The sequence below is a fragment of the Piliocolobus tephrosceles genome, chromosome 1 (genome assembly GCF_002776525.5).
Source record: "Piliocolobus tephrosceles isolate RC106 chromosome 1, ASM277652v3, whole genome shotgun sequence".
Taxonomy (NCBI): Eukaryota; Metazoa; Chordata; class Mammalia; order Primates; family Cercopithecidae; genus Piliocolobus; species Piliocolobus tephrosceles.
The window spans coordinates 20267946-20340034 of record NC_045434.1 but is presented as its reverse complement, the minus strand read 5'-3'; the positions used below and the strand labels follow the sequence as shown (position 1 = coordinate 20340034).

At 35.9% G+C, this 72089-nt stretch overlaps 1 protein-coding gene across 2 annotated transcripts; it reads right to left on the bottom strand.

Annotated features, from left to right (window-relative positions):
- Positions 1 to 28009: 28009 nt before the first annotated feature.
- Positions 28010 to 61509, bottom strand: NUF2 (NUF2 component of NDC80 kinetochore complex). Of its 2 annotated transcripts, none has more exons than XM_023207051.1 (14): positions 61201 to 61509; positions 57205 to 57347; positions 55829 to 55903; positions 55085 to 55161; positions 54486 to 54547; positions 46452 to 46549; positions 45209 to 45282; positions 43791 to 43887; positions 42848 to 42910; positions 39413 to 39550; positions 37469 to 37609; positions 35332 to 35507; positions 34202 to 34337; positions 28010 to 28447 (listed from the first exon to the last, which is right to left on the bottom strand). In XM_023207051.1, the coding sequence occupies exons 2-14, from the start codon at positions 57325 to 57327 to the stop codon at positions 28313 to 28315; spliced, it is 1395 nt and encodes a 464-aa protein (XP_023062819.1). In that variant the 5' UTR covers positions 57328 to 57347; positions 61201 to 61509; the 3' UTR covers positions 28010 to 28312. The 2 variants fall into 2 exon arrangements, with proteins under 2 accessions (XP_023062819.1, XP_023062820.1); XM_023207052.3 differs by having other exon boundaries at positions 28011 to 28447; positions 61343 to 61474.
- Positions 61510 to 72089: the final 10580 nt, after the last annotated feature.

Below are 72089 nucleotides of genomic sequence, written 5' to 3'. Positions count from 1 at the left end.
TGGAAATATAGGATTAAGTAAAATTACTTGGATTCTTGATTCATTGAATACATATTTATGAAGTGTCTACTATTTGTCTAAAACAGGCAGATACGGTGACTACTGGAAACAAGACAGACAAGTTCCTACTTTTATGGAGTTTATATTCCAGCTACAAAAACAGCCATAAATCAAATTATCACACATGTAACTATGCAATTGTCATTGTAACCAGTGCTACAGAAGAAAAGCACAGGATGCTCTAAGAGTTTAGAATGTAGACCTGATCTACTTTCTAGGTTTCTGTAATGATATTATATTTAATTTGTTAACCAGAAGAATTATGAGAGATTATCCAGGTGTGTAGAGATAGAGAAAAGAGCTCTGGCAGAAGGAATCATTTGTGTGAAGTCCTGAAGCTGGAAGGAACTTGGTACATTCACTGAACTAATCAAGTCAGAGTGTCATGAGGTTAGTAGGGGTCAGAGTACAAGGAGTTCATGAGCTGTGTTAAGAATTTGGAATTTGGTATAAAAGCAAGGGGAAATCACTGAGCAGTTTTAAGCAGGACTTCTCATAGTCCTTAAAATACGAGTATGAATTGTAAATCTCTAAGAAGCATTTTCTCATTTTATGTAATGACAGAAACTACTTTTTGTAGAACCTCTTGATGGTACTATTACCCTGTAATATATTCATATTCTGGAAAATATACAACAGAAAAGTGAAAATTATCAGGGAAAACATATTTTAAGTAGAAAAACGATAAGAAAGCATAAAAAGTAACATATATGAGACTTTACAGCGCAGTTGGATCCATGAATATGTAAAGATTCCATTGTCCTATTACAAGGCAAAATCCACATTTAGTTCCAAAGTCCAAATTCAATTTTGTGCTGTCAATAAAGATTAATATAATATGGCTACCATGAGACTAAAGCTTTCCACTTCTAATTATTTAACCAAGAGGAATGAGAACGTACTTCCACACAAAAACTTAAACACAAAAGTTCATAGAATCTTTATTTATAATACTAAAAACTGGAAGTAATCCAAATATTCATTAAGAAGTGACTGAATAAACAAACTGTGGTATATCCCATATAATAAATGTCATATAGCAGTAAATAGGAATGCTCTGTCTTTGTGCCACTGCACACTTGGCACATCATGCAGCATCCAGAACATAATAGATGATGAGTAAATACAGAAATAATTTAATTAACACAAACAATACATTTGTTTTAATGGACATATAGAACTTTGTATATAACCTAAGGCAAATATATATTCATGCAGTTGACCACAAAGAAAATGGACTCGAAAACACTGGTTACAATGGCAATTAAGCCAAAAAATAACAAAACACAATGACAAAGTTGTAACAACTTGACCAAAAAATGTAAACACTGATTTGAAGGAGAAATAAAAGATAAAAAAAGGGATGAGCAAAAATATGCAAATTAGGAAATGAAAAAATGTTATAATTACAAATACAGTTAAAACTAAAAGAATTAAGAAAATTTAAATATATAGTGTAGCAATTAATTTGAAAAATATAGATGAAATAGACACTTCTAGGAAAATTTAAATTATCAAAATTGATTCCAAATCAGTCAGAAAATCTGAAAAGACCAATAATAGAGGATATTGGAAACATCAAAGAATTATATTAGAAAAGGAAAAAGCAAGCACAAACAGAAATTATACACCAGTATCATTTATGAATTTAGATACAAAAAACCCAAATAATGCATTAGCAAAGAGTCATACGAGACATTTAAAAAAATTAATCATGATGAGGTACGGTTTATTCCAAAAAGGCTAGGTCGAATCAAAAATAGCAATAAATATTACTTATGTATTTTTATTAAATATTTAACCTAAGCAAAGCTACTGTTCAGTAGATTTTTACCTTTAATTTATTTATATTACTTAAAAGAGAAAAAAATTGAACAATTATAAAATATGTATTTAATAAAAATAAACAATTCATAAAATTCTAAGTAAAATAGTAATAGAACAAAAATGCCTAAAAACAATAAAGAGTTTGAAATAAAAATCAGTAACAAACAAAATTACATGTGGAAGTAGTGACTATATTTACTTGAAGATGGAAACTGGAGAAATGCCTGCTGTCATCACTAGTTAAACAGAATTCTAGAGTTTATGGCTAATTAAATAAAACCAACAAAAGACATACATGAATATGCATATGCATACACATATTTAATCAAAGAAATTCAATCAAAACTTAAAACAACTGGCCAGGCGCGGTGGCTCATGCCTGGAATCCCAGCACTTTGGGAGGCCAAGTAGGGTGGATCATCTGAGGTCGGGAGTTCGAGACCAGCCTGGCCAACATGGTGAGATCATATCTCTACTGAAAATATGAAAATTAGTTGGGCATGGAGGCACATGCCTGTAATCCCAGCTACTCAGGAGGCTGAGGCAGGAGAATCACTTGAACCCGGGAGGCTGAGGTTGCAGTGAGCTGAGATCATGCCACTGTACTCCAGCATGGGTGGCAGGAAAAAAAAAAAAAAAAAAAAGCAAAAAACAAAACTTAAAACAACTGTTAGAATTATTAAAAAGTTAAGAAAGTGGCTGGATACAAGATTAATATTAAACAGCTTTCTTTGATATTAACAAATCAGATAGAAGCTAAATTGAAAGGAATATCCTATTCATACACATCAACTGAATATGCATGTGGTAACCAGAAATAAATAAATGTAAGAAACTGTGTGGGACTAACGAAGAACAGAATACAAGATCTTTTGTAATATTTTTATAATTCCAATATTTTTGCTGTTATTTTGGCATTTATTTTTATGCAGGCTATGAGACAGGAATCTAGCTTTTCTCCCCCTCAAAATAGGTAAATGGCCTCTGGTTTTCACGCTATTTATTCCCTAACATTTTGAAAAATTAGATTTATCAAACAGTAAATTCACATACATCTGGATACTTGGATATTTTTAAGCTACTTATGCTATGCTACTTATCTATTTGCATGCTTCTGAGCCAATATTAATTTTTAGAGAAAAAGATTTGCCAGAAAATTTTAATCTACTAAAATAGTGGTTGATAACCTCTACTGTAAAACATAAATGAAAAATTATTGGGGTATTAAACAGATTTCAGAATTTTGAAGCCAGGTGGTCTTCTTTTGATTGAGAAATCCTGTGTGTATGAGTCTAAGAAAGTGGATTCCTCACTGTCAGCATGTCCCCCCGACCCACTGCCTACCTTGCTTTTGAAACTGTTATTAAATAATAATGAGAAACTGATCTTAACAGGAAGTTTCACCTTCTATGTTCACTGACCTAGTTTGGAGCTCAGCAAGTTGTTGCTCAGCTTTTAAAAACACTGGTGACTCTCTCTAGAGGGTTTTAAAATACTAGTGCCAGGTGCTGCACATTCCTGCAAAGGCACGGCTCAGCATTTCCAGACGATTTCAACTCTTCCCTCGGCTGAAGCTAGCAGTTCTGTCAGTCTGTCCCCAAGGCAGCTAGGGGTCCCGCCAGGAAAGAAAAGAGTCTTGCTTATTTAATTTTGATTTGCTTTAGAAAGCATATACACACAAATTTTAGTAAGCATCTATGAGAACTCATTTGTTAACCTAGTAGCTATTTCATTGTGCAAATATATATGGGCATCATCCTTCCTGTTTCCAAGGAGATATAACTGTACCCACAAACAGAACACATGCAGATTGGAAAGACTTCCTTTTATGAATCTAATCAGAACTTTTTTTTATTATTCCATAGAATTCCTATTATTCCATAGAAGGAGCAGGTAGAATCTGGCATTCAGAAAAGTGACAAAGTTAAAAACTGGGCCAATTTACAGTGAATTTTAAAACAGGATAATGCAGCCTTTCAAATCTAAAACTCTAAAATGAGTCATTAGTTCAATGTATTATTATGTAAACTTAATTTCCTCTTAAGCACAACTTTGGATCTTATTTTCAAAGTGACTAATATATAAGAAAGGTCATGAAAGTTGTACATGGACCTTGACTTCAGTAACTAAATTTAGTTTTTTTCCACAACTATTTTTCAAGAAAAGGTTGGGATGATCACCAACAACTTCTGTATTTTTGGCCAGATTCAAGTAATGAAGAATAGGATTGGACAGTGCTGTGAATAATTTTCTACCCAGGTTATCCAGGATCTTATCATTTGGGGGGACGATGGAACCCAGTGACAGTTGTTTTCAATCATGATTATTAATCATGAATCATTGCTATCTACTTGTGGAAAACATAAATCGACAAAGTAAGATGATCTAATGTAATTGGCCTGTTTATTTTATAACATCTAATTGGGGGAAACAAACATCATAATGTATATAGTAGCCCATCAGACAACGAATTTGGCCACCAAGATATCGGTATCAACATGAGAGCAAATAATTCACTTTGACAAATATTTATGGAATATATATTTTGTCTGGGCACCATGTAAGGTGCAGGAGGTACAACGATTTTATTTCAACCATAAGAAGTTTACAATCTAGCTAGTGGGAAAGACACGTGAACTTGTGAAGAGATAATCTTTCTGTAATATGGTAATTGACAAGTAAGGGAAAAAAAATTCTTGCAAAATTGTGATAGATGAAGTGAAGTAACAGTATCCAAAAGGAAGGGCCAGACTCTGGAACCTGAGTCTTCCACATATAACCTGGGACAAGATACTGAACTTCTTTAGGCTTCAGTTTTCTCATCTGTAAAAAGAATACTAGAACTTACCTTGAAAAAATTGTTGCATAGATTTAGAAGAGATTCTTTATGTGATGTGCTTACTTCTTAGTAGTCATTAAGTAACTAGTAACTATTGGTAATATATGCTATTAATATAGAGAACATGCAAATCAAAACACAACTACTGAAAAGAAAGAGGAAAAGAAAAATTAACAATGTGTATGAAGAGATCGCTCATAAAAGAATAAATACAAATAGTGTATTAGCCTGTTCTAATCCTGCTAATAAAGACATACCCAAGACTGGGTAATTCATTTTTTAAAAAAAGAGGTTTAATAAACTCACAGTTCCACATGGCTGGGTAGACCTCACAATCATGGCACAAGGCAAGGAGAAGCAAAGTCACAACTTACATGGCGGCAGGCAAGAAAGCATGTGCAGGGGAACTGCTGTTTATAAAACCATCAGATTTCATGAGACTTACTCACTATCATGAGAACAGCATGGGAAAAATCCACCCTTGTGATTCAATTACCTCCCAATGACACATGGGATTATGGGAGCCACAATTCAAGATGAGATTTGGGTGGGAACACAACCAAACCATATCAAATGGAAAATAAGAAAAGAGCATCAGTCAAACTTAACTTACAAAAAATAAAAACTAGAATGGTGATTTTTTTACCATAAAATTTACAGTTTATTTAAAATTAACACTTAACTGCAGCAAGACTGTGGTGAGATAAGCCATCAGAGGCAGCACCAGTGACAGTGCAGAAACTTGTAAGCTTTCTGAAAAGGAATTTGTCAACATGTATCAAAGACCTTCAAAATATTTCTATGGCTATTGGCCCAATAATTCTACTTCTAATTTAAATATGCCCATTACACTGTGCTCTCTATAACTTTTTATAACAACCTAGTTATAGAATAGAAAAATGGTAAAAACGTTATGCTACATCCATAAGATAGACTATCATGCAGTGATAAACATAAAACTTGGCAACAATTTTTTAATCATATAATTATAATTTAAAAATTAGGAGAGGCTAGGCACAGAGGCTCATGCCTGTAATCTTAGCACTTTGGGAGCTCAAGGAGGGAGGATCACCTGAGCGCAGGCGTTCAAGACCAGTCTGGGCACCATAGTGAGACCCCATTTCTACAAAAAATACAAAAAAAAAAAATGTAAAGAAGGTACAAACTTGTTATAATCAGTGTAATCTTTACTATGTAAAAATGTATGTGCATTAGTAAGCTATTGCTGCATAACGAACTACTTCTCCCCCAAAACTTAATGATTAATCAAAAAAACCATTTATTTCACTCATAATTCTGCAGGCAATTTAGGCTGTGCTCAGCTGGGCAGTTCTTTACATCTAGGTTTATCTCAGCTGGGCTTGTTTGGGCATCTTTGATTTTAACTGGCATGGCAATTCAGAGTGGGCTACTCTAGAATGATCTCAGATTGGATGATTTATCTGTTCTTCAAATGATCTATTCTTCAGCAGGCTAGCTTGGGGTTGTGCTCATAGTGTATCTGGGCTTCAAGAGAGAGCAGAAATGTGCAAGGCTCAGAATAGGCACACCATCACTTATGCCACATTCTATTTTCCAAACTAAGTCATGACAAGAACTACAGGGGTGGAGGGAAGAGATTCTATCTCTCGGTAGAGGGAGCTTCAAGGTCACATATCAAGTGGCAAGAATGCAGGCAGGGATGGAAAACTGGGGGAATTTTTGTAATTAAGCAATCATACCATGCATAGAGAAAAGTTTAGAATACACCAAAATATTGACATTGTAATCTGAATGGTAGAATTATTGATAATTTTTTGTTTTGTATACTTTTCTGTTTTTCACCTTTTCTATAAATAAGCAAGCTTTATTTTTATAAGCAGATAAAAATAAATATGTAAAAGTTTTTACCCACTCTACATAAACCTGATGATATAGACACATCAAAGTAATTGTGGGGTCACAGAAGGAGATACTTGGCATAGTCTGGGGTGGATGACGGAGAAAGCTTCTCGAGGGGATGACATTTGGTCTGGGCATTCAAAGAAGCATGAGGAGGATTTTGCTAAGCCAAGGAAGATGCGGGCATTCTAGGACAAGCATACGTGTGGGAAACAACATATTGTTTAGTAAAATCAAAGAGCTAAAATAATGACAGGTAGAGATGACCCAGAGAGGAGCTGTGAGAAAATACAGAATGGGTCCAGGAGAGAAACCTGTGCAATTTGAGGGGAGAGAACTGAAAGGAAATGGGGAGGGCTGGGGGTTGTGCTGGGCGGAAGCTTATGTTTTACTGACTGAAAGTTAGCTATGGAAACCTAGCCCTTTAAACTCAGAGCTGGATAATTTTGAAATGGGATTATTTTTATGGTCTTAAACATACTGTTATGGTCATGTCAACACTGGTGCTGAAGAGGGGAATTTGCTTATAGTTGAGATCAAAACTCCCAGAAAAATAGGGAGCAAAAGTAAAAGTAAAAGGTTGGCCATCTATTTTCTCAGCACCATCAACTATCCCCCCTTCCCCTTTTGAAGCATAGAGAATCTGAGCAACTGCCTGGCTATGGAAGATTTTTAGAGCAGGATTAATCAGCACCTGCTGATTAAATTTTGGGCTATAAAATTGCAATATAGCTGTCACAGTTCTAGCGACTGTAGTCCGTGTTATGTGTTTTCCAATGAAGTGCTTAATTAAAATGAATGCCTAGATATTTAAATTCCTAGAACCAATCAATCAGCTGGTTGCTTATGACTTATCAAACGGCCCCTTTTGTCCCTAGTGTGTTGTGGTATATAATGTAGTTTGTGGCTTCTAAACCAGAAGTTAACCTATATTCCTGAGAATTGAGTTCACAATCTCATGAGCACCTAACTTTATCAAAGGAGATAAATGCAGCAAAATACACTAACTGCTACGTTAATGAAGACATGAACAACAAAAGATAATGTGTGGTAATCCAATCACTGGCTTCAAAATGCCTCCTCTCCCAGTACATTCTCAACCCTTTCCTATTTTTAAGAAGTCTCAGGTTGGGTGTGGTAGTTCATGCCTGTAATCCCAGCACTTTGGAAAGCCAAGGCAGGAGGATCACTTGAACACAGGAGGGTTAGATTGAGCCTGTAGTGAGCCATGATTGTGTCACTGCACTCTCACTTTGGGGAAAGAGCAAGAGTTATAGAGGAAAGAAAGAAAGGAAGAAAGGAAGAAAGGAAAGGAAGGAAAGAAAGAGAGAAAGAAAGAAAGAAAGAGAAAAGAAAGGAAGGAAAAAGGAAGTCTCAGTAATTAAACATTTATGTTGCATGAAAAAGCAATTGACACCAGTGAAAATTCTTTGTTTTACTTCCCTCTGCAACTTTTTTTTTTTTTTTTTTTTTTTTTTGGCCTTTTATGATGGTGGGCAGAGAACTGAGAGAAATGGAATTTTTCTTTTAATGATAAATTAATTTTAATTGGCATTGCTAGATTTAGCAAATAAAAACTACAGGATGCCCAGTTAAATTTGAATTTCAGATAAATGGTGAATACCTTTTTAGTATAAGAATGCCCTAAACTTATATTTGTTTATTTGCTGTATTTTATTTGGCAACTCTAATTTTAAAGCTTTGCTAAGATCACAAAGTCCTTCTTTAGAGACACTATGGGACTACTAATAGGCAAGGGAGAACACAGACGTGAGGTAAGACATCGGACCATGCTCAGTTATGGCAGAACAGAGGCAGAACTGTTTTCTTGAGCCCCAGGTAGGTTATCTTCCATGAGGACACCCTAGTACACTTTGGTTGGGCAAGTCATTTGATGAATTTCACAATCTTCCAAATGAGTCCATGGAATTTTAGGTAGCATACCCAGAGAGAAATAAACTTCTTTAGACCAAACTACAAATTAACAAATTTGAGAGCCAACATTTTGACTGCTGGCAGCTATCCAGTCCAAACGTACAGTTGAGCATGGTGGCTCACACCTGTAATCCTCACACTTTGGGAGGCCGAAGCAGGAGTTTAAAAAAATCAGGACTTTATAAAAACACAAAACTATGAACTGCCAATGAAATGTTCACTTTAAGAAATATAACTAACTTAGGAAGAACTCCCTATACATCAACTAGAGCAACCATAAAATAGAATTTGAACACTAATCTTCAACTCCTTCTTCATTAAAAAATTAGAAAAAAAATTTTTTGCTAGATTGGTTAAGACAAGAGAAAAAATAATCTCGGTTGTAGAAACAGCCAGTTTTCTTCTTCCATCTAGTCCTAATTTTGGAGATTCTGCCACATACTACATTCTGTTCTTGTCCCATACTTATCTCTCTGGGATGATGTTTCCATGTTTCAAGGTCTTTATTACTATGTAAAGATTTTTCTTAGTATCTATTTGCAATTGCTCTTTGTTTTTTTCTCAGCTTTAAGTCCTGAGTGTTTTCCAAGTATACTGCTAAGGAGGTTTGCTCCTTCCAATACAGTCTGCCAAATGTGTGCTAATTACTTACCACATTAGGAATAGCTTCGCTATTTGTCTGCTTGGTGCTACAGCTCAGCTTTCTAGTCCTCACTGCCTGTGCAATCAGCATTCTTCTCCACCGGATCTATATGCCAGGGTGAGAGGAGGGTGTTTCTCACCTTTTGGGGAGGAAGTATTTATTAAGAGTCTGATTTGAAAATAAATTTCCCAGAGAACAGAAACACTGTCTCTGAAACACATTTCATCCATTCATTCCTCCACAAATTATTATTGAGCTCCTGTTATGTGCTAAGCACGATACTAGGCCCTGGGAACATAACTGTGAACAACAAAAAAATGTGGAAGTCACCTATTTATACAACCATTCCAACAGTGTCAAATGTTCTTGATAGAAAATGATCAAGTTGACATGTGAGAACGCCACAGAGGGACTCTGAGATTACGAAAGACTTTTTGGAAGAAATGATATTTAAGCGGAATAGTATTTAGTAAGCTTAAAAGAATAGTGTGGAAAAGGGATGTATGAAACAGCACGCACGAAGGTCCCTAAGGAGAGATGTAGAGGATGATATAATTGTGGAAATGAAAAGAATATAAAGGGGTCTTCAGTAGATCCACAAATATCTATGGAGTGCCTACTACATGCCGAGTATTGTTCTACAATCTGGAGGTACAGCTTTGAGTATTATATACACTGAGGAGGAGCTTAAATCCTGGTGGAGGAAGACAGACAACAAATAGGGAAGTATTAATAAGATAACCCCATGTATTGACAAGTTCATTTTAAAAATATAAGGTAATGAGAGACAAATTGAGTGGTTTGAGGGTAGGGCTGCTTTAGCTAGCCTTTAGCCAAGGTAGTCAGGGAACATGTCTTTGAGGAGGTAACATTGTGGTAAGGGCTGCATGTTGAGAAGCAGCAGCCACATTGAGGTTTGAAAGGGCAAGAATGTCATGAGACAAGGAAGTTCTCAAGAGCTTTGAAAGCCATGTTAAGAGTTTAGGCTTTATCCTAAAGGCAGTGGGAAAACAGTAGAGACTTTTCAGCAATGGAGTAATATTTTATTAAAATAGTGGTTATTTTGGTTTTGTTGTAGAATCTGGATTGGAGAGGAACAAAACAGAATCTGGTGGGTGAGTCTGAGGAACGGAGAAAAAGAATTGGGCCAAACAATTATAGAAGAGAGTTGACAGGTGTGCTGACTGAATTGTTGTGGAGGATAAGGGAGAGAGGGATGAGGGAAGGCTTTTTTTCTTTTCTATCACGTACAACTGGGCGGGCTGGTGGTAATATTTGCTTTGAAGAGGAGATGAAAATGATGAGTTCTATTCAGGAGGAATTGAGTTTGAGGTGCCTATAGTATACCCAACTGGGGTACCCAGAAGGCAGACAGATACATGGGTCTGGGGCTCTAAAGAAAAGTCTGGGTTGGATAGATGGACTTGGGAGTTATCAGAAGAGCAGATCATTAAAGCCAAGGGAGAGTGGGAATTATGAAAATAGAGCCTTGAATACAGCCCTAAGGACAACCAGACTGTGGCTGCTCAGGAGTATGACAGTTTTCCATGCTTGGTATTATGCACACTAGACATCCTCTAAACACATCTCCTGGCAGTTGTTAAAATACCCGTCTAGTGCATGATGACTTTCATCCTACAAAAGTTATTAAGTATCAAGCATGCAACAGGTCCTGCGTTAGGCAAGGTATAACACATTAAGCATACCTCTAGAAAAGAAATGTGTATAGTAGGCCAAGTATGTGAATAGGATAACAAGGATATGAGGATTTTCCCTGCATATTGATTAATAACAACAATAAAGAGTAATTGAGTACCTGTTTGTGTCAGGCACTGCATCAAACATTGAATGGGCTTTTATTCCTAAGCCCAAGAAGCTCACAGACAATGGTACAGTCATTCAGATAGGAATTTAATAGTAGCACACTGTGGTATATGAAGAGATAGGTAAAGGATACTGTGGGACATGGAAGAGAGCATGGTGGAAATGGTCACTATGGAGAAAAGATGATGATACAAGGTTATAGGCCAAATTCCTAACCCTAGGACACAGACAGTTAGCTTCAAGTAATTATACTAATCCTTACCAGTACTCACAAGGATAAAGCCCTTAAAATTCTCTAGGGTTCATAAAATATTTGTGACCTGGTGGGTATTTTGAAACTGTTTTCAAATACTACAGTACTGAAAGCTTTATATGGTACTGATATAAAATAATTTAACTAAATGTCAGCTCACTACCTCCTAGCCCAGATCAGGTAGCTGAATAGGAATCTATGTTCTAAGTAGGAAAACCAGAGACTGCTTTCAGGAACTGCCGATAACTTGTTCCCTGTAGCTGGGCAAACATGTGTCATTAAACTTCTCTAGCCCAAAGATCTCTTACCTGTAATCTAGGTTAATGGATATGATAATTTCTACATTTTGAGATGATCCAGAAACAGACCAAGTATTCATGAGATCCTGAGTGTTCTTGTTACCCTGGTAGCACTAATATACACTTCTAGATATGTCTTCAAGTCAGGCATTGCATTTGAAATACATGAGACTGGGCATTACATCTTGGGATATCCATTGACTTACCCAATGAATTAATAACATTATTTGCACTACCCATGAATAAACTTATTGAATAGAAAGTACAAGAAAAAACATGTTTTTGGTGGGGCTGGCTGAGATCTCCACCTGATGGATGTGGATAAACAAAAACAATAAGAAAAACAACACAGTTGACCTTTGGACAACATGAGGGTTAGGGCATCTAACACCCCACACAGTTAAAAATCCGTGTCTAACTTTTGACTGCCTCAAGACTTAACTACTAAAAACCTACTGTTGACCAAAAGCCTTACCCATAACATAAATAGCCGATTGACACATATTTGGTATGTTATAGGCATTATATACTGTATTCTTACAGTGAAGTAGGCTAGAGAAAAGAAAATGTTCTTAAGAAAATCATAAGGAAGAGAAAATATATGTACTATTTATTAAGTGGAATTGGATCATCATAAAGGTCCTCATCCTCATCTTCATGCTGACTAGGCTGAGGAGGAGGATAAAGAGAAGGACCTGATCTTGTTGTCTCAGGGGTGGCAGAGGCAGAAGAAAATCTGCACATAAGTGGATATATGCAGGTCAGACCCCTGTTGTTCAAGTGCCAACTGTATGTAGAAGCAGAACCCAAATAGCCTAAGGTTGGCATTATTAATTAGCAGAAGTTATTAGTAACCAGGTGATAAGGTTGAAATTTCTCTGGGGTAAGGAATTGTTTCTAATCCTGACAATGCGATGTTATTTAGAGTCTTTAACAATTCTGGCTGAAGCCAACATATTAACACTAACTCTGCCTTTCACATTACTTTTCCAGTCCAGTCTTTCCAAATAAATCAAGACATTTGTTGATTAACCTCAGCATAAATTTTCAGTTATTTTTGGTGTACTAATAGCCTACTCAAGTCACATAGGATTAAGTAAAGGGAAGGCGATAATGCCACCTTTGAACACACCAAAAGGGTTCATGAAGGACCAGCCAGACAGTTAAAGAGCTTACAGAGTGAGCCAAGAGAGAGAATGTAAGAGTGAATGTAATGGCATCAGTTGAATAGTCTACAGAGATTTGGGGCTCTAAGGGCTAGACCCTGCTGTAGCAGGACCTACCAAAAAGATGTTCAGAGCAATTATTGCCCAATATAGACTGAAATATTCTGCTGACTTTTTAAGCAGAGGAAGGTCAGACCCATCTGTTCCATCCTATGGAGCAATTTTGGAGTTAGGAAGTGTCTGTCCTTATTGTCCAGCTCCTTTAGTAAGAGATCCTCCTACTGAACAGCAGCAATCATGCCAGAAAGACCTAATTCCTTCTGAGTTTTGAGCTAGTTTTCTCTTTTGGCTGCCTTCTCATAAGCCCCGGGAATACGGATAAATGAAAAAGTGTACTTTTCATTCTCAAAAGTCAATAAATGTATACCTCTAACAGCCACACCAAACATTTTGTCTAGTACAAAAATGAATCTGGACATTTTACAATCACATCCGTGAAATGGGAAGAGCGTCACCTGCCCCTCTGAGCTCAGGTGCAGTATGAGAACTGCAGCCACCGTGCAGGGCACGGTTTTCTCTGAGCACAAGCTCTCTGAAGGCTGGTGAGATCCCTCCCACCACCGCACAAATCTCTGTTGCCAAGTAATGCCAATGAACTTCAAAAATCTAGAGCAAGCAAGTGTAGTTTAGTACATTTTTTAAAATTCAAATTCATTACCATAAAAATGAGCCACTTCTCTGTCGCAGTTTGCAATTCTCTCTGACATTCGATTGACTGATCAGCAGACCTGTGCTTTAAAGTAGGAGACTTTTTGCATCCCTCTTTGATCTGATTTCCCTCTATTTAATAGACAATTATAGGCTCTTTAAATCCCAAAGGTTCAGAGACAGCAAATAATTACCAGTAGTAATTTTAGAATAAAGTCAATCTAAATGAGTTCAGTTAAATTATGCAATACTAAGTAGTGGCTTTTTTTTATTTTAAACAAGGACAGCTAACCAAAACCCCAAACAATCGTTATGCTGCCTCAAATTTTTCCTGACAGCTGCCTGTTAAACTTCTGACCTGTTAGTAAAAATCTGCACACCATCTACCAAAGGGATACACACATGATTGCAAACTTCTGTTCTAAAGACATTAAATAAATTATTTCTTTAAGATCATATGGCAGATCTATAATTAATTAAACCCACCATGATATTACGGCAAAATAATTTAGCTTTTCTAAAAAGGTAAATGTAATTTGCCGATCTAGTATTTGGAAGAATGCTTTGCCCAAAATCAATTCCTTTAGTTTCTAGAGAATAGAAACTAGAGGCAATCTCATTTTAATTATATCTCTTTATTGCTAACAAAGGAATGATTTATGCAATTAAATTAACTGGCTAGAAAATTATTCTCAGCTGGGCTGTCCTAATTCTTTGCTTTCTGAATTGCAGGCTCTTATACTTTCCTATGTAGATTAATTTTTCTGATATGCAAACAATGCCTCCTGTGTTCGTCTTTTCCTTTTTTTTTTTAATTCAAAAGTCTCCTTTTCTTCTTGCCAATGACATGAGTAATATTTGTTGAACTGTTGGGCTTTGACGAGTTTTTTTTCTTTTTAATGTTGAAAAGATGAAAAAGATCTTTTTTTCCCAGTCTCATTATTCCAGAACACGGCAAGAGTTGAGGGTTTCTTATCTGTGGTACTGGAACAGCAGCAGGAACATGGAAAAATTGTAAAAATGTCAGAGGCTGCAAAATTTGAAAGCAGTTTCAGCAGCTCCCGAAGTTGTGAATTAGCAAATGCTTTTAGGGTCATCTTTCCTCACTGCTTCCCTCTGTCTCTGCCTTCTCTACACCTCTCTACCCACATCCTAGTCCCTCTCTGTCTGTCCCCATTATTTTTTACAAAATGCAACCAGGTAAATAATGCATTACAATATCAGCAGTCACAAGTCAACATTTATAGAGTGACCTCACTGAGCAGAACACTGAATGAGACTGGGTGGGAGTCAGGGTTACAAAAAAATTCAAACATACTCCTCTGCCCATAAATAATTGATGATACAGGAGTCAATTTTTGGTACACATTCTTACGAAACAAGATTCATTTCTGTATTCATGAATTCAAGATAGAATGATGACATTATTTGGGGACTGACAGCATTATTTAGGGCCTAAATTAATTTCGGTTATTTTCAAATATTCTATATATGTTGTTACTCATTCTTTTTAAGATAGGATGAAGTAAGGAGCTGCAAAATAAGCAGGCTGGTAAATGTTAAGACAATGTTAAGAAAATGAAAGTAAGAGATCAGGTGTACTTTTCTTTTCAAAATTGAAAATAGTAGCATGCTTCTCTGTGCATTCACCTTTACTTACTAGTCCAGGAATGGCAACCTTCCTTTGTAAAGGGCCAGATAGCAAATATATTTGGACTTATGATCCATATGGTTTCTGTCATAGCTACTGAACTCTGCTGTTATAGCAGGATAGCAGCCACAGACAAAATGTAAGCAAATGACAATAGCTGTGTTTCAATAAAGCTTTATTTACAAAGTAGATAGTGGGCTGGTTTGACACGTGGGCTGTGGTTTGCAAACACCTGCACTGGCCCCTAGCAACTGCTTTTTGCTTTATCTGAGGAAAAGAGCCCTATCTATTTCAAAAATCAAAATCAGCAGGGCACAGTGGCTCACACCTGTAATCCTGGCACTTTGGGAGGCTGAGGCAGGAGGATCACTTGAGCACAAGAATTTGAGAACAGCCTGGGCAATATAGTGAGACACTGTGTCTACAAAGAAAAAAAAAAAAAAAAATAGGTGGATGTGGTTGCACATGCCTATAGTCCCAGCTGCTCAGGAGGCTGTGGGAGGATTGCTTGAGCCCAAGACGTCCAGGCTGAAGTGAGCTGTGATTGTGCCACTGCACTCCAGCATGAGTGACAGAGCAAGACCTTGTCTCAAAAAAATAAAAAATAAAAAAGCATTAAGTGGGCCCTAATATGTACAAGACATGGTGCTAGGCCCTCAACCATGAATAACAGACATTTTGCCTTCCAGAACCTCACACTCTAGTAGATCAAACTTTTCAATGATTTAATGGTTTTAATGCATTAAACAGTTAATATTCAGTGGAATAAGTACTATGAGGAAAGTTGGGTTTTTTTGGTTTTAAGTGCTGTGGGAGAAGAAAGAAAAAAGACAAACCACAAATAGAAGACATTTGCAAAGCATACAACTGATAAAGGATAGTATCCAGAATTAAAAAATATATATCTTTGAAAGCAGTAAGGAAAAAAATAAGCAACCCAGTAGAAAAATGATCAAAAAATAAATAAATGGGTAATTCACCAATGAGGAAATGTAAATGGCCAATAAACATATAAAAAGATGTTTACCCTCACTAGTAAACAGACAAACAAAAACAAAACCTGCAGAGCAATATCATTTCACATCCATCACACTGGCAAACATTAAGAAGCCTGTAGTCCCAGCTACTCGGGAGGCTGAGGCAGGAGAATGGCGTGAACCCGGGAGGCAGAGCTTTCAGTGAGCTGAGATCTGGCCACTGCAACCCAGCCTGGGCAACAGAGCGAGACTCCATCTAAAAAAAAAAAAAGAAGAAGAAGTCTGATTATCCCAGTGATGACAAAGATAGGAAGTAACTTAGTGCTGCTAATGTAAAATTTGGCAAACTACTTTGGGGACCCCATAATTCTACTCTTTGTTATGTATCTCAAAGAAACTTTACCATGTATGTGCAAAAATAAAAATAAATGTTAACAAATTTTCATAGTGCACAGCATGTTTATAATAGCAAGAAAAAAACAGAAAGATAAAAAGCAACCTAAACATCTTTTAAGAGGAGTATGTGGCATAGCCATGCACTGAAATACCATTCAGAAGTAAAAAATGAGACAGGATGAGCTACACATATAAATAGGAAAATTGGTCACAAATATAATGCTTATTTATTCAAGAAATACTTGAGTTCCTCCTATATGTCAGCCACTTTTCTATGTTCTCTAGATATAGCAGTGAACAAAACAAAGTCCTCACTCTTAACTTGCTCCCGTTGAGCAAAAACAGCAAGTTGTAGAATGTATAAAGCAAATCATTCAAAGTTTAAAACACGCAAACAATACTATATATGGGTAGAGTTACTTCACAGAGTCAGTAAAATTCTAAAAAAATTCATGGGAATAATAAATTTATATTTCAGGATACTGGTTACCTGAGAGCAGTGAAGGGGCTTGTAATTGTGGAGGGCTATAGAAAGGGCTTCTGTTGCAATGCTAATGTTTTCTTCTTTAAGTTAGGTAATAGCACATAGACGTTTATCATTATTCACAATGTGGTAGTCTCGTATAATTCTGGAATAATTCTGGAATATACCTATCTTAAAAGAAAACAGAAAATGTTTTCAAATCCAATCATTATGTAAAGGTTTTCATTATTAAATGTTTTGATCAATTTTTTTAAAAAATTCAAAATTAACAGTCCCTTTGACATTCTGAAGATTTACTTCCAGAATAGGAATATTTGACTAGCTAATGACAGATGAAGTACATAATGGAGTTTTTATTCCATTGAAAACAGTGTTGGTTATTGTGGCTTGGTAGAGTATCAATTGATGTGTAGACTTCACTTCTGTTGTATCTGAATTTCTGGACTGAGACCCCATGTCAGATGTCTATCATTTCTTAGAAATTTCCTTTTAACCAGGAAAAAAAAAGGATGGGGACCTCAGGGAAAATAAAAATGAGGAATAATTTTAGCTAGAAGAGTTAGGGAAAACGACACAATGGGCAATTAAAGGTCTGGACCTTAATTCCTAACCCTCTTTCACTGCAGCAATGATACCTGCAAAAGAGTTAACTTTCCTCCCAAAAGTGACTGCCGATTACCTATTATGAAGACTTTCAGGCAACACGCCCCCTGGGGTTGATGGAAGCAGGGCTGACTTGGAAGGCCTAGCTTATTCTGCAGTCACTTTTGGGAAGAAAGTTAACTCTTTTGGACGTAGTTTGTACCTGTCAAATCATTGGAACTAGTGTAAAATAGACTGGTCTTGAGTCCTCAAAGAAAAATTGCAATGAACAGACATACATAGTACAAGGAAGTTGGTGGTAAATCTGAGACTGCTACAATAGAAATGACATTGAGAAAAGACTCATGTTTGTCTTTCTTACATACGAGTCTGAGCAAAAGAGCTAAATTGGTCTTCCCCAAATTTTCAGATTAAATCTCTAGAATTGCACCTGGCTTGTAGAGTTTAGGATATGGGTCCCTGAATTCTGGAAAAGTGGCTAATAAATATCTGATTTCTTTTATTAAAAGTTGGAAGAAGGTCAGATCCTATTTGGAAGCAAGCAACTCATGATATTGTTCTAATACATGTTCAACTCAATGAGGAAACATTTGATGAAAAAAAAATAGGTCCAGTTTAAAGAGGACTTGAATGCCAACTAAGTAGTTCAGACTTGAACTAATGAGGTCATTGGCAGTCGTTTTAGGTTTTTGGGCAAGTGAATCAACTGGTTGCCACTAAGAACCTCTTGGAGCCAAAGTTTCCCATCTGTTTCACAGGAGATAATGAGTGCCTCATCTACTAAGTCGTGCTGTGATCACATTAGGCAAGTATAACGTTCCAGTCAAGAAAAAGGTACATTGTAAGAGATGCACTAGTGTATTGAGAAGATATATTCAGCAGTGTGAGTAGACCAGTCAAAGGAATAATTCCCTAATTTTATATTACCTTAAAACATTATCTACATGCTGGTGGTAAGGGTATAGAAGTCCCAGTCTCCAGTACAGTGATTGGGGAATGAGGTAGCCAACTCTACAAGATGGCTCCCAAAGAGCTCTGCCTCTTGGTATTTACACTTTTATGAAGTTCCCCAAAACATACACATTGTACCATAGTTGGTCTATGTGAAGAGTAGAACATGGCAGAAGTGATGGTATGTCATTCCCAAGATTAGGTTATAAAAGACATTGTGTCTTCCATCTTGGTTGCTCTCTCTCTCTCTCTCCTATCACTATCTGCAATCATTTGCTTTGAGGAAAGCCAGCTACCACATCAAATAGCTGTTTGAAGCCTGTATGGTGAGGAACTGAGGCTCCTAATAAGATGCAGCAGGAACTGAGGCCCCTTGCCAAAAGTCATTGGATTGAGCCATCTCGGAAGCAGATCTTCTATCCCTAACCAACACTTCAGATGACTGCAGCCCTGAAGGCCAGATTAACTGCAACCTCATGAAACTACCTAAGCCAGGACCAGCCAGCCAAGCTATTCCTATATTCCTTGACCCTCAGAAATTGTGTGAGATAATAAACTTTTTGTTTTAAGCTACTAAGAGTTGGAGTAATCTGTTACATAGCAATAGATAACAGGGATTTTGGCCAAAAGAAAGACTAATAATACCTGGATGAAGAGAGAGTCATTAAGAGTTTACTTTGTCCATGGATAATTCTTGAGAGCAGGAATTCTCTTTTTCACCTTGGCTTTTTTCCAACACACTCAGATTGGGCCTGTGTGTAGTGCACTCTTAGAACATATCTATCTATTGAGTTATTGAGGGAAGAAGACCAGCCCTAAATACCGTGAAAGAAAAGAAGCCTAACCATGGGTATAAGAGGAGGGTTGGGCCAAATAGAAGCTTCATGTAGAGCACATGTCCAGAGAGATCAACCATCCTTGTTTGCCCTGAGTGAGGGTTGCCTTAAATGTGGGTTATTTAGTGCTAAAACTGGGATAGTCCTTAAATGTGGGTTATTTAGTGCTAAAACTGGGATAGTAAGAGGACAAAAGGAACTCATCTAAGGAAAACAGAGAAAGTTCAAGGGATAAACTAACAAAAGACAGCCTATTATTTCTTTGAATACAGTAGGGTTTCTTCATGCATTTGTTCAGCACATATTATTTTGATTCTATTACATGCTAAGTTCTGTAGGTACAAAATGAATTATAATCTCTGGCTTGAAAGAGCACGGATATAGAGTTGTCCTGATTATATAAGAATAAATTTGCCCTCCCTGCTAAAATGCAATTCCTCTCTAAAAACTTTTGAAAAGATATTGTTTCTGTAACTCTTTTTTTTTCTACAAATCTAGTTTTAAATGATGGTTGTAAATTTCTCAGTACTTTCTGAGTCCTTTCTCCTTTGACGGGTGATACAACTGCTAGCAATAAATGAACATTAGTATTCTAATGGGTGCTATGTGATTTTTTTTCTTCCGGGTAGAGTCTATCTCTTTCAAACAGTAAAAGCTCACATAACACCTGTTGCAGTCATTTTTGTCACTTTATTTCTTCGGTTTTACTAGCAAAAATGGCTATTTCCAAAGAGTGCCAAGCAGTTTACATTTATTATCTGATTTAGTCCTTACAACAGTCTTGTGAAGTAAAGACTACTAAACTCCTCAATTTGAAAATAAGGAGCCTAAGCCTCAATGTCATTCTGTTTTATGCCCCAGTTTACAAAGCTGGTAAGTTGCAAACATGGAATTCAAATGTTTGTCTCTCAAAAGTCCACATTCTGAACCATTGTACTAAATACCTTCACATAATTGTTAACACATGTAATGTGCTTGACCATGCACTGGGTGCTGTGCCAAGCATTTTACATCTCTCATCACCTCAGTCTTGAAGGGTAGAGAACTTGGTGATGTAAAGGTAGAATCAATGATGAGAAGCAGGAAGGCTATTCAAAGTGTGGTTTGTGGTCCAGCAACTTCAGCGTCTCCTAGGAGATTTTTAGAAATGCAGGATCACAGGCTCCACTCCAACTTACTGAATCAGACTCTTTATTTTAACAGGATTTCCAGGTGACTTGTAAGCACGTCAAAGTGTAAGAAGCATTGCTATGGAAGACCTGTGAAGAATCTGACCCCAGTTGTGGTTAGATTTCTCTAATGCAGTGCTTCTCTAAATGTTGATCCCTGAACCAACAGCATCAGTTTTCACCTGGGAACTTGATTGAAATGCAAATTATAGAGTCCCACCCTAGACCTACAGAATCAGAATCTCTGGGGCAATAATCCGTTTTACTCCTCCAGGTGATTCTGATAAATCCTGAGGTTTGAAAATCCTCTTTCTAATGTCCTCAAATCCTTACATCTATGCTCAAACAGAAAAGAGGAGTTAGCAGTGACACCCAGTGGAGCCAAGCGAAATTTGCAACTTTTAAAAATGAGCATACCTGGTTCTTTTTTACCCTGGTAGGATAAAACTGTCATGATCCTTGTTCTTTGCACTAAAAATACAAGGCTGACTTCTTTTCCTGAAAACTCCTTGCTTTAGGGTCTCATTCCCAGTTTGTATATGCAGATATATCCTTTAATTCAGCAAATATTTATTCACCACTAACTAGGTATAAAGAATTATGGCAGAAGTAGTGCAGAAGATATAAACCATATCAAATTGGCCCCAGAGCAGTCTAACAGCATCAGCTACCATTTGAGTGTTTGAGGTGTGACAGGCACTTTGCTAATTGTTTTCCAGAATTCACTCAGTGTTTTCACACTTGAGATACACATTTGACCATTGAACAACATGGGGTCGAACTTCACAGGACCATTTATATGTGGATCTTTTTCAATAAAAGTTACTCCTAGATTGCCTGCCTCCCCTTTCACCCCATCCACCTCTTCTGCCTCTGCCTCCCCTGAAACAGCCATACCAACCCCTCATCTTCCTCCTCTTCCTCAGCCTACTCAACATGAAGACGAGGATGAAGACCTTTGTGATGATCCAGTTCCACTTAATAAATAGTAAATGTATTTTCTCTTCCTTATGATTTTTTAACATTTTCAGTTCTCTAGCTTTATTGTTAAGAATACACTATATGATACATATAACATATAGAATATGTGTTACTTGACTGTTTACATTATTGGTAAGTCAACAGTAGGCTTTTAGTAATTTTCAGGGAAGTCAAGAGTTATACGTGAATTTCCACTGTGAGGAGGGTTGGTGCCCCATCAGTCACATTGTTCAGCACTCAACTGTATTTGTTATTCCTGTATTTGTTATACAAGTAGTGTGAGGACTTATTCTAGTTTATGCTGTTAGTCACACAGCAGTTCTTAAAATAATCTCCAAGGATTATTGTTAGTAGAATCATTTAGTATGATTGTTTCATATGTAGAACCCCAGAAACCCACCAAATCAAATCTCTCGGGGGTGTGGCATATTTAGCAAGTTTCCCAGGAAAATTTTACACACACTACAGTTTGAGAACTGCCATACCACACTACATGGTCTCCATTAAAACATTGTGCTTTAAAGTATTATGTGTTAGCATCAAAGATTTGTAGAGCAGTGGGGAGAGATGATCATGTTTGTACTTTAGAAAGTTCTATGTCATGGCAGTAAGAATGGATTAGAGGTTGGTGGTGGTAGGAACTTACTTTATAGGATTACCAGAAGAAAAGAATGTTACACTGAGAATCCCAGGTGATATTCTAGTTTCATTTCCTAAGAGACTTGTTTGTTGTATGAAATCTCAAATTCTTGTCTCAGAAAAATTCAATTGTAAGAGTTACACAGAATCTGAACTAGAAATTTTGAACCAATTACTAAGAGGATGATTTAGACAAAAAAAAAATATATATATATATATATATATACACACACACACACACACACACACGTAATCTTTAAAAGATTACATATGTATGTGTATCTTTAAAAGATTACATATGTATGTGTATCTTTAAAAGATTATATATATTATATATATATAGCAAGAGAGAGAGAGATGGAGTCTCACTCTGTAGCCCAGGCTGGAGTGCAGTGGCATGATCTCGGCTCACTGCAACCTCTGCCTCCCGGGTTCATGCGATTCTCCTCCTCAGCCTCCCAAGTAGCTGGGACTACAGACGCAAGCCACCATGCCTAGCTAATTTTTTGTATTTTTGGTAGAGACGGGGTTTCACCATGTTAGCCAGGATGGTCTCGATCTCCCGACCTCATGATCCACCCGCCTCAGCCTCCCAAAGTGCTGGGATTACAGACATGAGTCACTGCACCTGGCCAAACTAATTTTTAAAAGATAATAAACATGAGGTCAGAATTGGAGCCTTGAGATGAGTTAACCTTTTAGCAAAATTTTAAAATAATCTTAGGATATGATTTAGAACCTATTTCAACTTTAAACAGATTATCTCTAAATTCTGACACTTTTGTTTTTTGCGTTGTTACTATAATTTAAAAATTTTCAGCTTTTAAGTTTCAAACCGTAAAATCCACAGCTATTTCAGCACTGGTAATGCAAGTTATGTTATGCCCCCTGGTGGCAATATGGATAGGAAGATGAGAAGCATATTTCAATCAAAGGGAGAGTGCCAACTTAATTCAAATAAGTGGCAGGCCCAGAATTTGAAATGGAATTTCATATAAAACTTTTCTGGTATTACTAAAAATAAGAAACATCCCATTAAACTAAAATCAGATGTATTAACTTCAGCCTGCAAGGTGCATATTTCAATTTCCCTTGCTTTGTCATAAAATGGATTAGCTCCTTGAAATATGTCAGTTGAACTTGAAATTAAATATTTGCTCTACATATAGCTAAGTACCTGAACTCATAAATGATAACTAAAGTCTGTGTCTGAACAGTATTTCCTTTAAGATCAGGCTTCACCACATGCCACATACCATGAGGCCACTTGCTTCTGCAGAGTATTGATTTTCCCACATTAATAAACTTTAAAAGATTACATGGTCCAAGTAGTCATTTTCAAGAAGGTGCTGGGGAAAATCCTATATTTACTCAGTTATTCTTTAGTCAAAACAGCCAAATGTGGATTATACTGAAGACCTCTTAAATAAGGCTTTTTATTCTCTTTGGGGGCAAAAATAGAAAGTGAAAATATCAAACTGCTGAAACATATGTTGTTATTCGGCATAAAAAGATGCCTAAAAGATAAAGTTTCTTGCTGGGATAAGATACACCTGGCCTCAAGGTTATATGCTTTGGTCATAGGAGAGAGATGGCTAGTCCTTAAGTAAACATTTAAGTGACTACCAGATGCTTGGTTGCATGCTGGAGGAGAAATATTAAAACAGATGAGTCACTGACCTTGAAAAACCTGAAGTCCAGCAAGGTGTAACACGCGTAAAAAAAATACAATATAATGATACAAATTACAGTAAAAATAAAAGTAAAAAGGAAAAGCTGACAGTTAAAAAAGTATTAGATTTGGCTAGGCACAGTGGCTCATGCCTGTAATCCCAGCACTTTGGGAGGCCAAGGCAGGCGAATTACTTGAAGTCAGGAATTCAAGTCCAGCCTGGCCAACATGGCAAAACCCTGTCTCTACGAGAAATACAAAAATAAGCTGGGTGGGATGGCGTGTGCCTGTAGTCCCAGATACTCGGGAGGCTGAGGCACGAGAATCATTTGAACCTAGGAGGCAAAGGTTGCAGTGAGCGGAGATTGTGCCACTGCACTCCAGCCTGGGCGACAGAGCAAGACCTTATCTCTCTCTCTCTCTCTCTCACACACACACACACACACACAAATCTTAGACTTGAAAAACAAGTATTTTCCAGTTGAACAAAGGAAAGACATTATAAACTATGGCAAAACAAACAAACAAACAAACAAAAACCACGTGTAAACACATTAAGCGTGAAGTACTATGAATGCCAAATAGCTCAGTATTGCTCAAGGACAAAGTTCAAGTGAGAAGTGACAAGAGAAAAGGTAAGAAAGTCTAGATTATGAAGGGTTTTCAAATTCCTGTAGGTTTACTTTATTCTATAAGGGAATGCTCCTAAGCAAAATAATTAACGTTCTGTTTATTAAGTAGTTAGGTCCAGAAAACTTAATAAGCATTTATGTCCTAACAATGAATGTTTTAAAATAAAACACAAACTGAAAGAATATTTTTACTATTTTTACTCTTAACCAGTTACTAATTGGGTATCTGTGCCTATTGGGTACCGTACTACTACTCAAACCTTGGAATCAGACTAAACATTGTTATCTTCATTTCCTATTCTATGATTTTCATGTGATACTTGCTTACCTCCTCAAATTCCAAACCCAGCTCCACAAAGATAATTGTGTCCGGAATTAGTGGGTTCTTGGTCTCACTGGCTTCAAGAATGAAGCCATGGATCCTCGCGGTGAGTATTATATTCTTAAAGATGGTGTGTCCGGAGTTTGTTCCTTCAGACGTTCCGATGTGTCTGGAGCTTCTTCCTTCTGGTGGGTTCGTGGTCTCGCTGTCAGGAGTGAAGCTGCAGACCTTCGTGGTGAGTGTTACAGCTGTAAAAGGCAGCGTGTCTGGAGTTGTTCGTTCTTTCCGGTGGGTTTCTGGTCTCGCTGGCTTCAAGAGTGAAGTTGCAGACCTTCCCGGTGAGTGTTACAGCTCATAAAGGCAGCGTGGACCCAAAAAGTGAGCAGCAGCAAGATTTATTGCAAACAACGAAAGAATAAAACTTCCACACTGTGGAAGTGGACCCCAGCAGGTTGCCGCTGGCTGGCTCAGGCAGCCTGCTTTTATTTCCTTATCTGATTCCACCCACATCCTGCTGATTGGTCTATTTTACAGAGAGCTGATTGGTCCATTTTGACAGAGTGCTGATTGGTGCGTTTACAATCCTTGAGCTAGACACAGAGTGCTAGAGGGAAAATTTCTCCAAGTCCTCACTAGGTTAGCTAGACACAGAGTTAGCTAGATACAGAGTACCAATTGGTGTAGTCACAAACCCTGAGCTAGACACAGAGTGCTGACTGGTGTATTTACAAACCCTGAGCTAGACACAGAGTGCTGATTGGTGCACATACAATCCTCTGGCTAGATATAAAGGTTCTCCAAGTCCCCATCCGGTTCAGGAGCCCAGCTGGCTTCACCCAGTGGATCCCGCGCCAGGGCTGCAGGTGGAGCTTCCCGCCAGTCCGGAGCCGCGCCTGCACTCCTCAGCCCTTTGGCTGTGGATGGGACCGGGCGCCACAGAGCAGGGGGCGGCGCCCGTCTCCGGGAGGCTCAGGCCACGTGGGAGCCCACCGCAGGGGGAGGAGCTCAGACATGGTGGGCTGCAGGTCGGAGCCCTGCCCCGCCCGGAGGCAGCTAAGGCCCAGCGAGAATTTGAGTAATTTGAGTGCGGCGGGCGGCATTGCTGGGGGACCGATGCAACCTCCGCAGCTGCTGGCCAGGGTGCTAAGCCCCTCACTGCGCTGGGCCGGCGGCGCCAGCCGGCCGCTCAGTGTGTGGGGCCCACCAACCCAGAGCCCGCACCCGCCGGAACTCGCACTGGCCCGCGAGCGCTGTGTGCAGCCCTGGTTCAGACGCAGGCCTCTCCCTCCACACCTCCCCACAAGCAGAGGAAAGCAGCTTCGGCCTCAGCCAGCCCAGAGAGGGGCTCCCAGAGTGCCATGGCGGGTTGAAGGGCTCCTCAAACACCGCCAGAGTGGACGCTGAGGCCGAGGAGGCGCTGAGAGAGCTGCTAGCACATTGTCACCTCTCAATATGATGCCATTGAAAGGAATGTAGCATGCTTTAACATTGTAATTCTGAATGACCTTCAACTAGTAGTTTGTGATGGCGTCCCACAAATATCAAATATGTTGTTTCCTTTGGAAATTTAAAATATTCCATGATTCCCCTGTGAGTTCACTAATAATACCCTGGCAGGACAATTTGAAAAGCTAAAAAACTGTACAAATGACAGACACTATCTAACTTGCATGATAGAATACTCAAATGCCTTTATAGAAATGGGTTGGAGACTGGAAGCCTGGTAAGATTATTGCAAGTACAGTAATGATGAGGATGCAACTTGCAACATAAGCAAAGGAGATGTGAAAGGGAGATTTGGGTACATTAATGCGTAGTTCTTGCTAACTAAATGGATATAAGGGAGTGAGGTGTAGTAGCATAAGAAAGTGGATGAGTCCCTTTTCCACCATGGCACAAGTGTAGTTAGTGATACTAGTAACCATAATATATTTTAAAATATTTGATAATCATATTTGAATCTAATTGGTTTCCCTTTTTATCCTGTATTTTATATTATGTATTAAACCCATTATTCTGAAAGGGTCCATTATTAAGCTTCATCAGAATGCCAATAAGTTAAATACACCTACTGGCCATTGGATATGCAAGTCTGAAAATCAGGAGATATGACAAAAGAAACATAAATGTAGTTAAGTTTACAGGTATTTAGCTTGTGCTGGAAGCTGTGGGTATAGATAAAAGTTTTCAAGGAGGAATATAGAGATTACAATAAGGAGAGGCAAGGGTGGAAGCACAGAGAACGGAAACACAAGAGGTGAAAACAGAATGAGGCTCTAGGGTGGAAAAATTAACAGGGAATTAAGAGAACCAACAGAGAGGTGTTACTGAGACAAAATGAAAAAAGCACTGGATAGGTAGAATTTGAGGAAAGATTAAAAAGTGTGCATGAAATTTTGGTAACTAGGAATTTTTTGGTGACCTTAGAAAGTTCAGAAGATTAGCATGGATAGAAATAACATTTCCGTGATGAACAAGGAATGAAACTAATTCACAAGTATAGATTAGGTTTTCTAGAAATCTGGTTGTGAAAAAAGGTGCAGTAGTTAAAGGTGGAGATAGGTCCAAGGGGTCAAACTTTTTAAAATATGAGAGATATTTGGTGATGTTTATACCTGTTACCTTGCCTTAGAGGCAGCCCTTTCTCTGAAGGAAAACTCATGAATATTTAAAGAGAAGCTAGGAAGGGAAAAGGCAATAGCTCAATTTTGTATCCCCATCTGTTCTTCCCTGCACATCCAGTTTTTGCTGCTCCTTCCATTCCAGAGCTTTCCCTTTCATTGAAAGCCTGGTCGCTCCCTAAAATAACATTTTATTATCTCTGACAAGGGAAAGTACCTGGAGCTTCCATGACCTTAAATACTAATAGATAAGAGCTATCGAGTATTTACCATGTGCCAGGCACTGTTTTAGTCACTTTACACATATTAACTCATTTTTCTTAAAAAAAAGGCCAGTCGCATCAATGAAGAAATTGACTACTAAACTCAAACTTACTCTTTCAGTTAACTACATTGGAAAGTGTGGTACATTGAAACATTCTAGACTTCAATATCATACCCAGTAGAGTTCAAATTTTGCTTCAGCTATCTGATCTTTTAGGACCTTTATAATTATGTAGTAATAAAAATATTTACTGGATATTTTTACTGGAATTGCTTAAGTAAGGATCAAATGAGATCTCAACCACAATGCTGAGGGCACAGGCTGGACTCAATAATGCCACAACTCCCTATGTCGATAAACAAAACAACAGCCATTATAGTAAAAGAAAACATATATATATATGTATTTCAAAGGTAACTAGTTTTGTTTTACTCAAACTATTTACAACAAAGGGCAGAGTAGAGACATGAATGGCTGCACAAGTTACTTTAATTATAAATTAATAAAAGCCTACATTAAATTCATCTTATTAACTACTTATGAGAGTGTATAAAAACTGATGAAGCCAACATTATTTGGTACTTCTGTTACTTCCATTTGCTTCAACTTAACTATTCTTTCTAAATGGAAAATTAAAAGATGGCAAGCCATTTGTAAAAAGACATGTAATTTTGTTAATCAGGTTGACATTTTGAACATCTTCCTCTTCAGTTCAGCTGTCTTCTCATCTATCTTAGCATAAGAGTCCTCTGCTGCCTTTTCAATACCGTCGTGGTATTTCTCCAAAGCAGTTTTCAAGTTTAGAAATATTTCCTAGGTAGAAAATGAAACAGAATAATAATTATTCCATGCAACAACCTAAACTACAAATGGTTATAAGAATTCCAAGTTTATTCATATTTATTAATATTTTAAAGCCTACACTCTTATGCACACATATACAAATGTGCATGTCCATGTCTGCTTTTATTAAAATTTCATTCTGTAAGCTGTACAAACACATCAAAAAAGTTTGCTACTTAAAGAACAAAGGAGAGACATGAGACAAATGGTTTGGATTATAATACATTAAGAACAAACATATTTATAATTATCAAGGAAAAATTTACTTTAGAGCTTTCCATGTTAAACATGGAAAATAACTAGATTACTGTAGATAACTATACTCTCTGTATTTGACCCTGATTATCATTTAAAACGTATGCAAACAGATTTATAAAGCAATCTGTAAGACTGAAAAATATATTAATACCTTTTAGAGTTGTTTGAACAAACTGATCAGATAGTTCAAGCCTATATGGATGTGCTAAGAATTTTAAAAAATAAAAAAACAATTTTTATAGATGAAATAAGAAGCAAATTAGCCTGTACACATTTTCTTCCATTTCATACTTGTCAAATATAATATTGATCCTCCTTTCATTATTTATTTCTCTTAGACAAAACAATTCTCAAACTGTAATATACGTAATACCACAAGAAATTGGTATTTTACAAGGTTACAGGATGTGTTTCGCCACTGAAATAAAACAGCCATCTTTTTCCAATGGGGGAAGAAAAGCAGTATATGAATACAATGTTCTCAATTTTAAGCGTGTCTCCCACTAAATTTTTCTTAAGCCTATAATTTTGGCTACTATTTATCTTAGTTTAAATTCTAGCAGAGATACTATCTGAATAAATTATATAGATTATAATTTGATATAGTATAAATTCAGTGTTCCGAAAAAGAACACTATTTCCAGCAACTCTGCCACCTATGCAAGTTTGAGAGCTATTACTACAGATTAAGTGAATGTAAATATATGCTTAAGACTAAACATTCTCCAAAAATCCAAACATAGTTATTAAATCCTAACACAAAAATAGAAGAGTGTGTTTATATTTCTGAGATCTAAGCAGGTATCAAATTACTACAACTATGATAGAATATGAACCAATAGGAAAATAAATCAAAATTTTTGAAGGCTTTATTTCTTAAATCTTGTAGGAAAAATAAGGTGAATTAGTTGCTAGCTTGTGTGAATGTCATTATAAAAAAAAAAACAGCACATTCAGCAGCTATAAATCAATTTAATTTTCTAGTTCTATATGAGTATATGTTTATTCATTCCAAAAAAGAAAGCTGAATAAATTTGGTAGAAAGATATTACTTATGAGAAACTATCAAAACTAAGTGTGACTAAATTAAGATATACAATCTGTATGTATCTGAACCAACCATTTCAAAATACCCAAAGGAATACTTTCCTTCTGAGAACAAATAACACGCTCAAGGAGGAGCAAAATCCTGCTGGTAGAGCCACAAGTGAATGAAACATTAAGGTCCAATTCCAGTGGCACAGGCACAGAGACAAAAACATTTGAAGTTCTAAGCCAACCCTCACAAGATGTTTAATGGTGACAGATCGTATCCCTGACAAATACTATGTATTTTAGCATTTTCAATTAAATTCTATATCCAAGTGGAATTTTATAATATTAATCCACCCTAATTCACATATAATAAGTAAGTCTTACTGTGATGGCCTCATTGAAGCTAAATATTTTTAAATTCAAAGGCTAGTTCTGTGCTGTCAAATATAGCAACCAGTAGACATATGTGGCTACTTAAATTTAATAAAATTTAATTTAATCAAATGAAATTAAAAATTCAGTTCCTCAGTTGCACCAGTCACACGTCAAGGACTCAACAGCCACATGTGCCTACTGGCTACAGTATTGAGCAATACAGAAGAACATTCTCATTACAGCAGAAAGTTCTGTTGGACAATGGCAGTCTAGATAACTATCTCACTTTTCAAATCAGATATATTTAAGACTATACACTATCCATGGAGTCTTATAGCCAGTGTAGCCATTTATCACATACGTATAAATTAATCAACCCAATATATTATTGAGTACTTTGTATAAGTAGCACTGTAAATAGTACAATAGTACAATGAAAGACGCCAGTTATGCTTTCTTTCCTAAATGAACATATAACCAGAACAGACTGGATATTGAGCACCTGAAATATAGCTAGTGCAAATAAAGAACAAAAATTTTTTATTTTATTTCATTGCAATTAATTTAAATGTAAATGTAAATAGCCACATATTACTAATAGCTATCCACTGGGCAGCACAGATCCAGATTATTTGAAATAGACTGAGAGTGCTATAGTATTTGAGAGAGGAGAGAAAGATACTTCAAAGAAGTAAAAGAAAGTTATGTGGAAGACATAATTTCTACTTGGCCTTAAATAATGGAAATGATTAGCTTAGATAGAAAATTTTAAAAGTCCTAAGGTGGAAATCATTCCTGCCTTGTTCACAACTTACTCTCTGAATCGGGTGTGAAGCCTGACACCTAGCAGATACATTGGTCATTTGTTGAAATACTGACTGGGTGAATGAATGAACTGAAAGAAAATGGCCCTGGTTTTGAACAAGAAAGTGTAGTATTGAGAATAATATTTTAGCAGGATAAATGCAGTAGTACTTAGTATTCAAGGCATATTTGATGCAGAAGAATCTAAAATCAAAGAAACTTGGCAAATGTTGCTGTAATCCATGACTACTACAAAATTATGTGATAGATGTATAATAGTAAGAGCGCTGTATGTATGAAGGGCTATGTACATGTATGAAGAGTACCACCATGTAAAAGCAATCATGAAATTAACTTAGTGATTATCTGGATGTCAGGATTATCTAAAGCAAGTCCAAAATTTCAATGTTTTGTGATAGAAAATGATGCCACTGAGAAATACAAAGAAATTTATGAAGAAGTTGAGCAAAAGAGAGAAAAAGAAAAGGGAAAGACAGAAAGTGAAGAAGAGGTCAGATGTGGGAAAATGTTGAATGTAATTTTAAAATATTATTTTTGTTGTGAGTGGCCAGAACAAGAAACATAGATTTTTTAAAGCTATCCAAATGAAGATAATAATTAAAACTAGAAGAGATAAATTATCTATGGGAAAGAATATTTAATGAAAAAAGACTATGATGATCACAAAATGCAACAGAACTGCACAAAGAACAATTTGGCAATCATAATATATCCTTTTTTCTCTTCAAGGATGATTATAAAGTAAGCTAAGGAGAGTTCTTTGACACAAAGTATTTGATTTTACCAAAGTATTTAGAGACCTTCTCATTTGTGTAACAAATAGGTATCACAATGTAGCCTGAATCAAGGTAGGTAAGAACAACTTAGCAAGTTGAACAATTGTACCCAAAGTTTTGATCAATAGTTCTATGCCTCTAGGATTAAAAAATTGCAATGCAGCAAAGGACCTTGTTCTAGTAAACATTTTTATTTTGAAGAAAAATGCATGCAGATCAAATCTGAGGTGACACTAAGCAATGAGAAATAGTTACGGTGGAAGATAGAATGACAGATTGAAACTAACCTTGACATTTTGAAATCTAGGTTGAAATAAATAAAATAAAACCTAAAATAGTAAAATTCTGAATTAAATGTAACAGTTGCACTAAAGTATGGTGAAAAACTCTTAACATGGCAGAACTGTATGTGGAAAAGACAGGAGTCCTTTAGTTGATCACAGGGTCAATATGAGTCAAAGGTGAGATGCTGTTGCTAAAAATTCACCCCAATATTACGCTTTATTAAAAATGTGCTTTGGGTCTTGTTGGTCACATCATTATTTTGGAAGATTGTGTTTAGCACTGGGTTCTAAACCTTAAGCAGAATAATGACAAATAGGAAATAGAGATGACAATAAATAGGACAGTAATAAATCTGAAAATGAAGCTATATAAAGAATGGTGGAAAACTGGGACTAATTATCCTGAATATGAGAAGGCTGAAAGAAACCATGATCATTATCCTCAAATGTCTGAAGGGTTATTAAGCAGAAAAGGATACACATTTGCTCCAGAGAGAAGATCTGGGCTGACTACAGAGTACAGAAATAAATATTTTAAACTCAAAATAAGAGACAGAATTTTAACAATTAAAGCTGCCCTAGCAGAACAGCTTGGGTGACCACACCCACTGAAAACTCTATACCACTTAAAACAATTAAGCCAAGCCTATCAGTGGTTCTCAAATGCCACATTAAAAAACACAATTTCATGGGCCCCATTGCTGGAGATGCTAATCAATGTGTTTGGGTGAGGATTTGTTCATTTTAAAATTCCTCACTGAATTCGAATACACAGCTAGTTTTAAGAAACACCATGCTAGATGACCTTTCAATTCTATAAATATTTATGGAAAGCATACTACACATAAGGCAGCATTCTAGGAATGGTTTGACATGATATGCTAAGGTTAACATTAGACAGTTGCTACTGTTAAGAAATGGAAAATGTAACTGGCAACACATACAGGCATAAAACTCAAAGTAATATAAGGTAGGCATGGGTATATCATAACTGACAAAGATGCCTCGAATTTCAGTTAGTAACTAGTTACTAATCTACTAATCTACTAGTAGTCTACTAGTCTACTAAACTAGACTACTAAAACTAGTCTACTAATTTGTAACTAGTTACTAATTTGTAACTAGTGTAAATAGTAACTGGTTCACTAACTGTTCTTAGACCACGTTATAACATATAAATATTTGTTGATTAGATTTGGTTAAGAAGCAGGATTAAATATCTGCTAAGTCTTTCTAATCGCCATACTAGACAGACTGACTCTTGGTGAATACCAAGTTAAGAGGCAGGAAAAAGAAAATTAGTTGAGGTATACAAAAAAAAAGGAAAAAAAAAAAAAAAAAAGAACAGAAAAAAGCAGGCCAGTGTATTGGGAAGACCATGGAAGTGAAATCCCAACCATTTTATTTCTTTTACTTCCAGTTTCCCTCTTCCTTTCCTTGCTCCATTCCCTTTTCTTTCCTTCCTTTTAACATTGCCTTAAGATAATGCTCACATATGCAAGTGCTAACAACACAATTTTTCTGGGGGATAAGGTACTGAGAACAGATAAGGGAATTGTCTATTGTGGCTCTGTTAGTATTAAGAATTTTTACAAATTGGGTGTGGATAGCAGAAAGTAATGGCAGCAGATGTTTAAATATTTATCAGGTATCAGCGGTTTTAGAAATCTGGATATAAGTTGTCAATGTAGACAAGGTAAAGAATGAAAAAAAAAGAGGCTAAGGGATTTTGCATAATAAATAGCAATTTTTTGTGATTTCTGGCAGAGCAGTTTGAATTATTGTTCTGGTAGAACACTCTTGAAGATATAAATCAAACTTCAAAAGATAAGGAGAGAATAAATATATAATAAATATATCAGAAATAGACTACTTGTTAGAGACAGTGGCAGTTAAAAGGATAGAAACAGGTAAACCTTTTATGTTTAGCATTGTACTAGCATTTTTAAAGATAAAAATGTAGGAGACAAGACGCCTGTTCTCATTAAACTTAGGACTGTTTGTGAAGCTTTACGGTAAATATATTCAAAACAAGAATAAAGAGTAAATAATTTTAGGTATCATTAAAAGTCTCATTACACACAGAGACCAAGTAAGCTGTTTTGTTTCAGTTAACAACTCAAATACATATGAGATTATCTGAAATTAACTTCTTATGAACACATATTCACCTGGGACTTCAGTTTCTCCCTTTCAGCAGCATCTTTTAGTTGTTGAATTCCAAGTTTAATTTTTTGGATTTCTTGATTAATTGTGGTTACTCGTTCATAGACAGCACCTCTTTTTTCTTGAACTTTATTGCAATCCCTAAAAGAAAATCAAGACAGCTAATATTTAATCTTCTTCAGTAACTAAAAAGCCAAACATAATTCTAGTTTTGATTCCAAAGTGACCATGTGTCAGTATTTGTTTGACAAACCTAAAACTCTTCTCAAGATACAAAAGCAAAGGCACGAAAACCCCAAAGAGTGGTGCTATAATCACATCATAACATAGCATGAACTATTTCTCTCAATATATTAATGAGATTTTTTTTTTCCTCATTGGTGGGTCAGTGAATGAGTAAATAAATAAATAAACACATTTTTTAAATGAAGATTTTTTAAGTTACATTTCCCCAGTTGTACACACTTAGGTGTGAATCAGTTTAACTTTTCTACAAGGCAGTTTGGCAGCAAATATAAAATCCTTAGGTTCTGCCCTTTTTCATCTGCATGAGGCAGTATGAAGGAAATACTCAATGATCTCTAACATACCTTTTAGGAACTGAAGGAATGGCATCAGAGACATATCTGGGGCAGGTATTTTAAAAACACATTCTTACAACTGATGGGTACTTTACTAATAAAGGACCCTAACATACTGGCTAAAAACATACTTGCATACTTAGGAAAGTATTACTTCTTACCTGAATATAAGACTTTTTCCTCAAAACACAAATGTTGTAACTCTAAAGACCAGCTGGACTATAAGATAGGCCAGTTAGTTCATTCTGATGCAAGCTAAACCACTATCTGTAAAGTGCACTGAAATAATCAGTAGCATCAGAACCCTTCTGAAGAATGATGCAAAGGAATTGGAACTGTGTATCTAGGAAAAGAGTAGCTAAGCCATCTCTATATCTAGACCTAGCAATATAAGTTTTATAATTAACTCATCTATTTTAGTCAACTAAAAGTGAAATAAAGATAAAACTGTTTAAACTCTTTTTGAAAATAGAGGTTTTGAAATCCTGGGGGAAAAATGTATTTGCTTTTCATAATCGCTTTCTAATACACTAAAATTGAAAACAACTTCATACTCAATTACTGTGCGTTTGTATTGCTTAACGTCTTCATGTTTCTTATTTATTTTGAATTGTGCTGTGGCAAGTTTCTCCTTCTTCACAATCATCAGTCTTTTGAACGAATTTTCTTCAGTCTTCAATTTCTTCAGTTCTGACTCATCACTCTCAATTTGGTCCTCTAAGTTCAGGCTCTGTAGTTTATAAGAAGTATTTAAAGTCAATATAACCAATGAGGATTTATAAATAAAATGAAAGAATATTTTCTAGGATGAACTATAATTAAACACAATTTTTAAAAGAGATAAAACTCTAAAGCCTGAAAGCCTGGCAGAAAAATGCAGACGAACCAGAAGAGACAACAGGGAGGCACCAGAGATACTGAGAAAGGACATGACAACTAGAGAGGTGTTTTCATCATGTTATTCTATCAGCACAGACTGAAAGGGAGACATGTTAAGAAGATTAGCTAAGAGACTAGAGTTGAGGGGGTTAGGATCTGAACTAAAGTAGTAAAAATAAAGGGAAAAGGGTAGGTGTTAGAAACAATTCAAAGCAGTAGATACACATCTCTTTTGGGTGACTCGATGGCAGATGAGGGGACTATGTAGTTGGGAAAGAATACTTGGGGCAATCTCACCTTCTAATCCCTACTTATCTCAAAAAAGAAATTGTTTATCAAATGTAATGTTAGTTATCCTGGAGGTGCAGTCTGGATGAAGATATCAAGTTAAGAAGTAAAAAAGGATTTTCAAGCTTGTAGCCTGAGAAACTGCCATTAGCTCTCATTTCTTCAGGGCAGAGGACTATGTCATAAACTTTAAATTTCTCCATAGGTCCTAGATACAGTGTTGGGCACTAAGTTGGAACTTTCTTTCTGATGCTAACGTCATTTCCAACTGGTAGAACAAATCTAAAATCCCATGACAGTAGTTTGTTCCCCTTATCCATGGCTTCACTTTCCATGGTTAGTTACCCCTGGTCAACTGTGGTCTAAAAATATTAAATGGAAAGTATTAGAAATAAACAATTCATCAGTATTAAACTGTGTGCTGTTCTGAGTACTGTGATTAAATCTTGCACCATCCTACTCCATCCCACCCTGGATGTCTGTGTGTGTGTGCTTTTGAGATGGGGCTTCACTCTGTCACTCAGACTGGAGTGCAGTGGAACGATCGTAGCTCACTGCAGTCTTGACTTCCTGGGGTCAAGTGATCCTCCCACCTCAGACCCCCAAGTGGCTGGGACTACAGACATACACCATCATAGCTGGCTAATTTTTTAAATTTTCTGTAGAGATAGCATCTTGCTATGTTGTTCAAGCTGGTCTCCAACTCTTAGTCTCAATGGTCCTCCCTCCTCAGCCTTCCAAAGTTCTGGGATTACAGGCTTGAGCCACCATGCCCAGCCCTGACCCTGGAAGTGAATCATCCCTTTGCACAGCAGATTCATGCTGTATACACTACTGGCTCTCCAGTCATCAACATCCAACTGTCAACATCATAGTGCCTTGAGGATCTAGGATCACATGAAGCAGATGATCCTTACTCTGATGTATGGTCAGAAGGTTAACAGTAGCCTAGCAATATCTCACTTCAATTATTTATCTAGGCATTTTATTATCTCACATCATCACAAGAAGAAGGGTGAGTTTAGTACAATAAGATATTTTGAGAGAGAGATCACATTCACATAACTTTTATTACAGTATATTGCTACAAATGCTCTTTTATTAGTAATTATTATTAATCTCTTACTGTGCCTAAGTTTTAAATTAAACTTTATCATAGTTATGTACGTATAGGAAAAAACATATATATAGGGTTTGTTACTATCCACAGTTTCAGGCATCCCCTGGGGGTCTTGAAATGAATCCCCTGAGGACAAGGGGGAGCTACTGTACTGTTTTCCAAAATATACACAGCAGTGTGCTGGGTTAGTTATTAATTTCATCTGAAGGTTAAAAATTGGGTCTTGCTACTGCTATATTTAAAAAGAAAAGTGTCATTTTCATAGCATACACTGCCACATCTATTATATAGTAGAATGACCCTGCTTTTCTTTAGGAAAACAGTAACAAAAAGTGAAAGCAAAATCCAAGGAACTATAGTAAACTGTATATAACAAAGACATAAAAATTCCATACAATACAAACCTCCTTTAAGATACTGGCTAATTTTTCCCTATTATCTGAAAGGTCCTGTATTTTCTTTTGATATAACTGCACTTCCAACTGACATGAAGGCAGGCAGTCAACTGAATCTCCATAGATTTCATATTTCTCCACCACTTCTTGCTTTGAAAGACAAAAAACAAAGACCACAGTTTGATATTCTTCTTAATGAAGCTGCAGTAATATCAATTTGTTTGCTCTTAAATAATTTCTGCATTTAATACTGAAATCTTAAGAGCAGGGAATAATTAAATTTTTAGGTCAGTAATACAGCATTATTACTGACATGTGTTTAAGCACAAATAATTGTTTTTTAATTGCCAAGTATCTTCAAAGGAAAAGTGCCATAATTTTACTAAATTACTCGATGAAATACCTTCCAAAAGTTATTAATGATGATATTAAAATAGTTTACTTTGCTAATATTCAAACTATTTCTGATTACTCCTGGGCTATCAATCATATTACTCATTTATAATCTTCCTATTCATTTGTATAATAACAACTACTACAGTTAATTCTTTTAAAAAGATTAACTCCTCATCTAAAATTACAAAATGAACATATATTTACTACAACCATGGTAACAATGCAAAGACTCCTTCCCTTATTCTCACTAGCCTACCCCTCGATCTACCTTATTTTTTTCTTTTTCTTAGTAATTTGTAATCTTTGCAAATCATGGATATAATCCCTCTACCTGTCATATGCACTGTAATTATGTTCTAATATGTCTACTTTTCTCTCTAGATTTTCTGTTTCCAATCTTAATTTAAAAAATCTATCTCAGTCCAAGATTATATAAGTGTTCTCCTAAAATCAGTAAAACTAAAATTTTTAAGGTAAATTTTTAATACATATAAAATTTATTTTTGTAAAAGAGCAAAGTGCAGGCCCAACACCCTTTTCTTCTAGATGAATAGCTAATTGAGCCAGAACTGTTTCTTAAATAAATCATCCTTTTCTCATTAATACTCAAATCTATTTCTGGGTTCTCATTTCTGTTCTGGTGATCTTTGTCTATTCTTGTGTGATAATCTTAATTTTCAAGAAAGAATTGGATAACAAATTCAAAGACAAACCACATATGTTTTTTAAATTAATAGTTTAAAAACAATGCTTCACAAAAGATGGTAAATTGTCTGCCCACTTCTAAGTTTGTATTGCACCACGTCAATCCATCTCCTACATAACCCATAATCTTGAACATACCTTACTCCCTACTACCTCACAGAATTCACATATGCTGTTCCCTCTGCCTTTCATGTTCTTCCATACACAATGAATTGGGCCTTGGTATTGCTATGTTTAAAATGAAAAGTGTCTTTTTTTAATGCTAGCATCTGAAGAATGGTAGCATTCTTCCTTCCCTCTTCCACCTGTACTTCCAGCCCAATACTAAACTGGGCTCTCCTTATTACATTATTTCAAAGCACTCTATACTTCCTCTCCTCTCTTTCTGATACTATTAATAGATTTTAATTTTTCAAGCAGTTAGACCGTCACAGCAAAATTAATCAAAAGGTACAGAGATTTCTCATATATCCCTATCCACACACATGCATACCTTATACTTTGTTATAGTATATATTATAATTTATAATTACAATTGTTTGTAAAATTACTTAATACTTTTCTCCCTTGTAATAAAGTAATTAAATCTCACGACCCAGCATTTCTGTTTTGATCTCCCAGAGCAAAGCCTCGAAAAATTGTTGCATAATTGAACAAATGTCTTGAAATTATATTTATTTTCCCCATATCCACTCTAGAGAAAAGCTACAAAGAAATAAGGTCAAAAAAAAAGTTTAAGAGGAAGTATAGATAATTCAGAAATCCAAAAAATAACATATAATTAAACAAGAATTTGCTTTTTTTTTTTTTTTTTTAAAGATACAAATGCATTAAAATAAAAAGAAAACTCACTCTGGAGTTTTTAAGCTTCTGGACCGTATCTTTCATTTTTTCTTTATAATTCTTTAGCTTCTCTGGAGAATCCACAATTTTTGTTTTCAAACTCTCTTGTGTTTCTTTCAAAGAAACCACTGACAATTTTAGTTCATTCTGTTGAGAAAACATTTTTACATATTAGATATAATAAAATTGGTGATTTACTATTCTAGTATAATGGGAAAGAACAAAGAAATTAGGTCCATGTTCTCTGTAATGGGGGTAAAATTAAATTCTGAACACATCACTTACCTACTTAATTGCTCACATTTGTCTGTAGGCCAAAGATCAAGCTCCTCCTTAGCAGGACATTCAAAGCCTTTCATTACATGGCTCTTCCTCTCTTCCTGTCTAGTCTCATCTTCCACCAGTTCCCTACTGCACCCTACAATCTGGTAATTCTGACCTTATGTTTAGACAAGTATAAGTGTTTTTTCTTTGACCAGTAGGGTCTCCTAGAATATCATTATCCCACTCCTGTCTACCTGCTAAATTTGTACTGATCCCTGAAAATCCTGCTCCCATTTGCTCTACATTTATTCTTTAAACAGTACAATTTTTGTACGTGCAACTCGATAATTTTGTACTTAATATATGTTTCATAAGACTGAGCAAATTAGAGTTGTGAAAATGTATTTTGGTTTTCCAAGTACCCAAATAAAGTTATAGCACTGAGAAGGTGCTCACTACATGCTTGCTGAATGAAAACAAATTCCCTTCTCCTGAATTTCAAAAATGAATGTAATTATTCAAAGAATCGAAGTGAAGGGTGGCTGGAAATTATCTTGAAAGTTTGTTGTTTTAAGTCTGAAATTATGTCAAAAAAATTCCTATGAATTTTCTTCTCAGATATTTGTTGATAAGTTGTATTTACATTGTCTGGGGACCCTCTATGACTCTATGTACTAACAGGAAAGATTTTCCAGATATATTAAGTGAAAGAACCAATTCACAGATCAACATATAAGACATAAATACATTTCTATAAAAACAGAACAACAAAATAGTGATACATGATTATGTGCCTCTATATGTGTATGCATATGGTGTTGGAAAAAGGAAGGGAATAGTATTACCTCAAGGTAAAATGGGCTGAGAGGAGGCCTTTCACATTTCGTACCCTTCTCTCTCTCTATATATATACATATATGTATACTCCCCTCTCTCTATATACATACATATGTGTGTGTGTGTGTGTGTATGTAAAGAGAGAATATTTCATAACAAGAATGTATTACTGTGTTGTGTAATTTGTCTAAATATTTTTAACTTAAAAGAAAAGATTCTTACTTTTTGATCAGCTAACTCAGAGGCCAAAACTGCATGTTCGATATAATGTATTCCTGTAATTTCTGTATATTTTGTTATTTTATTCTTAGAGTTCTGCAAATCACATTATCTACTCTCTTTTAATGCTCTACAAGTTAGAGGTTATTTTCCTTACAATAGTGTTAACTTTCATCACTTGTCTCCTCTTTATAAAAGGTCTAAACTTGATAAGTACAAAGTGTTTGTTTTAACTTGGATTTAAAGGGGACAGAAAGAAGTAAATAATAAAATTGAGCCATAGTAAGTACTACTCAGATGAAAGCATTTCCCAATTTTAAAAATGATAGAAAAATAAGGGAAATATAATACCGCAGTAACTTTCTCAAGGATCTAAAGTATACATGTTAAAATAATAAGGAAACTATAAAAGTATAATGAGAAAATATAGTATTAAAAAATAATCTGATGAATAGGGCAGTCCTTTCTATGTCACAATTAAAGCCAAAAAACATAAAGGCCTTATCTATAAATTTTATTACATAAAAACATAAACCTTTTAATGGGCAAAAAATATATAAATTTGACAGACAAATAAATGGAGAGTTAAAATCCCTAATTCATGGAGTTTATTGAAAAATAAATAAGTGGCCAGGTGCAGTGGCTCACACCTGTAATCCTAGCACTTTCGGAGGCCAAGGTGGGTGGATCACTTGAGGTCAGGAGTTCAAAACCACTCTGGCCAACATGGTAAAACCCTGTTTCTACTAAAAATACAAAAAAATTAGTCGGGAATGGTGGCAGATGTCTGTAATCCCAGTTACTTGGGAGGCTGAGGCAAGAGAATCCCTTGAACCTGGGAGACAGAGGTTGCAGTGAGCTGAGATCATGCCATTGCACTCCAACCTGGGCAAAAGAGTGAGACTCCATCTCAAAAAATAAATAAATAAATAAATAAATAAGGTACACAAACAAGTAATATACAAAATAAGAAATTACAAGAAATCACTAAGCAAGATGGCCAAAATCACTAGAATTAAAGGAATTAAATTAAAATGAGATTTTTTTGGCCTGGCATGGTGGCTCATGCCTGTAATCCCAGCACTTTGCGAGGCTAAGGAGGGTAGATCACGAGGTCAAGAGTTCGAGAGCAGCCTGCATAATATGGTGAAACCCCGACTATACTAAAAATACAAAAATTAGCTGGGCATGGTGGCACGCGCCTATAGTCCCAGCTGGTCAGAAGGCTGAGGCAGAATTGCTTGAACTCAGGAAGTGGAGGTTGTGGTGAGTCAAGATTGTGCCACTGCACTCCAGCCTGGGTGACAGAGTGAGACTCTGTCTCAAAAAAATAAACAAATAAAATAAATAAAAATAAAATGAGATTTTTTTTTTCAATATAACAGTAACAAAGATTTTAAAAGCCTGAAAACATCCAATTTTGGCAAGGGTGTAGGGAAAGGGACAGTCTCTTGTTCTACTGGTAGTAGTATAAATTGGTATCTTTCTAGAAATCAGTTTGGCTGCATTGGTCAATTTTACATGTGTATTTCCTATGATCCAGAAATCCTAAACAAAAAAATTTATTTTAAATAAAAGCAGCGTGTTGCAGAAATGTATGTATGTACATATGTATGCATATGATACACACATACATATATTTCTGTTTAATAGCAAAAAATTAGAAGCAATGTGAAAGTCTATCAGTAGGGGATTAAAAGGATCTACAAGACAGCATATACATATAATGCACAACTAGATGCAAGCATTAACATAAATGAGGATCTATTTAAAACTCATACCTGTGTTATATTGTTAAATGGGGAAAAAAGAAGGTAAGACGTATTGAGCCTAATATCATTTATGTAAAATTACACACATATATTTACATATGCATAGTAAATACAATCTTTGATATACATCAGATTGTATAGTGAGCTTTCAGGTGATTTTTACTTTCTTCATACATTTCTGTGTTTTGGTATTTTTTAAAACAATAGTCATCTATTATATTTAAGTTGAAAAAAATTGCTTCATTTTGAGGGCAAAAAGGGAGAAACATTTGACAATAATACACACAGCTAAAATACTCCTCCACACAATATATTCAAACTTTAAATGCTAGTGAAAAGAAAAGATGTTTACCAAACGCTTGGTTTTCTCTGAAATATTTGACTTCTTTTGGGAATTTCCCTCTTGCAGCACTATCTAAGGGAAAAAGCAAACACATGTTTTATAATGATTCAAAATGTTTAGATTTAGCCACTCACTGCTGTCTCATAAAATTAAGAAAGGAGTTAAATGTGTTAGATCAGATATTCTTTAAACTTTCTCTGTTCATGATGCTCCTAAGCCAAAAGAAATATCTAAGAGCTCCTTTACTAAGTAGTTAAGTCCAAATAACGGCCTAAGTATTCATGTCCTAACATTGTAGCCCTTTGAAAAATAATACATATAAGTTGAAAGAAAAATTTTTTATTTTGTTTTTAAATAACCTTGAGTACTTCCTAGTTAGATGTATGTACCTACTGGGCACTGCATACATTCATGTACCTTGGAGCGTGTATTTCAGATTGGATATAGAATTCTCATTTCCTGTGTCACAGTGATTTTTACATTGTACTTGCTTTTACCACAGCAAATGCCAAAACCCTAGCTTCACAAGGATATGAAAGGAATGTGACCAAAAATGGAAACTGTGAACTTCCTTGAATTCAAGGATATGACAGATGCTGAGTACTACAGTGGTTCCCTTGAAAATTCAAGATATTTTGACGCATTCTTGAGAGTTTACTGCAGTATCCAGGGTGCCACAGTGCATGGTTTAAAAGCAGCAAAACTAGACCTAGGAAAACCCTAAAAAATTCTATTCAATAAGACAACAAAAAACTTTGCCAACGAAACCCATCATGGTTCTAGATGGTTGAGAGAAGTATGTATCCATTATAAGGGGCAAAAATAGGCACAGAAATATATTTTATTTCTTTGGTAATAGAGAAAGAAATGTGCTGTTACCTCCACTATATGTCCCACCACATCAACAAACAAATTTTATTTTTTAAAGTTTAAGGTGCCTCACAACAGATACCGTTTTCTGATGAAAATCCTGATTTAGTGATTGTTGTAGCTCCTGAATACCATCTGAAAGTTGCTTGAACTCTTCTTGCTCTTCAACTGGAACAGAACTTAACACAGCAAAATAGATTAAAATACTGCTCTTCACTTTTGAAAGGCTAAAATGAAATACCTGTCCTCAAATAACTTAGATGAAGAAATCGTCTACTTTTATGTTTCTCAATTACACCCTTTCATGTGGCAACCATTTAAAATGAATGATCTGGCCTCTACTACAGGCAGAAAATAAAAATCAAATGAGCTCCTTCAGTTTTCTACTATCAAATCTATGGATCCATCCACATACATACCTATCCTTTCTAACTTCACTCCTAATGAAATGCATATTGTATTCCTTCTGGTAATGCTGATTTCTCTACCTCTGTACTGGCTATCATCGCCTCACATCTCTTACTCCCGTATCATCCATTCTTCCACTACTAGTCCTTCCTTACAACACTTACATGTGTTCAAGTCTCTTCTATATGAATATTTTGAATATTATGAATGTTTTCAAATTTAGTTTTTGCCTATCTGATATATTAGCTGTTTTTATATATTTTAAGCCTTTGTCTATTTGTTTTAAAGTTATACTTTTTCCCATCAGTTTATAGGGCTGCTTTGTAGTTTTGTATATTATATTTGTATATTAGGAATATTACATGGGTTTTGTTATTAGAGTTGTAAGGCTTTGTGGCATGTGCTGCAAATTTTCTCTCCACTTTGTCATTCTTCTTTTGATTTAGTTTGTGGTATCTTTCACCCTGTTACAGTCTAATGTCTGCCTGTCCCCAGTCTTTTCAGCTTACTGCTGCCTGTAAAGGCAATTTTAACCAGAGGCAGGTTAGAAAATCTCTCACCTAAAATAGATAACCTCAAAGACATCTCTATAAATTAGAAGAGATTTCAAAAATCCTGCTCAAAATCAATATATATATGAGGAAGGCCAAGAAATCACAACTGTTGAGTGATTCTTTTCCCTACATTACCTATAAGTCAAAAACAAAACAAAAAGACAAAAAACTCTGTTGTAGGAGTAAACATTTGATGGAATCAACTGATCTGAAGGAACATAGTCCAGGCAGTTACTGCTCACTTACATAAGACGATATTCCAGACACAAATTAGAAGAGTAAGCTAAAGGCTTTAAACAAATCAGGCTAACACATCAACAACAGAAAAAGCCAAAGGATGTATTACATAATTAAGAGTTAGAAGAAAAACTAGTTTTTCTTTTTTCTTTTTTTTTAGAAAAGGCAAACTCAAATACCCTGCTATTTATTAAGAGAGATAAAAGAGATTTAAGGTGGACTATAGGGTTGTAAAATACTACTTACAATTCATTTTGCATTTTGAAATTGCATTTATTTTACTTGTAAATCTCCCACTTACTCAAGTCTCTCCAGTTTCATTAATGCCTCCTGGTGTGCAGCGTTTAACTGTTGCATTTTGTCCGCAGAGGATTTCTATTAAAGCAATTTTAATCATCTCATATTAGTGCATTTTGACATAATCGGAGTGTCCAAAATGCTTACACATACTATAGTTTGAACCATCAGAAATAAGAAATTTAAGATAGAGTTAGGCCTTCATGACAAATGAATTAGGAATTTCTTTACTCAACACAAATGTCAGGCTCTCATCATAGGCACTGAGCTCAGTACTGAGAATTCTCAAGAAGACTAACTTATAGGTCTTGAACTTAAGTAGCTAAGTCTCCTTGAGGAGCCAGATACAAGAATAAAAACCCACAAAATAGCTTGTTTTTTTAATATAATGGGAACCAACAAGAGTGACATCTAACCCAACTTGGGTAATGGCTGGAAAGAAGGGTGACAGGACATCATAGAGGTGATATATGTCTGAGGTGTGTCTTAAAGATAGTGGATACTTAACCAAGCAAAATTATGAGAGTGTGTGTGTGTTGGCACATGAATATGGTAAGCTTTGAAGATTATATGATGTTTAGGAGGTATAAGCTTAGCATGATTTGTGTAAAGAAGTATGGATCTATATAGCTCAGTGAAGCTGGAGCCTAGGGTCTAAGTGTTTGGAGTTACTCTGGTGCTTTTCTAAGAGTATGGTACCCCATTACTGAAGACAAATGGGAAAAATCACACAGATGACTCATAATCTTGCCAAATTCTCTAAATTGTTGATGAAAGGAAAATGAGTTTCTGTCTGTTAAAGAGATCGCCTTGGACTGAATCTGAGCAACCATGATAAACACCACCACAAACAGTCCAATTATGCCATTATTTAAAAGGCAATATAAACCTCAAATATGTCCATTATTTAATAAAAGCTACATTATGCAAACTTCAAAGAAAAAAATGTAAACATATCAATATTCCCTAACATTTCCTAATAAAGGAAAACGAGCCTCAGCTACAAGATTTTAAAACAAGCAGAACTCAGCCTCTCCATAATGTTACCAAATTTCAAAGAAAATCTGATTCTGAGATATGCTTTCCAGTAACTAAAATCGGCAAGTTCACATAAATACAAAAATGAATTCAATTCTAAAGGCAATACAGCAATTTACTATCTATGGCAATGATTTCAAAACAGATTATAAGTTCATAAATAATGTTACTGATCTGGCATGTAACCCCAAAACATATTTAAATCTTACATATTGCCAAAGAAATTCCATATACGTCTCACGGCATGCTTCTCTGAAGTGAATAAAGTTGATAATGCCACTTAAAAACCGACTTGTCCGTTTTGCTTCTAAAATAGAAAGCAACACTCTTTAAATAAACCTTTGAACTAACATAATATGAAAATGAAAATTCATCCTCTTCCACTATATATTCTGCTCATAATACATAAAATAAAATTGTATAGGTTATAATAAAGTGTAGAAAATCTGCTCAAACTTAAAGGTAAGAATTATCTTTGTATTAATAACTTAAAAAAAAAGGCAAACCACTTTTGGTCATGAAGGAATAACAGAAACCAGAATTACCCTCCCATATTAAAAAACTAGAAAAACAAATAAAAATACATGAAGCAACAAATTTTAGATGCTGGACAACAGGCAATACAGTATAGCAATCTCCAAGAGAAACAAATGAGGTGAACTCTATTACTGCACCAGCCTATGACTGGAGAGTTTTCAGGCTGTACTCCAGAGAAAGAGAACACAAATAAAACTTGTGAATCTTGCTGGATCAAGAAGACAGAGTTTACAGTTTGTAGAAGCCAAAGCAACTAGGATTTATGGAACTGAGTTTGAGACGAGGAAGCTGTAAATAGAGTTCTGGAAATCTGTGGAGGAATCCCCTCAAGTTCTCAATTAAGTACTAATTAGTTCATGAATAGGAAGAAACTACTAAGGCCAGGAAAATAATAAAAAATATTTAAAGGAATAAAAAAAATCCAGCAACCAACAATGTAAAATTCACAGTGTCTGGCATGGGCTAAAAATAATCAGACATGCCAAGAAAAAGGACAACATGATCCATAAGAAAATACAATCAATCAACAGAAACATATTAAAAAATAACACAAATAAGTAGATGATAGACTTAGTAGATAAGAATGTGAAAACAGTCTTTATAAATAAATAAAGGGGGCAGAGAAAATAATCAGCCATGTGAAGAAATAGAAGGAAAGATTTTTTTTAAAAGATCTGAATTAGGAGTTGAAAAATACCTGAAATAAAAATTACACTGATGGGAATAACAGTATTAGACCTAAAATAAAAGGATTCACGAAATTGAAGACATAATAGAAGTCATCTAAAATAAAGGCCAGAGAGAAAAAAATGAATACAATATCTGAGCTGAGAGACAGTATCAAGCAGCATAACTAATGTGTAATTGGAATCCTACAAAAAGAAGGGACAAAAAAACTTTTACAGAATAGTTGAATGTTTTCCAAATTGTATAAAAACAATAACCATATCCAAGGAAGTGAACAAACCTAAATGGGGGGCAGGGATGGAGGGGGAAGGAAGAAAGAACAGAAAAACAAACAAACAAACAAAAAACACCCAAAAGTCACATTACATTCAAACTGCTAATAACTAGCTTAGAAGGCACAAAAAAAAAAAAAAAAAAAAAAAAATCTTAGCAGCAGCCAGAGGAAAACAAAACACATTATAGAGAAAGAAACAAAGATAAGAAAAGCAATAGACTTATCAGAAACAATGCAAGTCAGAAGACAATGGAGCAATATATTTAAAGCACTGAAAAAACTGTCAACTAAGAATTCTATATTGTAGTCCCTCAGTATCTGCTGGATATTGGTTCCAGGATGCCTAGAGAACCCAACCCAAGTCTGTGAATGCACCAGTCCCTTACACCAGGCATAGTGGCCAGGTGCGGTGGCTCACACCTGTAATCCTAGTACTTTGGGAGGCCGAGGCCGGCAGATCACGAGGTCAAGAGATCAAGACCATCCTGGCCAACATGATGAAACCCCTTCTCTACTAAAACTACAAAAATTAGCTGGGTGTGGTTATGTGCACCGGTAGTCCCAGCTACTCGAGAGGCTGAGGCAGAAGGATCACTTGAACCCAGGAGGTGGAGGTTGCAGTGGGCCAAGACTGTGCCACTGCACACCAGTCTGGTGACAGAGTGAGACTCCGTCTCAAAAACAAAAACAAAAAACCCGAAAAAACAAAACAAACACACAAAAAATGGCATAGTACAGTCAGTCCTCCATATCTGTGCATTGTGCATCTGCAGATACAACCAACTATGGATTAAAAACTTGACTTTTCATATCCACTGAGTGCTTAAGAAAAATATCTTTTATTTATCCATTTTTCTTTCCTTCCTTCTCAAAAAGAAGCAGGTCTCACTCTATTGCTCAGGCTGGGATGCAGTGGCATGATCATAGCTCCCTGCAGTCTCAAATTCCTGGACTCAAGTGATTCTCCCATCTAAGCTGCTAGAATAGCTAGGATTACAGGTATCCATCACCATACCTGGCTCATTTTTAAAGTTTGTTTTGTAGAAAAAGGATTTTGCTATATTGCCCAGGCTGGTCTCAAACTCCTGGACTCAAGCAATTCTCCCACCTTGGCCTCTCAAAATGATAAGATTACAGGTGAGAGTCACTGCACCTGGCCTCAAGAAAAATACCTTTCAAAAATTAAAGTGAAATAAAGGCTTTTTAACAGCACTACAAGAAATGTTAAATAAAATGCTTCATGTGTAAGAAAAATCATACCAGATGGAAATTTGGTGTACTTAAAAGAATGTGAGTTAACATAAAAGACATTTTTCCTCATACAAAAAAATCTCTTTAAGAAAGAAATCGTATCAAAAAGATGAATGCACTTGTATGTTTATTGTAGCACTATTCACAATAGCAAACATATAAAATGAACCTGTGTCAATCATTGGAGGATTAGATTTTTAAAATGTGATGTGCATATACCACAGAACACTACTCAACCACTAAAGAAATAATGTCTTTTGCAGCAATATGGTTGGAACTTGAGGCTATCCTAAGTGAAATAACTCAGAAACATAAAGTCAAATACTGCACATTGTCACTTATAAGTGGGAACTAAACAATGGGTACACATGGACATACAAAGTAGAACAGACATTGGAGACTCCAAAATGTGGGCGGATAGGAGAGGGATGAGGGTTGGAAAATTACTGATTTGGTACAATGTTCACTACTTGAGCGATGGGTGCACTAAAAGCTGAGATTTCATCACTACACAATATATGTATGCAAGAAATCTGGACTTGTACCTTCTACGTGTATTTTTTAAATGTCAAAATAGAAAATCCTTTAAAAGATAACTGTTTCACACAAATCTAATATCGATTACGGGGTTTATGATATCTTTAAAAGTAAAATTTATGACACAATAGCACAAAGACCAGTAGTGGAGAAAATAAAAGTATATTATTGTAAGGTATACTATATTTGAAGATAGATAATGGTGTGTTAAAGATATATACATATATACTAAAACTTGGAGCAAATACCATTTGAAAAAGACATATAGCTGATAAGCCAATAACAGACAAGATAGAATATCTTTTTCATATATAGCATTATATAAAATAAAATTTATTTTAATAAACCAAAATAGGCAGGAAATGGAGAAAACAGAACTAAAGAACAGGACAAAGAGAAAACAAATAGTATAAAGGTGGATTTAAGCCCAATCATATCAATAATAACATTAAATGTAAATGGTCTAAGACTGATTAAAAGACAGCGATAGTGATGTTGAATTTAAAAAGCAAGACCCAACCATAGGCTGTCTACAAGAAACTCATTTCAAATATAAAGACGTAAGTTACACGGATGATATGGTATGGTAATACTAATGAAAAGAAAACCTGAAGTAGCTATGGTAATATCAAATCAAGTATATTTCAGAGCAAAGACTATGTCATCAAGAGGATATAGCAATTCTAAATGTGTATGCTTCTAAAACTAGAGCTTCAAGGTACATAAAACAAAAATTTAAAGAATAGACAAAACAGAAAAACTCACAATCATAGCTGAAGATTTTAACATCTATCAACAGTTCAATAGAACAACCAGCAAAAAAAAGTCTGTAAGGACCCAGTAGGCTTGAACAACGCTATTAACCAACTGGATCCAACTAACATGTTTAAAACACTCCACTCATCAACAACAGTGCTCATGGAACTTTTACAAGGGTAGACCATGTGGTGGGCTGAATAATAGCAACCAAAGATGTTCAGGTCCTACTCCTTGAAATTTGTGCATGTTATCTTATTTGCAAAGTGGCTTTATAAGTATAATTAAAGATCTTGAAATGAGAAAATGATTCTAGAATAACTAGGTGGGCCCTAAATGCAATCACAGTGTCCTTATAAGAGGAAAGTAGAGAAAGATTGGACTATACACAGAAAGTAGAAAGCAATGTGATCATGAAAGTAGAAAGAGATTTAAATATGCTATACTGCTGGCTTCAATGACAGAAAGAAGTCATGAGCTGAGAAATGCAACCCTAGAAGTTAGAAAAGGCAAAGAAACTGACTCTCTCCTAGAGTCATCTGAAGGCGCGCAACCTTAGTAACACCTTGGTTTTGGCCCAGTGAAACCAATTTTGAACTTCTGACCACTAGAACTATAGGAGAATAAATGTATGTTATCTTAAGTCACAAAGTTTGTGGTAATTTATTACAGCCACTATAGTGAACAAATACAGACCATATTCTGGGTCATAAAATAAGTCTGAATACATCTAAATGGATTCAAATGATACAAAGTATATTCTCTGATCATAAAAGAAATAACTTACAAATCAGTAACAGAAAAAATTGTGGGAAAATCCCCAAAGTAGGCAACACACTTATAAATAACCCATACATGAAAAAAGAAATCAAAAGGGAAATCAGAAAATATCTTGAACCTAATAAAAATGAAAATACAACATATCAAGGTTTGGGGGATTCAGCTAAAGCAGTGCTAGAGGGAAATTTACAGCAATAAATACTTATATTAGGAAAGAAGAAAGGTATCTAATTAATGGACTTGGCTTACTACCTAAAAAAAAACAAAAAAACAAAAAAACTAGAAAAAAAGAGTAAATGAAACCCAAAATAACCGTGAAGAAAGAATAACAATAAGCTCAAAATTCAATAATAATAATAAAAAGAAGTATAATATAGAAAAGTCAATTAAGTCAAAAGGTGGTTCTTTGAAAAGTGATAAGCTGATAACCAGACTGATTAGGAAAAAAAAAAAAAAAGAAAGAAACAAATTATTAATGACAGAAATGAGAGGGAAGATGTTATTACCTACCACAATGACATTAAAATAATATGGGAATATAATGAACAATTTTATGTTAACAAATTTGCCAAGCTAAAAATTCCTTTAAAAACATAAATCACCAAAGCTAACTCAGGAGTTTTGACAATAAACAACCAGAATAGCCCTTAACCTATTAAAGAAATTGAATTCTTAATTTATCCCAGAGAGAAAACTCCAATACAAGATGGATCCAACAGTAAATTCTGCCAAATATTCAAAAAATAAATAAATAATACAAATTTTACAAAACAATTCCCAAAAATGGAAGAGAGAATCTTTCCAAATGTATTGTATGAGACTGGTATATCTTGATATTCAGATCAGTCACTGCAGTGACATTGCAAGAAAACTACAGAACAATATCCATCATTAACACAGACAAAAACACTTAATAAAATATTAGCAAATCAAATCTAGCAATATATTAAAAATACATCATAACCAATCAGGGCACATCCTGAATGCAAGGTTGACTTGATATTCAAAAATCAAATAATGTAATTTGGTAGATTAAAAAAGAGAAAACCCAAGATTATCTCACTAGAGGCCACAAAGGCATTTTATACCCTTCATGATAAAAACTCTCAGTGAAATAAAGTAAAAGTTGGACATTCTGATAAAAAAAAAATCTAAGAAAAATCCTACAACTAATATTTAATAATGAAAGACTAAATGGTTTCCCCCTACGATCAGGAACAAGGTAATGATGACTGCTCTCATCATTTCAATTCAACATTATACTAAAAGTCCAAGCCAGTAAAAAAACAAAAAATTTAAAAAAAAGGCACCTTGATTAGAAAAAAGCTTTGTTCTCAAACAAAGATTAAGAATTATCAATGAGGAAAATCCTAAGGAATCTACAAAAAAAAAATCTACTCAAATAATAAGCGATTTTAGCAAAGTCAATATATAAAAATCAATTGTATTTGTCTACACTAACAATAACTAATCAGAAAAATTTAATTAAATTTACAGAACCACTAAAAATTTGATTTAGGCATAAATTTAACAAAATTTATTATACAAGGCCTACACTCTTAAATTTATAGAACATCATTATGAGAAATTTAACAGCCTTAATAAATGCAGAGATATAGCATGCATATGGATCAGAGGACCCAATATTATTAAATTGTCAAATATCCCCCAAATGAACAATACATTCAAAGTAATCTCAGTCAAAATGGCTTTTTCAGGGGGAAGAAGAGTAGAAAGTGACAAGCTGAAAATACTAAAATACATACAGAAATGCAAAGGACCAGAATAGCCAAAATAATCTTGAAAAAGATGAAGAAAGAGAAATAACACTGATTTCAAGACTTACTATAAAGCGAAAGTAATCAAAGTACTGCTTGACATAACGATAGACATACAGATCAATGGAGTAGAATAGCGAGCTCAAAAATAGACACATATAAATATATAGTCAATTAATTTTTAATAGACTTCCTTTTTAAAAGGAGTTTTAAGTTCAAAGTAAATCTGAACAGGAAGTAGATAGTTCCCGTATACCTTGGGTCCCTACACATGTACAAACTCCTCTCCACCAACTTCCTTCACCTGAGTGGTATATTTGTTACAACTGATGAACTTGCACTGACACATCATTATCACCCCAAATCCACAGTTTACATTAGAATTCACTCCTGGTACTGTACATTCTGAGTTTTGACACATGCATAATGACATATATCTACCATTAGAGTAGCATACAGAGTATTGTTACTGCCCTAAAAATCCTTAGTGTTAAAGGGGTCCTATTTATCCCTCCCTCACCCCAACCCCTGGAAACCACTGATCTTTTTACTGTCTCCACAATATTACCCTTTCCAGAATGATGTATAGCTGTGTAGGCTTTGCAGACTGGCTTCTTTCACTTAATAATATGCATTTAATGTTTCTCTACGTCTTCTCATAGCTTGCTAGCTAATTTCCCTGTAGTGTTGAATAATTTCTATTCTCTAGATGTACTACAGTTTATTCATTCACCTAGGCTACTTTCAAGTTCTGGTAATTATGAATAAAGTTGCTCTGAACATCTATGTGTAAGTTTTTGTGTGAATATAAGCTTTCGATTCATTTGGGTAAATACCAAGGAGCATGATTGCTGGATTGTAAAGTAAGAGTATGATTGATGCTGTTTTCTCTATAGTGAGTGAGTTCTCACAAGATCTGGTCACTTAAAAGTGTGTGGCACCTTCCCCCTTGTGCTTTTGCTCCACTCTGGCTATGTGACATGTCTGTTCCCCCTTTGCCTTCTGTCATGACTAAGCTTCCAGAGGCCTCCCCAGAAGCAAGCAGATGTCAGCATCATGCTTCCTGTATAGCCTGCACAACTGTGAGCCAATCAAATCCCTTTTCTTTATAAATTACCCAGTCTCAGGTATTTCTTTATAGCAATGCAAGAATAGCCTAATACACACACCAAATCTCTTAACTTACAATAACTTGATAGATAAATATCAAAGTCGAATTAAGGGACAATTAAAGCTAGAATTTTACATTCTGATATAACATGACTATTCTTTTAATGATAAAAGATAATTTCTTTATGGTAAATAGTAATTGTTACATTTCATAAAATTGGTATGATGAACCCACTATGCAACATCATACTTACATATTGTTTGTACTCATATTCCCAAATTTATAGAACACTTTTTAAATGGAAAGAGTTTCTAAAAAACAAGAAAAACAGCTTTTCTGTGGCTCTTAAAAGGAAAAAAAAAATCCAACATGATATTAAAAATTCATACTTAAAAATGGGATATACTTTTTAAAGCCAATTTCCTTGAAGTTGTTTTTCTTTTTTTTTTTTTTTTACATTTACTGATGGAAAGGTGAAGGTGAAATGGTAGATTGAAGCCAGACATTAAAATTGTTTTGAATTCTCACTTACTTGGACATAGAATATCAGCAGTCTCAAAGTCATTCACCCGACAGATGGGCAAAAATGAGTCCCTTGAAGATGAAGTACAAAAAGTCTATTGAAAAGTATTTTGCACATTAAATACTAAGCCATAGGATATAAACATCTTATTTTCAAAATGAGATTTCTGGATATACTTCTTAAGGTCAGGGGATGAAGCCAGAAGTCTACTATAATGTATAACCCTACAGCACTGAAATCTATTTTTTCTGTATATTAATCACGTAGTCATGCAATACTAAAGTATAGTTATAGATCCTAATAAACAGTACATAAACTTGGTGACACTAAGACTCTTTTAAGAACTCAAACCTCTTCACAAAGATGGTAAACAATTTTAGAATTACAGTATCTTACAAGTTCAACTGAAAATATGCTGAGAGAGTGGCACAGCTGGAGGCAGTTCTGTTTGGTGGCAGTCTACAATTTTGAAATTTTGAATGTATATGGGATGAAATGAAGAGGAACATAGTAGGCATTCCTTCCCAAAGAAAGTTATGTCTTTAAGAAAACTTAATGCAATATAAATATGAATGTAGACTAAGAAAATAAAATCACTCTTTACTCACAGATGAGTAACTAAATTGCTGAATGGTAAAAAGCCTTCCATTAAATGTGGATACATGACTTCAGAGTTCACTGGCATCTAAATGCAATAAACCACAAAATCAACCATACACATTGATTAGACAAAATGAGAAAAATCTTCAGCTAAGATCAAAATATATTAACTTATTATCATTAAAGACCTTAATACATATTCTAGTATAAATACAGAGTTTTCATTATTATTAATGCTAGGTTTATAGTAGGTGCTTAAAAAAGATTTTTAAATGAATTTTTAAAATGGAATAAGGTTAGCATTTACTAAATATCAGGTACTATGCAAATACTTAATTTGCTAAAAGCTCAGTTGCCTCATTTCAATTGTTTCAATCTTACTGCATATCTTCTACTCTAATTTGGGAGTTCTTCCTGAGAAGAGAACAATATGAAGACTTAGCTATTGTTTATTATAGTCTCTGAAGACAAATCTACAAATTTGTAACAACTGCATAGCATCAATAATCTGTGTCATTTAAGTCTTTTACTATGGTTTTCATCTTACTAAAGCTATGGATATAAACCATTATAATGTATAAGATCCCAATGTAACTGACATTAATTTTTTATGTCTTTTAATTTGTTAAAAATAAAGTCAATAACTTCCCATCATAAAAGCCAGTATGCACTGTAAGCAGAACTACGGCAAAACAAAATAAAAAAAAAAACAAACAAAAAAACCCCATAATTTTGCCTCATCTTAAACTTACCATGTAAAAATGCTCCAGTCGAATTCCATATACTATTTGTAAGGCTCTCATGTAGATCATGTGCAAGACTTCAGGCTACAGCAAAAACAACTTTGAATATTCTGATGCATAACTCTAAAGCTATGTCACTATCATCATTACCATACAATATTATAGTCAATGAAAGCAAAGAAGAAAAAGGCAACAAAATTACTCCATTTCCCTTGAAATACCCCTTAATTTTTCCAAATTTTAAAACACGTTATGATGCTTAGTTTGCTCAAACATAAGTGGTCAACGGATCAGCTGTTTAAGAATGAGAGAGCAAGTATATCTAAATCCAATCCAAGCAACCCAATCCACCTTAGGAAATGGAAGAAGAAGAGTTAGTCTTTCAGAACAGGCTGTCAGGCATGTGGCAGAAATAATGGCACATTGAAAATATGTGTGTGTGTGTGTTTGTGTGTGTGTGTTTTAAAGAACACAGGAAACCTTGTTTGCTGCCCAGATATTAAGGTTTCCTTAGATGTGAAGTTTAAGAGAACCCTTGATCAGGAGGTATAAATGTAATAGGGTTATATACGATTTTAAAAATTGGATCTTCTAAAACAGCAGTTCCTAAATGCCGGCGTGTGAATCTGTTCTGATCCATATAGTAATACAACTTTATTGGGTGAGCAGAAAGATGAGAAATATAGGGAAAACGTGGTAATCTTTTAAGAAAGCTGAATTTACTCAGTTTGAAGACATCAGTTATTCTAAAAGTATTTCTTCCATTTTCAAGAATCAAAGGGGGTGGCAATATCAGAAAATTTGAGTTCTACATCATTAAACCAGGTTTTACTATGTTATCACTTCAAGTCCAACACAAGAAACTGGAAGGAGACTTTGGGATTTTCCGTGACACATAAATAGTTCATTTTGTATTTAATAACTAAAGATAGAAAAAACAGTACCTGTCAAAACAAGGCAATTCCCCCTGGGGCATAATGCATGAAAATTAATCTGTAAGCTTTGAAAGAGGATTATTTCTAAGCATTTTTTTTGTGGTTGAAAACCACTTGGAATAAATTCCTTCAACCCCTACCAATAAATGATACTCTCAGACCACCATTCCAATAATAATAAAAAATTTAATATACTTTAATACGTTGTAGAAGCTGTTTTTTTTTTTTTAAGAAAACGATTATATTAAAGAGTTGAATCCTAATGGGAATGTAGAAGTCACCACACATATAAACTTGGTGTTATTTTTAAATTACGCTAGGTGAGAGATTCTCTCAATGAAAATGGTCTCCATCAAGGAGGGCATATCCCCTTCTTGCCACACTATAGACCTAGTAGCTTACTTTTTTCTTAAATACCATTATCCACAGGCAAACATAACCACCTTTTACCTTTGGATTTGGATAAAGATCATTCTTGGTGAGGTTTTTACCATCAGCTCCTGTTAAGATCTTATTGCGAATATGAATCACAATCTCAGCTACATTGTATCTGGGGAAAGACAAAGTCTCCATCTTGGAAGTTTCCTGTTAATCTGAAGGAAGAAAAAAATATTAGAAATATCACATAATCAGTAGCTCTCATTATCTGGAAACTAATAAATATAAGGACAAAATGAATGAGCAAAAGTTGAACTATTCATAGTTGCGTTAACTATCATCAAATATCTTAGTAAAATAAAGACAAGTATTTATATATGTATCCTAAAATTACTTTTATTCTAAGGTGACACAGTTATTTTCTGCTAATTTTCCTAGTGTTGTTCTCTTTTGTAGGAATAGGAAAACACATTTGGGAAGGAGGACTTTGGTTGAATACATAGATGAGAAACCATGTGCTTTTCTTTTATACGTGAGGGCCAAGGAGCTTAACAAGACCAATCCTAATAATTAATTCTCAAAGCAAGGCATATAGGTAACATCATCAGCAGAAGCTATATATAAACAATAGTAATATAGGGCATAAAAAATTATATTCAGTTTTGACATCCTATTCAATACATATATAGTGAGATGGCTAATCAGGTTGTAGATGCAAACAGAAGAGAGAAAAACAAGTGAGTAAGAATAGACGGTATAATTGGTAGGAATTCCTGTCACCAGAGTGAGAACTTTAAGAAAACGAAAAGCCATTTCTCCTAATGTCTTCACGTAGTGAGTTATCCCTACCTGTGTCCCCCTAGAGTAGTAGTTCTCTAACTTTATCCTCAAGGGCACATCTGGCAATGGCTGCAGACATTTTTGGTTGTCAGCACAGGAGTGTGGGTGCAACTAGAATCTAGTGGGTAAAGACCAAGGATGCTGCCAAACATCCTGTGATGTATAGGGTGGCACCCCATAGCAAAGAATTATCCAGTTGAAAAGGTCAATAAATGCTGATGTTAAAAAACTTTGTACTTTGAGGGGGACCAAAGCAGGTGGATCGCTTGAGCCCAGGAGTTTAACACCAGCCTGGGCAACATGATGAAACTCTATCTCTACAAAAAACATAAAAATTAGCTAAGCATGGTGGCCTATGCCTATAGTCCCAGCTACTTGGGAGGCTGAGGTGGGAGGATCACTTGACACTGGGAGGCAGAGGTTGCAGTGAGCAGAGATTGCACCACTGCACTCCAGCCCGGGTGACAGAGACCCTGTGTCAAAAAAGGAAAGGAAAGGGAAGGAGAGGAGAGGGGAGGGGAGGGGAGGGGAGGGGACGGGAGGGGAGGGGAGGGGAGGGGAGGAAAACCTTGTCCTAGAGCCTTCCATTTAACCCTGTTATGATACTAGTTGCAATGTACCAAAATTATGTTTAAAGAACTCTGACACTACATTGTGAGATTCCAATAAGTCAGGATCTTTTCATTTTCTTTGTATCTCTCCCTGTAACCACAAAAATAGCAGTAGTAACAGCAAGAGGGAAATGAGCAGCTCACTGCTATTGCTATTGCTCTCAGCCACTCCCTTAAATACTTGTTGTGTTACCTTCAGATCCCCTACTCTCCAGTAAAGCAAAATGATCTTAGAGACCCAATGTGAATATATTCAGTTTTGCAAACACATTGAAATGGCCCACAATTCTGAGAATCTATTTCTTTAGGCTCCTAATGTTTTTCAGAATTTTAGGGTTAAAAAGGGGAGCTTTGGCAACTTGCCTAACTTCTAATAAATGGAAGCCATTCTAAGCAATGATTAACAAAATACTTCCCAATTCAGCTTGAACATGTGACAGCATCACAGAATTCACTCTCAATGCAACTTTTTCCCACTTTATTATGGTTCCAAATTAAATAACTCTTCCTTATAGTGTGTGGAAATATGTTTTGTTGTAATTTTACCTCCCGGTCCTATGTATAGTCACTGCAACTAAATAGAATATATTAATCTCTGTTTACATGACACCATTTTCAAACATGTGAAGAAAGCTATTACACCTCTGCTAAGCCCTCCCTTCTTTAAAGTAAGTATAATTTCTTTATGTATGGCTATATGTAACTTTAAAATACTCCTTATAACGACATTGTTTTAGAAACTACCATCTTATTCATCTTCCTCTAACACACACTGTTTTGTAAATGTCTTCTTAAAATGTAGTGCCCAAACTGAACATGACATGGTCTGTCTAGGGCACAGTATTAATGGCCTCCGCTGTAGCACTTATTGATCAACTGAAACTCCAAGAACTTCACCATGACTGTCTTGTATCAAGACGGCTTCTCCTTGTTCTTTTTTTCCCCCCTTTTCCTCTTTTTTGGTCACATCTGCTGGATCACTTGTGTTCTTGTTGTATAAATTGATTATTTGAATCTTAAGCAAGAATTTGTACTTTCTACCATTAAATTTCATGATTGCAAGCTTTCCTGTTAGAGCTAGGACCTTTTGTCCAATATTTTTTTCTTTGAGGCAGGGTCTCAGTTTGTCACCCAAGCTGGAGTGCAGTGTAGCATAAGGACAGCTCACTGCAGCCTCGACCTCCCAGGTTCAAGCTATCCTCCTGCATCAGCCTCCCAAATATCCAGGACTACAGCAGGCACACACCACCATGCCCTGTTAATTTGCGTGTGTGTGGAGATGGGGTCTATGTTGCCCAGTCTAGTCTTGAATTCCTGGGCTCAAGTGATCCTCCCACCTCAACCTCCCAAAGTGCTGGGATACAAGCATGAGCTACCTTGCCAGGCCATAGAGCTGGGATCTTTTGGAATCCAGATTCTGATGCATCACATATTAGATGTCCCCTTCGGCATAAATATGCATTCTACATTTTCATGTAAGTCATAGACTTAAAAGCTGTTCATAAAAGGTCTGGACCAAAGAAAGACTTCAGAAAAAGTCACTTTTCCAAAAAATCTGCATCTGAATTACAGAATATTGCAATAGAAAGCGTAGGTGTAAAGTATCTTCAAAATTATTATCACTCTTTCCTCTCTTCTCTAATATTTGGCACTCTACTATCAGATTAATCCTTATAAAAACACTTAATGCATCAAATAATATTTGTACGAAAATACTTTAATTACCTTACCCACATCAAATTCAAATTTTTCTGCTAGGCTTCTAAAACCTTTAATAATTGAATGAAATTTGTGCTCCAAGTTAGTCTCCTAACTTTCCCAAACTTCCAGTATTTCCTTTTGGAACCTCCTCCAATATCCAAATTCTATCATTCTTTCGGAGTACCATTTCAGTTACAATTTATTCATTAACGAGAGATGAAGAAAGACACTTTCCAACTACATAGTTGGAGCTCCTGGGTGGGATAAAGTATACAAATGACTTAATATATACGCAGTAATACTCTGTCTAACGAGTAGCAGACATTAACTGCTAATTATTCCTCTGGTTTCTCATTTATTTGCAGCACCACGATGCTGAGCAGAGTAGGTACTAAAAGTATTATCTGTTAAATTTTACACACTTTGTTTTGTTAAAATAAACTATTTGTGGACATCACAGTTCCAGGAGGCAGAGATTAAACAAAAATAAACAGAAATGACTCCCAACTTCAATGAATTAAGTAAAACGTTCCTTGAACTTTTAAAGGGAAAAAAAATGATCGCGTTACGCATGCGTAGTGCTATATATACGCTGCTCTCTTCCTTTGAATTTTAAAAGTTGCATTGAGAATGATATTTTTGTCTTTTCATTCATGGTTTTGGATTTGGTTAAGAAACGTTTGGCAACGGAGATGTGTAAAAAGCTGACAAGCATCTGCAGCCAAATAAGCTACATCACCACCACCTTTCCAAAAACCACACATAAATATATGCCTAAGTTGAACAATTTCAGCTCAAGCTCGTCTTCTTCGGTCTATGCTGCACCAGAAAACACCCATTAGTTTCGTAGGAACTGAACTCCGGTTGTTTCTGGGACTAAAATCAAATAAAAAGTAACGATGGGCCCGCCCCTCACCTCCCAGGAGCTGGTTTCTTCCGCCTCCTCCCACCGCTGAGGACAACGAAAACACCGCCAGGCCCTGCGTCCCGACACCTGCCCGCGCCTTGGGATGGCGAAGGTGTCCGCAGGCTTCCTTCCTCCGTCCTCTCGCGCTCACCTACAGTGCCGGCCGCCGACAGGAAGGCAGCGAGTTCGAGGAGCAGCTACAAGCAAAGTAAAAAATCAGCAAACGTCGACCGTTGTCACTTTTCAAACTTGCCGCCTCCTACTGGAAGTCCCGCCCCGTTCCGGCAAGCCCACGTACAACCGCGACGGATGCCGGTTGGGCTCAAGAGACGCCAGGCAGGTGGGGCTGGAGTTGTCACGGAAGGGGCAGGGCGCAGGGCGGAACCATTGCTCGCGGAGCTGGCGCCGAGTCGGAACCTCGGACTGCGGGAAGTGGGAGCGCCGCGGTTTCGGGGAAGAGCTGAGCATATAGCCCAGCTCAGCGTGACTTCCGCCGGCGTTGAGAGCGTTTTCGGGGGTCCGAGTTGAAGAGCAAAACCAAGTGGAGGAAACTTCACTAAGTTCAGGGTGACAAGGGAGGAAGTGCAGAGGTAATTTATAGAATTCCAGAGTAATAATAATTTGATGAACATTGATTATGTGCCGGGTTCTGTTAGATGTTTATAAGCATCATCTCATTTAGATTTCATTAAAGGGAAGAAAAGGGAGAGTGGAGAGATACTATCATCTCCTCAGGTGAGGGCTATGAATCAGAGAATGCAATTATCTGCGCACAAGTAGCATAGCTTGGATATGAACACACATCCTCTGACTCTGTGCTCATAAGCACGACTTCAAGAGGTGGAAGAAACGTAACTGTTCATCTGGTCAAATCCTCTCGCTTTTACAGACAAGAAAACTGGACTCAGTGAGAAGTGATTTGTTAGAAGTTATACAGTAGGTGGTACTGTCTAAAGTAGAAACCAGGTCTCCTGATTTTAGCTTCTCCCTCTTCCATCAGCCCTCAGGAGGAGCCAGGAACATCAGGTGCTTTCCACCACTGAACTGTTCCCCAAACTTGCTCATTCCTGAGTGAGTTGCATTCTTCAGATAAGGGGCCCTGAAATCTGTATTTTTTTACATGGTATTTGTTTTGGCAAGAGTGGAAACACTGCACTTAATACAAGTTAGGAAACCACGGCAGGCCTAGTTGTCAGGGGAGAAAGCCATTAAGTTTTATTGAGGTTTGGGACACGAGAGGTAGAACTTATATCTGGTCACAGGGTAGAGCATCATCTGGTGACAGTCGTGTGTTGGATGGGGAACCTGAACTGAATTATGTGAAAAAAGTGCTAGAAAGGTTGTGTTGAATGTAGACACAAATACCGGTGCTTTGTCCTGTGGGTTGAAGGACTAAACCTACTGATAGTGAAGTCTATACCAATTTTAAATAAAAATACATTTCATATTCATTATTTCAGGGCTTTTGTCTTTCCTTTCAATGTCTATTTACTGATGTAAGTCTCAAAGTCGGAATCTGGTAAGACTCAAAAGGAGGTGAAGAAAATAGATTTTTAAAAAATATTAGAGTCAGTGAGGAAAGCAGAAAAAAGAGACCTGTCTCATTGACACTTGCCAAATCAAATTGATTACTTATGCATAACTTCCACCAAATCATATGTCCTTAGAGGCAGGGAAGGGAGCCATAGCATAGTGACTGAGAGCACATCTCTACGGTCAGAGGGAGTTGGATTGAAATCCCTGGTTACACCATTTACTACCAAGGTGGACTTAGGCGAGCTATTTAACCTAACTGAGCTGGTTTCTGCATCTTTAAAATAGGGATAACAGTTCTACTTTATAGGGTATCATGAACATTAAGTGAATTAGTTCCCGTAGAGTGCTGAATTCAGTACTTGGTAAATAGTAGCTGTTATTTTGACTGTTATTATTTATACATGGTCCCTAGTAAAATATCTTGCAAGTGGCAAGTGCTTAACAAATGTCTAAGTTGTTGTTGAGAATCGAGACAAAAAAAACAAGCGATTTATGTGAAAGCCAAGATTAGAATGGAACTTGGAGAGAGAGAAAAATGAGACAAAGGAAGAAAAGAGCAAGATGACCATTTTGTTGTATCGACAATAAATATTGTTTATTGGGGGTTAATATTACTATTGATGTGATAAACAGTTATATTAGAAGTACATTATTTGTTTAAAAAATGAGTGTTTATTCAAATTAATTTAATTAGAAGGTTAAATCTGACTTTTAAAAACTTTTAGTTGCCTGATACTGGTCAGTGTAAGGTAGAAGGTGGAACATCCGAATTCTCACCCTAGACATTAGTCTAAGAGTTTTGTTATCACCCATAAAAACACTGACAATTGCAGAAAACTTCAGTGTTCTTTCTGATTGTAGCATCATAATTTTATACCCTCACATGTGCTACATTTGCCCTTCTATTTCATTTTCCCTGTCAGCCCTCCTGCTAATACCTCCCTTCATAGCCTAGACTGCATGGTTTATCAGCATCCAAATTTCCTGTGTCTGATGCCTCTGACCCAGATGCCTGTCAAAATCTTGTCCCTGAATCTTGTCTATAAATCCTTAACTGGAAACATTGGAGAAAATGACACAAAGTGACATATGACAGATTGTCAGTCTCTATCTTCAGCTCTTTCCCTGATTCCTGACAAGCCTTTAATTTATCATCAGTAATTTCCCTGTCCTGTAACTTTCAGCGATTTCTCACAAACTTTACCCTTTCCTCATTCCTCTTCCCAGCCTAAATTCCTCTTTTAATAGAAAGTGACCAAAGTAGTCTTAAAGATATGTTTCAAGCACATAATACATTCGTATGCATCTGCAATTTGTTGTGTCTATTGCCTTTCTAATTTTAATTTCATGTTCCTTTTCTAGACTGCACTTTAAATTCTGGATGACAGACCTATCAGGACTGAGTGGACCTTTTAGTGGCAAGATGGGGGGTGTTCCAAAGAGACCATGACAGCCTGCAGCTAGGACTTTATCTTTAAAGCAAGTGGTGATGCTGTGATATCTAGTGCTTTAAACAAATCTCTTTTTTTAAGTGACAGGGTTTCCAAATTGTTATATCTACTTTGTTTAACAGATCAATAGGGACCAAAAGTTGATTCACTTGGTCTAATGTGGTAGGAATAGGTGAAATACTAAGATTGGGTCCTACACTCTACTTGCCATCAGGCACCCATTCTTATGAATAGAGATTCCACAGGGGCCACAGACAATCCCAGTACTTTTTTCCCAGTTAATTGAGAAAATTAAAGCCACCATACAATATATAACTTTCTCCCTCTCCACTTCTGTCAATGCCACATATATCCACCTGTCTTATTTGTCTGTCTCAGAAAATGTAATGTACTTCCTCCACCAATGTATGACCACTGTTTCTTGTTCTAGACCTCTTTTCTGCATTTGGTGTCATTGATCAAACCCTCCTTGAAACTCCTTTTGCATTTCTCCCATCTTTTTCTACCTGTCTCATGCTTCTTGGGGGTCTTTTTTCTCTGCCTACCCATTAAATAGTATTTCCCAAAGTTCCAACCTCGAGTTGTTTTCTGTCTGTGTCTTCCCTGTGAGGACTATCCACTCATTGTTTTAACCTATTTGCTCATGAATTCTAAAACTACTGCTATTCCTAACCTCTTCCTTGAAGTTCAGACATTTGGGATGCTCACGAGCCCTTCAAACTCTAATTTGTCCTTTGCTTTCATTTCTACTCCCAATTCTATCTCATCTCACTGCCTCCAGCTGTAACTACTACCACCCCCACCTACACCACCAAATCCATCTTGTAAGTAGCAGCCAGAATGACCAGTCTCAAATGTAAATCTATTTCACTTGCCTCCTTAAATTTCTGATCTCCCTCTGCAGTCACGTTCAAGATAGTCCGCCTCCATGGCCTGGTGTGCTGGAGTCTTCATCATCTTGCCACTCTTTTCCTTCCCAGTCTTGTTTCCCTTTCCAGTACCATCTCCCATCCTACCCACTTCGCATTCATGAGGCTGCTTTACACCTGAGACCTTTCACATTCTGGTTGACTTTGTCTGGACTGTCTTTATTTTCTTTGGCTGACTCTTCCGTATCCTTACTAATTTTTTAGGGTTCTTCCAAGAAGCCGTTCCTTATTCCATAGTCTGAGTTAGTTGACTTTTCTCTGCTTTCTTGACATTCATGGATTCATTCAGAAAATATTCACTGAACCCTTATTTTATGCTAGATACTAAGCTAGATACTGGAAATATAATAATGAAAAAGCAAATATGGCAATAACCGATCTAATAATTTCCTGACAGAGTTTACATTCTCATCGGGAAAAAAAGAAAAAGAAAAAAGTCAGTTCAGTCTTACTGGCTCCATGCTTGAGAATAGCTAGGAATTGAAAGGGTAAAAGACAAGTGTTCTAGATAGAGGCTAACAATGTTTATGAAGAAGAACACAGTCTAGGAACTGAGAGATTCTAGACAGGGGTGGAGAAGTAAATAGGGACCAGATCATGAAGAGCATTAGTGATGATGTAGCAAACTTTGGACTCCTTCTTAAGGCTAATAGTAGCTTTGAATGGTTTCAACATGATTAGGTTAGTATTTAAATGATGAATCGCTACTCTGAGAAAAAGAACTCAAAGGGTGGCAATACCAGCAAGAAGGAAACGAGTTAGGAGATAATTGTAGTAAACCAGGGAAAGAAAGATGGCTGTTTATACTGGGGCATTGCCAGTGTGGGTAGAAATAGATCTCAGAAGAATTTTAGGAAGTAGAAATGGCAAAACTTGGTGACTGACTGAGGGCAGAAATGGGATAAATCAAGGACAGAGTTTCTTAAACAAGCTTTAGTGAAGACAGGGACTACCCCATTTGCTGTCATGTATTCACAGCTTAGCACAGATCTTTATACGCTGGAGATGCTTGATAAGTACGAATGAAATTTTCTGGCTTGAGTACCCAGATAAATGGGATGCCAGTCTCTGATTTAGGTAACATAGAGGCAGACTCACTTGGGAGGTAACTGGTGATTCAGTTTTGAACATGTGTAGCTTAACATGCCTGTGAAACATACTATGTCCAGATACACGGCAATTCAATGAATGATTCTGAAACTCAAGAAGAGAGGTCTGAGATGGATTCTTTGCATACTTAAAAAAATAAAAGTTTATGTTATATTGAAATGATCTGTTTTGTGCCTGTCTCCACTATCACACAGGTCTGGTTCTTAATGACCTTTGATGTTCCTGTGCGTAACACCATGCCTGGTACAAACTGCACACCCAATCAGTGTTTGTTGTTGAACTGAACTCCTTTTGAGATATGATGCATCTAACAAATAGTAGTAGCCTCTGAGGAGGGAAATTAGCAGGTCAGAGTGAAAAAGAAATTTTCATTTTGTTGAATATATTTTAGTTCATTTTGCGTTTTCCTCCAATGTATTTCTATTTCATGAGAAATAAAAAGATGACATAAAAAGTGTTCTAGTAGATTTATATGGACTTAATACCAAAAGCAATACTCCAACTATGTTCTAGTCACTATAGAGTAGAATATTAAAATGCCATCTGATATGATATCATATTAGTTTTTTTTTTTTTTTTTTTTGAGACAGGGTCTCAGTCTGTTGCCCAGGCTGGTGTCATCATAGCTTACTGCAGCCTCAAACTCCTGTGCTGAAGCACCACATTACATTATTGATTGGTTTACAAATTCTGTGGTTGTATTATTGATGCCATCATTCAATTCACTTATATGAATTAGGAATAGTAATAGCAAGATGAAGTGAAATTATGAACACACATTTTATAGTAAGGGCATGAGACAGAAAATCTTTGAAACTATGTACTGTATTATGAGATATATACAAAATCTACAAAAGCAAACAAGTGCCATTGTTATATACCTGCCTAACATTTCATACGAGAGGAAATAATGATACGTCTCTCCTATCGGCCAACATTTCTAGCTTGCTGACATAGGTAGCTTTTAATATGCAAAACCCTTTAATCACAAGTATCAGAAAGCACATCTTAACTGTAGTTATAAATGGAAAAGTAGAAATGCATAGTGCTTTTATATATTTTTGAGTTAGTATTGTACTATATAATTTTATATAAATGGTTGAGGCCATAGATATTTTGAAAGTACACATTAGTATTTAAAGAAAACAGTAAATTCTAGTAACACTTTTGAATATACAGCATATTCACTGGGTGGCGCTGTTGCATTAATGTTAACCTTACATATTTTGAAAGTTTTATTTCATTTTCTTTTATGAAAGTAAATTAGAGTGATAAACATTGAACACAATGTTCTGGATTAAAAAAAATAGATTCTAAATTTATTGGCATTAGAATATATGTTTAGAGCCCAGGCTTAAGAAGAAAAATAGCATTGAATGCAAAATAGCTATCTGCTTTTTATTACCCTTTAATCATTACAAGCCTGTTAATCCACTTGACTTCTCAGCTGTGTTCATCTTTTTTAGTGGATTTGAGAACTGAGCTGTACATTTGTAATACAGTATCTTTGTTAAAGACTCACAAGGAATTCTTAAACTATGAAGTACCTATTCTTTGCTAATTTGTGATGAGCTCTAAATGAGATCTGAGGAAGCAAAAAGTTGCTATATTGTACTCTAACCTCTCTAGTATCATTTTCCCAACTTTCCCAGCAAGTTCTATTATTTTAATATAGTTAGTATAGAGAATCTTGGGAATTATCAGCTGAAACAAATTAAATATTCTTCAAAATTTTTGTTCAATGTGACTTTTTAAAATTCAATTTTCTTTTGCAGAGATGGGGTCTCACTATGTTGGCCAGGCTGATCTCGAACTCCTGGTCTCAGGCAGTCCTCCTGTCTTGGCCTCCCAAAGTGCTGGAATTACAGGAATGAACCAACTTACCCGACCTAAATTCAATTTTTATATTCTGGATATTTTCAATATCCATATTACAATATCCAGTGCTATTTTTCAGTTATTTCGAAGAAGTTAATGAGATTCTCAGGAAAAATACTGATATTAATGTATTCTAATTTTTTTATTTGAATAGTTTTTGGAGTACAGGTAGTTTTTGGTTATATGATTGAGTACTTTATTAGTGATTTCTGAGATTTTATTGCACCTGTCACCCGAGCAGTGATTGTACTCTAATTTTTAAATTAGTCAGTTATAACACATTTTAGAAGGGTGTCTTAGTTCATTCAGGCTGCTTTAACAAGCTACCACAAACTGGGTACCTTATAAGCAACAGAAATGTATTTTTCACAGTTCTGGAAGCTAGAAAGATCAAGGCTCTGGCAGATTTGATATCTGGTGAGGGCTTGCTTTCTGGTTCATACATGACATCTTCTAGCTGTGCCCTCGCATAATGGAAGGCATGAATGAGCTTTGTTGGACCTCTTTTTTAAGGGCACTAGTCCCATTCATGAAGGCTCCCATCATGAATTAATCATTTATCAGAGGCCCCACCTCCTAATACCACCTTGGGAGTTGGAATTTCAAAATACAAATTTTGGGGAGACACAAACATTCATGCCATAGCAGAAGGGGAATTTTTTAAAAATGAAACCCATAATAACTCACAAATCAGAAAAGTTTGGGGATAAGTAGGTTTCTTCGTTGTTGTTTTGTTTTGTTGGTGTTTTGTCACAGTTCTGGTGCCATGTTATCATTCTCATGAATTCTTTATGATAGTGATTTATATTGTCTAGAGTAAATTTTCTAATATGGACCCTTAGGAAAAAATCACTTCTAAGTTCTCTACGTCTTTTTCTAATACTGTTTTCTCAAAAAGGGGTCTGAGTCTATGCATTTCTATATAAGTACCAAGTAGTATTATCTCATTTCATCTTTAGTCTTTGGAAAAATCACCTGCCAGTTTTTCTTTACTCTTTATTAAGCAAATTCAACCTGGCAAACATAGGTTGACCATATATATTCAAAATTAATACCTGAATATTGTTCCTAGGACAATCTGTTAAGATAATTTACATTTATTCACCTTTTATACAATATTTTATAATAATGATAGTGCATATTTACAGAAGATGTACCAGGTACCAGGTCTTCTCCATGTATTACCTCATTTAATTATCACAACAACTGCATGAAGTAGTTTCTCTTCCCATTCCATTTATAAACACACACACACATACACACACATACACATATATCATATTTACTTTAAGAAGACTGGAACAACTAGCTCAAGGTCATATATCTAGGAAACCAGGAAGACAAAAGTTGAACCCAAGTAATTATTGTTAGAAGCTCTGTGCCTAGCTCCTGTACTGTGCTTCCTAATCTCAAACCCTTACACTGGAGGAGGCAGTGTTAATTTTTGTAATCTGTGCAGCAGACCCTTTTTATGTTCTACAGATTTTATCCCTGAATCCTTCTAGAAAGGATTGTATACCTAGATACCTACTATTCTACCACTTCCCTACAGTACAACACAAAATACATAGACCTGTGAAGGGTTCCTCAGTTCTGTGGGGAAGGATTTAGTTGATTGGATACTTTGAATTTCTTTGCTATGCTTTGTTGTTCAAGGGATTATGTGTCTCTCTCCCTCGATAAGCCTTTGGGTGGGTTGGCAGTCTCACACAGACCTTCTAGGCCTTCAGAGATGTCCTACATATGTATTTTCTCATTCCTGACTCTTTGATTCTTCTGGCAGCCTCTAGGGTCTCTCCCATCCCTTTCCTAGAACCTGTCACTCCAAAGAGAGAATAAAGTTCTCAGTTTTCTTCCTTTGTCTTAAACATTTCACAGCTTAGTGATTTGTTGATTGCTAGTTGCCTCTTGTTCCGTTCATTGACTAGGTCTCTTCTGAAGATTTTCTCCTAGAGTTAATATTAACTAAAACAAAACACATTTAACCAATTATTCTACCCTGATGATTAATTTTTTAAAAGAAAATAACTATTTTTCTACATAAGGAATTTATAATAACATAATTATGACATTATTTCTTTAGAATAAACCAGACTATGTTGTGTTAAGAGACATTTCTTTTCTTTTTTTTTTTTGTGAGATGGAGTCTCGCTCTGTCGCCCAGGCTGGAGTGCAGTGGCCGGATCTCAGCTCACTGCAAGCTCCGCCTCCCGGGTTCCCGCCATTCTCCTGCCTCAGCCTCCCGAGTAGCTGGAACTACAGTTAAGAGACATTTCTACCCTGATTGATATTGAACTATTTATCTGAAGTCACTGTTGATCCCCTTACCACAGCCCAGGTGTAACGGTGTATGGGGAATTAGTACATTTTATTTCACCCTGTTATATTTTTATTTTAGGTTGAAAGACAGAAAGCAGAATGGTAAACCATGCAGGTGGTTAGCTAAGTAGAAAGTAGAAATTTAAACTAAGATTCTAATCTCAAGATAAATCAGACTTGTCAGGTATTACAGAGATTTTGTATGGATTACAAATGCAGTAGCCATCATGCTATCAACCAGACTTCATTGAATACTTGCACTTGTCAGACCCTGTGTTTTCACAACCAAAAGTTAAGACACATTACTTACCAGTACAAAATAATGTTTTCACTTTGGATTCTTCCCTGTGTAAGAAACTATAATGCTCTTATATCTGCTTGAGCCCAGATTCCTGTCTAGTAATCCATTTTTCACATCATCACAATCTACTTTTTTTATCTGACATAATCATCCAGTACTGTTTAAAATGTATTCTCTGCTTTAATCAGGCTAGCTTCCTTACACAATCCTGGTTCATATCACTGTCGTTTTTAGTAGCTTACTTCTACTCTGTGTGCCTTGCTCCTTTTCCATTTAGGATTCCCTTTGCCCTCTTTTCAACCTAGCCAAATTTAGTTCAGCTACCACTTCTTTCACCAATCCTTTAGTTTCCACTTCATTTCATACAGATCTTTCTTTTACTTAGTCTCCCATTATATATAACTACTATCTGTTCCACATAATTATTGTATTAGCCGTTCTAACACTACTATAAAGAACTGCCCAGGACTGAATAATTTATAAAGAAAAGCGGTTTAGTTGACTCACAGTTCTGCATGGCTGGGGAAGCCTCTGAAAACTTACAGTCATGGTGGAAGAGGAAGCAGGCATGTCTTACATGGCAGCAGGTGAGAGAGCAAGTGAAGGAAGCCAAGGGGGAAGAGCCCCTTATAAAACCATCAGATCTCATGAGAACTCACTCACTATCATGAGAACAGCATGGGGGAAACCACTCCCATGACCCAGTCACCTCCCACCAATCCCCTCCCTCAATACCTGGGGATTGCAATTCAAGATGAGATTCGGGTGGGGACACAAAGCCAAACCATATCAATTATATATAAGCAAGTCTTGTTTTATTGCACGTCACTTTATTATGCTTTGCAGGTACTGTGTTTTTGATGAATTAAAAGTTTGTGGCAACCCCGCATTGAGCAAGCCTGTTAGTGCCATTGTTAACAGTGGCATGTGCTCAATTTGTGTCTTTGTCATGTTTTGGTAATTCTCTCAATATTTTAGACTTTTTAATTATGTATCTATTATGGTGATCTGCAATCAGTAATCTTTGATGTTACTATTGTAATTGTTTTGGGGCACCAAGAACCACACCCATATAAGAGAACAAACTTAATAAGTAAATGTTGAGTGTGTTCTAAGTGCTTTATTGACCGGGCATTTTCCCATCTCTCTCCCTCTCCTTGGGCCTGCCTATTTCTTGAGACACAACAATATTTGAATTAGGCCAATTAATAACCATATAATGTCCTCCAAGCCTTCAAGTGAAAGAAAGAGTCAAATGTCTCACTTAAAATAAAAACCAGAAATGATTAAGCTTAGTGAGGAAAGCATATCAAAAGCTAAGACAGGCCAAAAGCTAGGCCTCTTGTGCCGAACAGCCAGTTTGTGAATGCAAAG

Coding starts and splice junctions, on each gene's coding strand:
- NUF2 (XM_023207051.1), bottom strand. CDS start 57,327: ATGGAGACTTTGTCTTTCCCCAGATACAATGTAGCTGAGATTGTGATT. Junction 45,283..46,451: donor TGGAATTTCTTTGGCAATAT/GTAAGATTTAAA, acceptor TTGCTTTAATAG/AAATCCTCTGCGGACAAAAT. Junction 42,911..43,790: donor AGGATTTTCATCAGAAAACG/GTATCTGTTGTG, acceptor TTTTTCCCTTAG/ATAGTGCTGCAAGAGGGAAA.